The following is a 69740-nucleotide window of genomic DNA, read 5'->3' on the forward strand; positions in this document are numbered from 1 at the left end:
GCTGAAAGACCCAGCCACGTTTCATCTTCAATGCCCTTGCTGATGGAAGGAGGTTTTCACTCAAAATCTCATGATACATGGCCCCATTCATTCTTTCCTTTACACGGATCAGTCGTCCTGGTCCCTTTGCAGAAAAACAGCCCCAAAGCATGATCTTTCCACCCCCATGCTTCACATGTTCTTTGGATGCAACTCAGCATTCTTTGTCCTCCAAACACGACGAGTTGAGTTTTTACCAAAAAGTTATATTTTGGTTTCATCTGACCATATGACATTCTCCCAATCCTCTTCTGGATCATCCAAATGCACTCTAGCAAACTTCAGACGGGCCTGGACATGTACTGGCTTAAGCAGGGGGACACGTCTGGCACTGCAGGATTTGAGTCCCTGGCGGCATAGTGTGTTACTGATGGTAGGCTTTGTTACTTTGGTCCCAGCTCTCTGCAGGTCATTCACTAGGTCCCCCTGTGTGGTTCTGGGATTTTTGCTCACCGTTCTTGTGATCATTTTGACCCCACGGGGTGAGATCTTGCGTGGAGCCCCAGATCGAGGGAGATTATCAGTGGTCTTGTATATCTTCCATTTCCTAATAATTGCTCCCACATTTGATTTCTTCAAACCAAGCTGCTTTCCTATTGCATATTCAGTCTTCCCAGCCTGGTGCAGGTATACAATTTTGTTTCTGGTGTCCTTTGACAGCTCTTTGGTCTTGGCCATAGTGGAGTTTGGAGTGTGACTGTTTGAGGTTGTGGACAGGTGTCTTTTATACTGATAACAAGTTCAAACAGGTGCCATTAATACAGGTAACGAGTGGAGGACAGAGGAGCCTCTTAAAGAATAATTTACAGGTCTGTGAGCCAGAAATCTTGCTTGTTTGTAGGTGACCAAATACTTATTTTCCACCATAATTTGCAAATAAATAAATTAAAAATCCTACAATGTGATTTTCTGGAATTTTTTTCCTCAATTTGTCTGTCATAGTTGACGTGTACCTATGATGAAAATTACAGGCCTCTCTCATCTTTTTAAGTGGGAGAACTTGCACAATTGGTGGCTGACTAAATACTTTTTTTCCCCACTGTATATATATATTGTGATGTCACGAGAGGCTACACAGCTTTCAGCGGGATTGCTCAAGTAGCGCAAGGAGACCAGGTTCAACCAAAACAAGGATTTTATTAAAGGTCTTGGGAAACTAACGAAAGTATAACACAATTCTGTTCTCTGGTGGCTCTTTAAGGGTTAACAGTTCAGGGATGTCTCTTCCACATCCAAAATCATAACTCTCCCTCGCTCAAATAACTTTTCCCCAGTCTTACTGTATTCCCCGTTGCAGCTAGTGGCCAACCCAGCAAAACGTCCTTCCAAATGTCCCACACGTATTTCCACAGGTGCATATATCCAAAGGTGAGTATTTCCCAAAGGTAAGTATCTCCAAATCCTTATATTCCTCATGGAAGTGGACGTGCAGCACTCTTGTCCTCCAGAGCCCAGCCTCGAGACCGTGTCTCTTCCCTTCAACAAACCTTCAGCTCATCAGCTCCTGATTGGTTTCAGCTGCGTGGGAAGATTGGCCATAGAGGGTTGGAGTTCCCGACCATACCAGCAGATGGAGCCATAGCTGTCTGGGTTTGCAGCCATCTCAGGGGGATGTAACGTCCCTCCAGGACACAGCCTCTCGTGACATCACAATATATATATATATATACATATATAAAAATGAGTAAAAAGTTTAGTATTTGGTCCCACATTCTTAGCACTCAATGATTACATCAAGCTTGCGACTCTACAACCTTTTTGGATGCATTTGCTGTTTGTTTTGGTTGTGTTTCAGATTATTTTGTGCCCAATAGAAATGAATGGTAAATAATATATTGTGTCATTTTGGAGTCACTTTTGTTGTAAATAAGAATATAATATGTTTCTGAACACTTCTACATGAATGTGGATGCTACCATGATTACGGTCAGTCCTGAATTAATCGTAAATAATGATAAGTGAGGAAGTTACAGATGCATAAATATCCAAACTTTTGGAATATAGAGCCAAAAGAAGAAGAAAATGATTCACTGTCCCAATAATTACAAAGGGCACTGATATATATATATATATATATATATATATATATATATATATATATATATATAGTGAGGGAAAAAAGTATTTGATCCCCTGCTGATTTTGTATGTTTTCCCACTGACAAAGAAATGATCAGTCTATAATTTTAATGGTAGGTTTATTTGAACAGTGAGAGACAGAATAACAACAAAAAAATCCTGAAAAATGCATGTCAAAAAATTGTGAAAATTGATTTGCATTTTAATGAGGGAAATAAGGCCTGTATGACCTCCCTACAACGCCTGGGCATGCTCCTGATGAGGTGGCGGATGGTCTCCTGAGGGATCTCCTCCCAGACCTGGACTAAAGCATCCGCCAACTCCTGGACAGTCTGTGGTGCAACGTGGCGTTGGTGGATGGAGCTAGACATGATGTCCCAGATGTGCTAAATTGGATTCAGGTCTGGGGAACGGGCGGGCCAGTCCATAGCATCAATGCCTTCCTCTTGCAGGAACTGCTGACACACTCCAGCCACATGAGGTCTAGCATTGTCTTGCATTAGGAGGAACCCAGGGCCAACCGCACCCAGCATATGGTCTCACAAGGGGTCTGAGGATCTCATCTCGGTACCTAATGGCGGTCAGGCTACCTCTGGCGAGCACATGGAGGGCTGTGCGGCCCCCAAAGAAATGCCACCACACCATGACTGACCCACCGCCAAACCGGTCATGCTGGAGGATGTTGCAGGCAGCAGAACGTTCTCCACTGCGTCTCCAGACTCTGTCACGTCTGTCACATGTGCTCAGTGTGAACCTGCTTTCATCTGTGAAGAGCACAGGGCGCCAGTGGCGAATTTGCCAATCTTGGTGTTCTCTGGCAAATGCCAAACGTCCTGCACGGTGTTGGGCTGTAAGCACAACCTCCACCTGTGGACGTCGGGCCCTCATACCACCCTCATGGAGTCTGTTTCTGACCGTTTGAGCAAACACATGCACATTTGTGGCCTGCTGGAGGTCATTTTGCAGGGCTCTGGCAGTGCTCCTCCTGCTCCTCCTTGCACAAAGGCGGAGGTAGCGGTCCTACTGCTGGGTTGTTGCCCTCCTACGGCCTCCTCCACATCTCCTGATGTACTGGCCTGTCTCCTGGTAGCGCCTCCATGCTCTGGACACTACGCTGACAGACACAGCAAACCTTCTTGCCACAGCTCGGATTGATGTGCCATCCTGGATGAGCTGCACTACCTGAGCCACTTGTGTGGGTTGTAGACTCCGTCTCATGCTACCACTAGAGTGAAAGCACCACCAGCATTCAAAAGTGACCAAAACATCAGCCAGGAAGCATAGGAACTGAGAAGTGGTCTGTGGTCAACACCTGCAGAAGCACTTCTTTATTGGGGGTGTCTTGCTAATTGCCTATAATTTCCACCGGTTGTCTATTCCATTTGCACAACAGCATGTGAAATGTATTGTCAATCAGTGTTGCTTCCAAAGTGGACAGTTTGATTTCACAGAAGTGTGATTGACTTGGAGTTACATTGCGTTGTTTAAGTGTTCCCTTTATTTTTTTGAGCAGTGTATATACAGTACCAGTCAAAAGTTTGGACACACCTACTCAATCAAGGGTTTTTCTTAATTTTTTACATTGTAGAATAATAGTGAAGACATCAAAACTATGAAATAACACATATGGAATCACGTAGTAACCAAAGAAGTGTTAAACAAATCAAAATATATTTTATACTTGAGATTCTTCAAATAGCCACCCTTTGCCTTGATGAAAGCTTTGCACACTTTTTGGCATTCTCTCAACCAGCTTCATGAGGTAGTCACATTTACATGTTGTTGTTTTTTTCTAGTCACCTGGAATGCATTTCAATGAACAGGTGTGCCTTCTTAAAAGTTAATTTGTGGAATTTCTTTCCTTCTTATTGCGTTTGAGCCAATCAGTTGTGTTGTGACAAGGTAGGGAGGGTATATAGAAGATATCCCTATTGATTTGTTTAACACTTTTTTGGTTACTACATTTACATTTACATTTTTAGTCATTTAGCAGACGCTCTTATCCAGAGTGACTTACAGTTAGTGAGTGCATACATTTTCATACTGGCCCCCCGTGGGAAACGAACCCACAACCCTGGCGTTGCAAGCGCCATGCTCTACCAACTGAGCTACAGGGGACATGTGTTCCATATGTGTTATTTCATAGTTTTGATGTCGTCACTATTATTCTACAATGCAAAAGATTGTAATAATAAAGAAAAACCCTCGAATGAGTAGGTGTGTCCAAACTTTGACTGGTAGTGTATATATAGTGACTAAGGTTCAATATATATATATATATATATATATATATATACAGTGGGGAGAACAAGTATTTGATACACTGCCGATTTTGCAGGTTTTCCTACTTACAAAGCATGTAGAGGTCTGTAATTTTTATCATAGGTACACTTCAACTGTGAGAGACGGAATCTAAAACAGAAATCCAGAAAATCACATTGTATGGTCTTGGGCTCCATGCAAGATCTCACCTCGTGGGGCATCAATGATCATGAGGAAGGTGAGGGATCAGCCCAGAACTACACGGCAGGACCTGGTCAATGACCTGAAGAGAGCTGGGACCACAGTCTCAAAGAAAACCATTAGTAACACAGGGCAGATTGGTCCATTCACTGATATGTCTGTTAGTGGGAGACAGAGAGAAGCCAGCTAATCTCCCCATTCTCTATTGATCACACACTTAGAGACTACATACTCTGTCTAAACACTAATTATCTCTCTCTCTCTCTCTCTCTCTCTCTCTCTCTCTCTGTCTCTGTCTCTGTCTCTGTCTCTGTCTCTGTCTCTGTCTCTGTCTCTGTCTCTGTCTCTGTCTCTGTCTCTGTCTCTGTCTCTGTCTCTGTCTCTGTCTCTGTCTCTGTCTCTTCCCTTTCGTATAGCAGGGGGATCAAGAGAATAAATGAAGGGTATGAAAGACAGTTGGTGGGAGAGGTTGTAGGATGGCTAGACTGGATGATGATTATGAATTTATTTGTCTTTAGTGTGGAGAGGGGAGCTGTGAGGGGTACTTAGGAGCACCATGAGCGTAGGAAGTGAGACTAATGACTGTCATATTTTAGAGTTGTGTGCCCTCTACTGGTCACAATGTTACACTGCATCGCATCCGAGGTAATTACAAAACAGCGTGGGATTGAGTTTGTGTAACTGGCTATCAGCTGTTGAGTAACTCATTCAAGTTGTAGCCTACTCGATTCTCTCACTACTACTATCACCACTAATCGAAAACTTCAGAAAAATGCAAAAGAAATCAACAACATTTAATAATGTCTTCTCATGGATGATTACGATTTAATCTGGATTTTTTGGTATTTTGGATTTTACGGGAGACTTCCAGTTCAGTAGGGAACTATTCTCGGTTGCATTGCTTTTCATCACCAGCAATAGACCATGCCTGTATCGGGTGGTGAGGACCCCATGTCCCAGGTTCGTCAGATGCTGAGAGAGTTGCTGGTGGGGAGAGAGAACGCCGACGGCTTCTTCTGTCTCTGTGTGTCCGTACTGGGACACAACGATACAAGGACACATTTCTTGCCGCTCATCCAGCCCCTAGCCACCGTTCACAACGGCCTTCACACCACCCTCACCTCCATCTATTTTGAATACTTCTCCAAGGTAGGACTGTGTGTGTGTGTTTTGATAGTCCAGTCATATTGTAAGATTTTTATAGATACTCTGTCTCAACACAATGACATTTGTTAGTTTGATAGTTGAGTGTGTTGTGTTAGTGTTGTAGGCCTAATGTACCCTGCTGGAAAATCCAGTTTAGACCAGATTGGATTTTGAGCTGATCACTGGCTTGAGCTGGTACAGCTGGATTTTCCAGCAGAGTTGTATTTGTCAAGAAGGTAAAGCAGAGACAGAGACTATTTTGAACCTCTAACACTGTAAAGCTGTATATATGACCATAATTGTCTGTCTGTTACAGGATGAGGATGATGAATTGGCGGTGGCTCTGGCTCTGTCCCTATTAGAGGTCAAAGGGCAACAGCAGACTGATACCAAGTCCCTTTTCCCAGACCCTAAACCCCAGGGTCAAACAGACACCCAGGCAACAGCAACCTACAGACCTCAGAATAGCTCAGTTCAGAGTCAGTCAGTATCTCATAATGGTAGCTCTAGCCAGCCTCCGCCAGCCCCTCTGCCCAAGGGTGTGAGCTACGCCCAACTAGCAGCAGCAGGAGGAAGGAGACAGACTCAGGCTCAGCACCAAGACTCCACATCACCCAGAGGATCCTCTGGACATGGCAGCTCTCCTCAGACAGAGAGACAGAGAGGCCCAACCCAGACCCAGAGACAGACAGACATAAAGTGGTCTAACCTCACTCAGGATGTGTGTGCCTCTATTGCCAGTTCTTTGACATCCAATCTCAACCAAACCAAAGATGACGTCAATGTGGAGGAGTACGACGTGGACCAATCGGAGAAGCCAAAGCGCTCGAAGAACCGGCGTCAGCGGCGGAAGGGGTATGGCCAGCAGGTGGTAGGTGTGCCTCGATGCCCCTCGGCTCCACCCCCTGTGCTGCTGTGGTTCCGCAGGGACCTGCGTCTCCATGACAACCCAGCTGTGATTGGCTCGTTGGAGGCTGGAGGGCCGGTCATCCCCGTCTTTATCTGGTGCCCAGAGGAGGAGGAGGGGCCGGGGGTAACCGTGGCTATGGGAGGGGCCTGTAAGTATAAACATATACATATTATGTCATTATTTCTTTACCTCAGCATCTGTGTCTCCTGATCTGTGTGTAATCCTTCTCTGTCTCATCCCAGGTAAATTCTGGCTGCACCAGGCCCTGTCCTGTCTCAGCTCTGCTCTGGAACGCATCGGCGGCCATCTTGTTTTCCTTCGGCCGGATGTGGAGAAAGAGGTGGAGAGAGAGGGGGTTGGTTCTTCGCTGCGTGCCCTGAGGAGTCTGGTGAGAGAGACGGGGGCGCAGACGGTGCTGGCTAGCGCCCTCTATGAGCCGTGGCTGAGAGAGCGGGACCAGATAGTGGTGTCAGCACTGCAGAGAGACAGGGTGGAGGTTAACATGGTCCACTCCTACTGTCTCAGAGACCCTTATACTGTTACTACTGAGGGGGTGGGACTCAGAGGTATTGTAATAATACTGCTACAACCACTACTACTGTTATTCATGTGTAATATGACACAGCAGTAACTCTCTCTCACACACTTTCCCTCCCTCAGGTATTGGTTCTGTATCCCACTTCATGAGTTGCTGTCAGATGAACCCTGGCCCAGGGTTAGGGGTTCCCCTGGACCCCCCCATATCGCTCCCCTCACCCTCTGTCTGGCCCAGGGGCTGCCCTCTGGAGGAGCTAGGACTGGCACGCATGCCCTGCAGGAAGGATGGAACCACGGTCAGTAACCCCTTGGACTGAAGCACATGGTGGTCTGGGTTATTGTTGTTGGTTGTATGTTAATGTGAGTGTGTGTCTGTTCCAGATTGACTGGGCGGCTAACATTAGGAGTTCCTGGGACTTCAGTGAGGAGGGGGCCCAGTCACGTCTAGAGGCCTTTCTAAATGATGGTGAGACACACACATTTCCCTTTCTCTATTTGTACTTGGAATTAAACAGCCCTACAGAATAGATATGTTATCTGTTTGTGTACGTATTCCAGGTGTGTACAAATATGAGAAGGAGTCAGGGCGAGCGGATGCCCCCAACACCAGCTGTCTGTCTCCTTACCTGCACTTTGGCCAGCTGAGTGCTCGCTGGCTGCTGTGGGACGCTAAAGGGGCGCGCTGCCGACCCCCCAAGTTCATACGAAAACTGGCCTGGAGGGACCTGGCCTACTGGCAGCTAACATTGTTCCCAGACCTGCCCTGGGAATCACTCAGACCTTCATACAAGGCAAGGATAGGGTTAACACTAGCTCTAGCACTCTCTTCCTGGTTTGTATCCAATGAAAGCAGGATACTCACTCTCTTCTTGGTTTCTGTCCAATCAGGCCCTTCGGTGGAGCAGTGAGAGGGGTCATCTGAAGGCGTGGCAGAGGGGCAGGACAGGTTATCCTCTAGTAGATGCTGCAATGAGGCAGCTGTGGCTGACTGGATGGATGAACAACTATATGAGACACGTAGTGGCTTCTTTCCTCATAGCTTACCTCCATCTACCATGGCAGGAGGGATATCGCTGGTTCCAGGTGAGACACACACACGGTTGCACACACAAACACCAGACTATAGAGCTGTAGAGCTTTGTCTGTTTAATGAAAATGTCTTCTTCAACGAGTCGGCAGCTCTGGATGTTCTGCTTACTCCGGACCAGGCTCTAATCCCCGGGACTCGAAAGAGGAAGCCGCGTCAAAAGGCAGGCGAGGCAGCATTCTGACTAATATACGTTGGCGAGCAAATAGACCGCCATTGCCCTCTGTTCTATCAGGGAACGTGTAGTCACTGGAGAACAAACTGGATGAGCTTCATTCGAGACTATCCTATCAACAGAACCTGAAAAACGGTAACATCCTATGTTTCTCAAAATCGTGGTTGAACGAGGACATGGATTATATTCACAGAGTATACAAAACATTAAGAACACCTGCTCTTTCCATGACATATACTGACCAGGTGAAAGCTATGATCCCTTATTGATGTCACTTGTTATATCAACTTGCTCAATTTTCACATTATTCCACTTCAATCAGTGTAGATGAAGGGGAGGAGACAGGATTTTTAAGCCACGAGACATGGATTGTGTATGTGTGCCATTCAGAGGGTGAATGGGCAAGACAAAATATTTAAGTGCCTTTGAACAGGGTATGGTAGTAGGTGCAGGCACGCTGGTTTGTGTCAAGAACTGCAACGCTGCTGTGTTTTTCACACTCAACAGTTTCCTGTGTATCAAAAATGGTCTACCACCCAAAGGACATCCAGCCAACTTGACACAAGTTGCCAAGGCAGCAGCTACTATTCCTGGGGTCCAGCAAAATTAAGGCAGTTATACATTTTAAAAACATTACAATACATTCATAACTGATTTCACAACATTAAGTGTGTGCCCTCAGGCCTCTACTCTACCACATATATATAACACAAAATCCATGTGTACATGTGTGTATAGTGCGCATGTTATCGTGTGTTTGTATGCATGTGTCTATGTTTGTGTTGCTTCACAGTCCCCGCAACAGTTCCATAAGGTGTATTTTTATCTGTTTTTATAAATCTAAATCTAATTTTACTGCTGGCATGGGTGACGTGATGTGGAATAGAGTTCCATGTAGTCATGGCTCTATGTAGTTCTGTTCACCTCCCATAGTCTGTTCTTGACTTGGGGACTGTGAAGAGACCTCTAGTGGCATGTCTTGTGGGGTATGCATGGGTGTCCGAGCTGTGTGCCAGTAGTTCAAACAGACAGCTCGGTGCATTCAACATGTCAATACCTCTCACAAATACAAGTAGTGATGAAGTCAATCTCTCCTCCACTTTAAGCCAGGAGAGATTGACATGCATATTATTAATGTTAGCTCTCTGTGTACATCCAAGGGCCAGCCATTCTGCCCTGTTCTGAGCCAATTGCAATTTTCCTAAGTCCCTCTTTGTGGCAGCTGACCACACGACTGAACAGGTGCGACAAAACTAGGGCCTGTAGGACCTGCCTTGTTGATAGTGCTGTTAAGAATGCAGAGAAGCGCTTTATTATAGACAGACTTCTCCCCATCCAAGCTACTGTTGTATCAATATGTTTTGACCATGACAGTTTACAATACAGGGTTACTCCAAGCAATCTAGTCACCTCAACTTGCTCAATTTCCACATTATTCATTACAAGATTTAGTTGAGGTTTAGTAAATGATTTGTCCCAAATACAATGCTTTTAGTTTTTGAAATATTTAGGACTAACTTATTCCTTGCCACCCATTCTGAAACTAACTGCAGCTCTTTGTTAAGTGTTGCTGTCATTTCAGTCGATGTGGTAGCTGACGTGTATTATTGAGTCGTCCGCATACATAGACACACTGGCTTTACTCAAAGCCAGTGGTATGTTGTTAGTAAAGATTGAAAAAAGTAAGGGGCCTAGACAGCTGCTCTGGGGGATTCTACCTGGATTTTGTTGGAGAGGCTTCCATTAAAGAACACCCTCTGTGTTCTGTTAGACAGGTAACTCTTTATCCACAGTGTAGCAGTGGGTGTAAAGCCAAAACACATACGTTTTTCCAGCAGCAGACTATGATCGATAATGTCAAAAGCCGCAATGAAGTCTAACAAAACAGCTCCCACAATATTTTTATCATCAATTTCTCTCAGCCAATCATCAGTCATTTGTGTAAGTGCTGTGCTTATTGAATGCCCTTTCCTATAAACGTGCTGAAAGTCTGTCAATTTGTTTACTGTAAAATAGCATTTTAACTGGTCTTACACAATTTCTTCCAATAGTTTACTAAGGGTTGGTAACAGGCTGATTGGTCGGCTATTTGAGCCAGTTAAGGGGGCTTTACTATTCTTAGGTAGGGGAATAACTTTTGCTTCCCTCCAGGCCTGAGGGCACACACTTTCTAGTAGGCTTAAATTGAAGATATGGCAAATAGGAGTGGCAATATCGTCCGCTATTATCCTCAGTAATTCTCCATCCAATTTGTCAGACCCCGGTGGCTTGTCCTTGTTGATCGACAATAATAATTGTTTTACCTCTTCCACACTTACTTTACGGAATTCAAAATTACAACGCTTGTCTTTCATAATTTGGTCAGATATACTTGGATGTGTAGTGTCAGCGTTTGTTGCTGGCATGTCATAACCTAAATTTGCTAATTTTGCCAATGAAAAAATCATTAAAGTAGTTGGCAATATCAGTGGGTTTTGTGATGAATGAGCCATCTGATTCAATGAATGATGGAGCTGAGTTTGCCTTTTTGCCCAAAATTTCATTTAAGGTGCTCCAAAGCTTTTTACTATCATTCTTTATATAATTTATCTTTGTTTCATTGTGTAGTTTATTTTTATTTTTATTCAGTTTAGTCACATGATTTCTCAATTTGCAGTGCGTTTGCCAATCGGTTGTACAGCCAGACCTATTTGCCATCTCTCTTGCCTCATCCCTCTCAACCATACCATTTTTCAATTCCTCATCAATCCACGGGGATTTAACAGTTTTTACAGTCATTTTCTTAATGGGTGCATACTTATTAGTAACTGGGAGAAGCAATTTCATAAATGTGTCAAGTGCAGTGTCTGGTTGCTTGTTATTACACACCACAGACCAACAAATATTCTTCACATCAACAACATAGGAATCACTACAAAACTTATTGTATGACCTCATACACAATATTAGGCCCAGCCTTTGGAACTTTGGTTTTCCTAGATATGGCTACTATATTGTGATCACTACATCCAATGGATTTGGATACTGCTTTCAAACACATTTCTGCAGCATTAGTAAAGATTTGATCGATACGTGTTGATGATTTAATTCCTTTACTCTTTGTAACTAAACTGGTAGGTTGATTGATAACCTGAACCAGGTTGCAGGCACTAGTTACAGTTTGAAGCTCTCTCTTGAGTGGGCAGCCTGATGAAAGCCAGTCAATATTTAAATCACCCAGAAAGTATACCTCTCTATTGATATCACATGTATTATCAAGCATTTCACACATCCAGATACTGGCTGTTAGCACTTGGAGGTCTATAGAAGCTTCCCACCAGAATGGGCTTTAGGTGAGGCAGGTGAACCTGTAGCCATATCACTTCAACAGCATTTAACATGAGATCCTCTCTAAGCTTTACAGGAATGTGGTTCTGAATATTTACCGCAACACCGCCCCCTTTTGGCATTTCTGTAAATGTTATAACCTTGTATTGCTACCACTGTATCATCAAAGGTATTATCTAAGTGAGTTTCAGAGATTGTCAGAATATGAATGTCATCTGTTACTAGCAAATTATTGATTTCATGAACCTTGTTTCTTAAGCTACATATGTAAACGTGGGCTATTTTTAACACTTTTCTGGGATGCTTGATAATTTTCTTGCTTTACTAGGAAGCTTAGCAGGGGTAGACATACTCAGGTTATTTTTATTAGTGCAGGGTGAGCTGCACACAATGGACTTCCTACTAGGGCACACCACCACAGTGCCCTAGTAGGAACAGTATTACAGTATTACTTTGGTTCATAGGCAAATGATTACTGCATACAATAGCTGTAGGATCAGCAGAGGCATTCCGGACAGTAAGAGGGACATAAATTAGGTTATTTACATTGTGTCTTCCAACACCCCTAGGATAATGTACATATGCTGAATCATTATGACAACTCAGCGACACATTGGTAGGGATTAAATGAGCTGGACTTGGGTCATTGATAAGTAGGGGAGTTTATCACCCACAAGTCTACACAGAGAAACACCTGAGAGTTGGGTTAGTGGTAAAGCTATAGTACGGCTATGGTAAGGTTATGGTAACTCTACGGTGTCTCAACGCAGACTTATAATGCTGTGAAATGATTCAGGAACCCAAATGATTTGGGTGGATCCCATCCTCCTTATAATGCGAGCTTTGTTTCCAGAAGGTATCAAAATTGTCAATAAATGTTACACCCACAGAGCTGCAATAGTCTTGTAGCCAGTTATGGAGGGCTAAAAGTCTGCTGAACCGTTCAATGCTACGATTTAGGGAGGGCAGAGGGACAGATATTATGGGCCGCTTGTTGGTGTCAAGTTGAGACCCAATCAGTTCTTTAAAATCCATCTTCAGCTGTTCTGAGCTGCCCTTCATAATGTCATTTTACCCCACATGAACCATGACAGTATCAGCCCCAGGTGATTGACTCACAGCCACGGGAATCAACCTGGTGATATCCTGAACTTTTGCCCCAGGAAAACACAGTCTTTGCCCCAGGTACAGATATATGCCTCACCGTCGAACTCCCTATCACAATCGCCGGAATGATCCGGCCTCTGCCGTGTCTCGAAGCAGATTGCGATGCCAGAGCCACAGAACTCACCTGAGAAGAGGGCTGCTGAGACGCAGGCTGCGTGCAGGCCACAACCGCCAAAGGGACAGAGCTCTGATCCAGAGAGCACTGCCCAGCGGAGGGGGGCCGCGGTGGTCCCGGCTGTGCCCAGGCAGTTGATTGACTAGGACAGGGAGAGGTAGCTGGAGGGTCATCCACAGCCATGGAGGGAACACCCAAGCCCCCGGCAGAGGATAGCTGGTACAGGGGCTCAAAGCGATTTGAAAGTCTTAAGTCCGGACGCGGGGGAAGAAGGCAGGCGCGCAGAGAACGATTCTTCTCCTTCTTTCTGGTTCCGACACGCATCCATTTACGCTCACATGGAGTCGAACAGTGAGCAGCCATTTTCTGGTTCAAGCTAGTAGAGGGGTGCAGTGGCGGAAATTGATCATAGTCCAGGAAGGTCCCATTATGATCCTCTTGGATGTTTTGATAGGAAGCATTTAAAGATGCCGATAGTCTCATAGAATCCTTATTCAGTTCAAGGTGCTTGGGTTAGACGAAGTAAGGAGGGTTGTGTATCTTTGTTAACAACAGCTGGTTTGCGATCTCTTATGTTAAGTCTCGAGTTGTTGCTCGCCTGAGTTAGAATACCTCATGATAAGCTGCAGACCATGATATTTACCATACTATTTATTTTTCATAGCTGTCTATTTACCGCCACAAACCGATGCTGGCAATAAGACCACACTCAACGAGCTGCGTTTGTCATGCCGGGGGATTTTAATGCTGGGAAACTGAAATCCGTTTTACATCATTTTTACAAGCATGTCACCTGAGCAACTAGAGGCGACAAAACTCTAGATCACCTTTACTCCACACACAGAAATGCATCCAAGGCCCTCCCTTGGCCTCCCTCTATCCTCCTGCTTAATGCTTACAAGCAAAAACTTTAACAGGAAGTACCAGTGATGCGCTAAATACGGAAGTGGTACAATGAAGCGGATGCTAAGCTACAAGACTGTTTCGCTAGCACAGAATGGATTATGTTCCGGGATTCATCCTATTACATTGAGGACATCAGTCACCGGTTTCATTAATAAGTGCATCGTACATACATACCCCAACCAGAAGCCATGGCTTACAGGCAACATCCGCACTGAGCTAAAGGCTAGAGCTGCCGCTTTCAAGGAGCGGTACTCCAATCCGGATGCTTATAAGAAATCCTGCTACGACCTCTGACGAGCCATCAAACAGGCAAAGCATCAATACAGGACTAAGACAGAATCGTACTACGCTGGCTCTGACGCTCGATGGATGTGGCAGGGCTTGCAAGCGATCACGGATTACAAAGGGAAACCCAACAGCGAGCTGCCCAGCGACGCGAGCCTACCAGACAACCTAAGTGCCTTCTATGCTCGCTTCGAGGCAAGCAACACTGAACCATGCATGAGAGCATCAGCTTTTCTGGAGCTGATGTAAGTAAGACCTTTAAACAGGTTAACATTTGCAAAGCCGCAGGGCTGGACGGAATAACAGGATGTGTACTCATCGCATGTGCTGACCAGCTGGCAAGTGTCTTCCCTGACCCGGTCTGTAATAGCAACTTGTTTCAACAGACCACCATAGTCCCCATACCAAAGAACGCCAAGGTAACCTGCCTAAATGACTATCGCCCCATAGCACTCACATCTATAGCCATGAAAAACTTTGAAAGACTGGTCATGGCTCATATCAACAACAGAGCTCTGATCCAGAGAGCACTGCCTATATTGTGTGCAGTATGGTGCCAGGATAACAACCTCAGCAAGACAAAGGAGCTGATTGTAGACTACAGGAAACGGAGGGGCAAGTACTCCCCCATCCACATCAATGGAGCTGTAGTGGAGTGGGTCGAGAGCTTCAAGTTCCTCGGTGTCCACATCACGAAGGAATTAACATGGTCCACATACACCCACACAGTTTTGAAGAGGGCACGACAGTGCTTCTTCCCCCTCAGGAGGCTGAAAAGATTTGGCATGGGCCCTCGGATCCTCAAAAAGTTCTACAGCTGCACCATTGAGAGCATCTTGACTGGCTGCATCACCACTTGGTACGGCAACTGCAAGGCACCCGACCGCAAGGCACTACAGAGGGCGGTGAGTACAGCCCGGTACATCACTGAGGCCGAGCTCCCTGCCATCCAGGACCTCTATACCAGGCGGTGTCAGAGGAAGGCCCAAAAAATTGTCAAAGACTCCAGCCACCCAAGCCATAGACTGTTTTCTCTGTTACCGCACGGCAAGCGGTACCAGTGCACCAAGTCTGGAACCAACAGGACCCTGAACAGCTTATACCACCAAGCCAAAAGAATGCTAAAAAAGACTGCTAAATAGCTCATCAAATGGCTATCTGGACTACCTGCATTTACCCTTTTTTGCACTAACGCTCTTGCACTGACTCTATGCACACACACTGGACTCACTTACACATACTTACACTGACACCCCAACACACACACTACATATGCCCACACACACATAATATGCGCACACATGCATACTGACGCCACACACACACTCACTCACAACAGACACTGCTGCTACTGCCTATTATCTATCCTGTTGCTTTGCTACTTTACTCCTACCTATATGTACCTACCTCAATTACCCCGTACCCCTGCACAGACTTGGTACTGGTACTCCCTGTATATAGCCATGTTGTTTTTACTCATTATTGTTATTCACTGTGTATTTATTCACTGTGTCACTATTACTATTATTATTGAATGTTTTTACTTTATCTTTAACTCTGCATTGTTGGAAAAGGACCCTTAAGCAAGCATTTCACTGTTAGTGTACATCTGTTGTTTACAAAGCATGTGACAAATAACATTTTATTTGAACTAATTAAAATTCTACTGTGTGTGTGTGTGTAGGACACCCTGGTGGATGCTGACGTGGCCATAGATGCCATGATGTGGCAGAATGGAGGCATGTGTGGTCTGGACCACTGGAACTTTGTCATGCACCCTGTTGACGCAGCCATGACATGTGACCCTTACGGAAGCTATGTCAGGAAGTGGTGCCCTGAGCTGGCAGCGCTGCCTGATGACCTCATACACAAACCCTGGAAGTGTCCAGCCTCCATGCTGCGCCGTGCCGGTGAGAGACAACAGCACCAGCCTTATCCTCCTAACCTAACCATAAACTTCCAGAGTTATCCTAACCTTATTGTAATGACTTTACCATAGCCTTACCCTTATCTTACCGTAGAGTTACCATAACCTTACCATAGCCGTACTATAGCTTTACCACTAACCCAACTCTCAGGTGTTTCTCTGTGTAGACTTGTGGGTGATAAACTCCCCTTATCCATCTACACTAGGTGTAGTCCTAGGCCAGTCCTACCCAGAGCGTGTGGTGACAGATCTGGAGGAGAGGAGGAGCCAGTCTTTGCAGGACGTGGCATTGGTGAGGAGGCGTTGTGGGGAGTACGTGGACCCCTGCTCGGGGTGCGACCTGGTCCCCCTGCCCCCCCGGCTGGTCTCGGAGGCCCTGGGTGTACGTCAACTCACTGCTTCTATTGTATCGTGTCTCATGAGTGGTCCTCAGTACTGTTTTTCCTGTTTGATTTCTTTCTTTGCCTACATGCCTTTTGTATGCCTTGAGATTTAATTTAAATTTTTTATATACAAATGTATGTGAACTAAATTGAGTGAGTGACATAACTTCTCTATTTCTCTGTCAGGGAGGTGTGGTCAACACAGGTGGGCAGTTCCTCCTGCCTGTCATCACCCGTATGGAGTTCAAGCACCAATCAGACAATCCAGACGCGGACGCTGCCTCTAACCCCTACAACGCCGTTCTGAAGGGCTACGTGAGCCGCAGGCGGAATGAGACCATCGCCTTCCTGAACCAGACAGACTTCACAGCCAGCGTGATAAACGAGGGAGCAGAGAGGAGGGAGAGACAGGAGAAAGACCAGAGGAGGATGGAGGGACTACCACACCCCCTTGCAGCTCGAGGAAGGGGAAGGAGGACCCCCGCTGCCAAGGACAGGTTCTCCACAGTGCCTGGGGGAGTGGCTACTTCTCACAGATGACCATGACAGGGGCTAAAGGTCCGATAGAGCCACTGTGGTGCCCAATGGCCTTTTCTCAATTGGATTTACTCAACTTCTGCGTCCTCTCTCACCTCCTTTTGAAAATGGTCAAAGGTTATCGAGGAGACGCGGGGAGGAGGGGGAACGTAGACAAAATTGTGCTTGTATGAAATGTCCCTCCTTCACTTGCGTGTCATCAGGCAAATTACGTTTATAGTGGATCCCAAAAAATGTATGTGTAAAGTGATCAAAATTAATTAAGTTAGTTGTACAAGACATTTTCTAGATAAAAACAATATGCTACTTACCGTTTTTGAACGTGTGCATGCTTTTCTGCTCTGACAAAACAAAAGCTGATTCAACTGGGATGTGGCAGATTTGAAAACTCTTCCGCGAAGGACTCTAGTAGGATACACATGCCTATCCTCGATGAAAGGTAGCTATCGAGGAGGGGAGGACACTTCCGTTCGCCTACTTACGAATTGACATCTCCTCGACCACTTATCGGTTTCAGTAGCCTTTTCTCGTTTAGGAAAAAGTCTGTCCTCCCTCCTCTCTGAACCGGAGACCAATAAGTAGTCAGGGAGTGTATCAATTAGTAGGCAAACGGAAGACGGTCCTCCCCGCCTCGATAGCCTCCTTTAGGCGAGGAAGCACAAGTGTATCCTACCTCTGAAGAGTTTTGTTATCTGCCACACCCCCTTTGAATCAGATATTGTATTGTCGGAGGAGAAAAGCATGCACACATTTAAAAACTATATGCTACTTAAAATGTCTTGCACAACTAACTTAGTTTATCACTTTACACATTTATTTTGGGATCGACTTCTGTAAACATAATTTGCCTGATGGCGTACGAGTGGAGGAGCTTCTCATTTCATACAAGCACACTTTCGTCCACAGCCGCCTCTCCTCGATTACCTCTGAACTTTTTTTTAAAGGAGGCGAGTGAGGACGCAGGAGTTAAGCCCAGCTAATTGAGAAAAGGCCCAGGTCACAGAGGAGGGTGGAGGATGGACTTCCCCCCAAATGAGAAAAGGCCAAAGACTACCCTGGTAGTTACAAGCGGTTACAAAACGGGTGCGTGTTCCAGGTCATGAAGTCATGCTGCAACATGTCAGGAACCACATTATGGGTTATGCTGTAACAGGGACAAACTGCTGTTTACATGAATTTGTTTAAATTTGAGTCATTTACCAAAGGCATTTATAATAACAGCATTCAGTAATGGAGGCTGGATCAATCACAAGGACTGCTACTAAGTGTGTCATTGTGATAAAAAGTGCAATACTTGTACCAAGGAATTCAAGCAAACATAATACATTTGAATGAAAAATACATTTTATACAATATTACAAGTGGAAAATATGTAAGTGTTGTCTTTCCAATCTAGTGTCCGAGAGTAGACTACACAGACATCTCAGTGAAAGTACTTAGGGGGGATAAAGTTGAAAAGATACTAACACATTCAAAGTAAACACACAAGTGTAAGTTTTATTTTTTTAAATCTCCTCTCTATAGTGCCAGTACATGCTGTACATACAGAGGCTCAACATACAGTAGAAACCAGCCTGCGCTAGATCCAAAGTGCTTTAGTGTTAGTCCCTCCCCTATCAGATGGACTGATCCAGACAGCTGTATTTGATGGACTGAAATTCTGAGGACTATTTTTCCTAGTAGTATTCAGTCTTAAGTTCCTCATCCCCTGTGCTTGGGGCAGGCCTTCAGTGCCTGAGGAGCGATTGAGGATGAATCTTAAAAGCCTTTTCCTCAAAACATCGGAGCGAAACCCTCTGTTTTAAGAAGGAGGCGGCAAGAGGACACAAGGAATCAAGAAAAAGACTTGAGATTCATCCAGAGTCTGCATCCGGACTCATACAGTATCACTCATCCACATCAGCCATATACTGTACATGTCATGTCACGTGTGTAAGACATTTGTCCCCAACATCTCCATTAAATCATAGTCATTACCAGTACACTAAAGACTCCTAACATTCAGAGCACAATAACACTGGCAGGTCAATACGGATGAGCTCTGCAGCTCCTCTGGCATCTCTGTGGGTTCCCCGGTATAGTGTCACATCTGACTCCACGGCACAACTGGTGCACTTCCTCTACTAGTGATTGACAGGCAGGTGAGGGGGTAGGGGTGATAAGGGTTGGGGCTAGGCGGTGCTAGTCCTCTATGGATCTGATGTATCTCTCATACGCCTTCTCATCCATCAGAGCATCCAGCTCCTTAGGGTTGGCAATGGTCATCTTCATCAGCCAACCTGTCCCAGCAGGGGTTACAGGTCAGAGGTGAGGGGTTAACCTAGTCACAGGCCCTGTTTGAATATTCTTTCTTTCCTTAAAATAATCACTGATGTGTATGTGCGCGTGTGGAATGCGTGTAGAGTATGCATGCATGTCTGCAGGTGTAGAGTGTATGTGTGTCTGTGTGTATGTATGCTCACCATCTTTGTAGCAGGACTTGTTGACAAGACCAGGGTTGTCTGCCAGGAGTGTGTTGACCTCTGTGACTTCCCCGGTTAGAGGAGAGTACAACTCACTGGCTGCCTTCACACTCTCCAATGCTCCAAATTCATCTAAAAACAGACAGCGATAGGTAAGGTCATGAACAGGTCTTGACCTTACCTGGTTGAATAAAGGTGAAATAAAAAATATTTAAAAAACAGGTATTGAGGAAGGCAAGGGTGACTAGTATAACCCAAGAGAACCAGCAGTAATTTACCCTCCATACAAGTCTGTAGGGTAGGAACTGCTCCTTACCAGTCTGTGCCAGCTGTGTGCCAACCTCTGGTAGTCCACAGTACACCACATCTCCTAGAGCCTCCTGCAAGACACAGATTTAGATTATGACTTTATCAATTAAACGACTAAATGACAATTAACTAAATGTGTCACTCCCAATAACACTGATTATCTGTGATTTGTGTTGGAAGAGCCACAACACACGCGGACACTGGGTAGGTAAGACCACAGGTCCCAATGTGGCTCATAAGTACTAGTGGGAGCATACGCTAGTGAGAACAACCCACCTGTGCAAATTTGCTGATGCCAACCGTTCCTACTGCTCCCTCTACTCGTATCCATTCGTGTTTGTCTGTGAATTTAAGAGCTGTGGAATTCAGGAGAAAAGTGCAATTACTTCCCGAGTACACAAAAGTAGACAAACCGAAAAACTGTTATCAGTCTACTTCTAATCACACGCTTAGCTAGCTACGTTATGCCCGTGCTATGCGTCCTTGTTATGAACTAGATAGCGTGTTTGTTAGCTAGCACGCTAGCCACCTGTGTTACGAAGTCCACAAGCCAAGTACCTGATGAGAGTCGGGTGGAAGTGGACAAAGTCCGTAGTAAATATGCCCTGGATACCAGCCGAGAGGGAGGTAGCTGTGCCAAACGGTAGAGCAAGGGCAGGGCAGAGGTAAAGTTGGAAGACAAGCAACGTAGCATCACACATGTGGCCATTGTCGTCGCGTTTTGACGACTGAAGTGACTGTCGCGTTTTTTTAGATGTCATCATCACAGACTCCACTTGGGGCGCGTTTAGCAGGCACAACGTTGTGGAACGTTCGGGTACAAATAGCCTTGTGGCGTTAAATGTTAGTCATTTAGCAGACGCTCTTATCCAGAGCGACTTACAGTTAGTGAGTGCATACATTTTCATACTGCCATTGTGTTATGTAAAACAAACATGCATTTTTGACATGTCGAATAGAGATAGGCATACATCCAGAGAATAACATATTCATATTTTTTTTCAATATGGACAATGGGAATAGAAAATACAAGGTTGTTGATTAGAAGAGAGTGGCTTCAGGCTACCAAATAAAATGTTATTGGTTGCATACAAATATTTAGCAGATGTTATTGGGAGTGTAGCGAAATGCATTAGGGCATAGTGGGGTAAGCCGAGCATTTTTTACATTCAGCATCACTCCGTCAAGGGAAATATAGTATTCTTACTAACAAAAATATCTACATATATTTCACGATGTGGTGTATCCCTGGAAATAATCAATATCCATGTAAACAACAGATTTGAAAACATAGCTTGTCCCAAAAAAGTGGTGTCTTGGCACAACTTGCCCCGGGTATGGGTTAAATTGAGCCCAGGGACAGGGTAAGTTTAGCCCTTGATCATGACTCTCAGTTCCATTACATAGAGTACCACATTATGAGTCATAATACCCATAAAACCTAGCGGTCAAACAGGGTAATGGTTCCAATTGTTTTCCCACCATTCTTTTTTTCCATAGGGGATTTTAGAAACACTTAAAATATGGGCTGTGTTTCGTTTAGGCTTACCCTGGCGTGACATTTTGATAACTGTGTAAATCTCTCTAGGACAAGGTGACTTTTATCAATATATTCGCCTGCATTTACCCCCCAAAATGAAAGGCTAATTAGCTGCTAATGTGGCTATCATAAAGAGCTACAAATGCCATGATGATCTGGACGAGACTGCTGAATCGAGGCAAAGGTAAGAATCTCTGGATTAACTATCTAATGTTAGCTAAATGTGGTAATGAATAAATTGGCTACATTTCTTTAAATGGACAATTCTGTGAACTTTCTTGTGCAAGTTTATATGGACACAATACCTGTTAGCAAAGGTGTCAGCTAGAGATGACGTGCAGGAGCTTGTAGGGACTTGTAGTTTTGCATGATGTCTACTTTGATGCTAATTAGCATTTTCGAATCTGAGAGTAAATGGAGCCGAATATATTGATAAAAGTCACCTTGTCCGATAGAGATTTACATTGTTATAAAAACGTCACACCCTTATTAGAAGTGTTTCTAAAATCCCCTATGGGAAAAATGAATGGTGGAAAAACGATTGGAACCATTTCCCTGTTTGACCGCTAGGCTTTATGGGTATTATGACACCTCCACTGTGGGGCACTACTACACATACACTGTAAGAGTCATTGGATGAAGACATCTTCTGTAAGGGGGAGTTTTGTTGAGATCCCCGACTCTCGGTATGAATATTAATGTATTGCTTGCGGTACGGTTTTGGAAGCATAAGGACCTTATCTTAAATACCAGCAACAACAAAAAAATAACAAAGTTAAATTGATACACACCTTGTTAGGGTTAGTGTTCCAACACGGCCATATCTCCATGTTACAGTGCTTGTTTATGGAAAACCACCTGTGCTAATTAGCTATCTAGCATGCTACGAACACCTGTGTGTAAGCATAACTTGGGAAGTGTAGTTTCCTCAGATGGAAGCACCCATAGCTGTATGGATCTGTGCAAAAACTGCTACAGTAAGTGTATATTTTTTATGTGAAAGATTCTTTCTCACTGATGAAAGATAAGGGCCATATGTTTCGAAAGCCGTATCGCAAGTGATGATTATTGACGTTTCTAAACGTTAAAACACAGCGTCGGGATTTTAGTTCACATGAGGCAGTCGTGGGCTAAGCTAACAGCTGAAAACTGTAGGGAGATGGCAGAATGCCACCTAGAGTTTAAGAGCTATAGGGTAAGTTAAGCCGCCTACAAATTTCTGTACTGAATGAAATATTACCACCACCCTTTAAAACCGTGTCTATTTTTATTTCCCAAACACAATTCAACACAATCACAATCGCTTTTTTGTCTTTTAATAATTTTAAGCGTCTTTTAACACAGGCGTGACAGGCTTAAACCTAACAATCACTTTTATACTTTTAACATTGGCCAGGCCCTGTTGTTACCTCATATGCCAGCCATAATGCCTTGCGTTACCCCTGGGAAGAAAACACTTACATTTGCTCAACTTGCCATTGGCTCAACCATTGGCTCAATTTACCCCATGGCCATTGGCTCAACTTACCCCAAGGCAAAGATTTGGACTATATTATCCCACACAGCTATAAGGATGCACTTTCATGCTAAGTTTAGGATCTCATATTGAAGCTTATAGAGACCCCAACTGATGAAATTATGACTTCTTCCTAAATATTTGGTCAAATGATTAATTTTGTTTATGGTTTCCTACAAACATGGGTGGCTAAACGTACATGTTTGGGCAGAGAGTGAGAGAGTATACTGGAGAAAGAAAGAGAATGGGAGAGAGAGAGACGTGACTATTGAAGAGGCTTTTTTGGTCCAATCCCTCAGTAACTGTCACAAGCAGTCATCTGCAGATGATGTTCCTGCGAGCGTCCCTAGCAACCCAGTCACCCTCCGCTCAGTCAATGGGTTCAGCGCAGCACAGAGTTTAGTTTAGCTAACCTGCCTACACAAGCAGTCAGACTGGTAACACATACACACCCCCCTCACCATGGCGATACTGGGAGGGGAAAGTGTGTCGCCACCCCCAACCCTTCCCTCCGCCCCCTCTCTATCACTCCACTCTCACTCCCTCGTTGCCCCCTCCTGCTTTAATTCCTCCAATCCTCTTTGTAGGACTGACGTCTGCTACTGTCACAAACAGAGCTAAGCCAGGAGAGGAGAGTGGAGGAAAAAGTCTGGTAGTCTCAGAAACAAACTGCTCTCTATCTCTCACACCTCCACTAGCTCAGCTCCCAGGGCTCTCCAGGCATCAGGGGGGCTGCTCTATCCTCCCAGCACCCTCTCATCACCCCTTGTTGGTGCTCACCTCACTGTCTGAGACCGGGGAACATCCAGGGGACATCTAGTGGACACTCACTCAGCCTCACCCAGGACCTGGGACTTCAGCTCCAGCTCATCTCTCTAAAACCGGCTCCTCCTCAAAGGCCTTCTGAGCCTGCATCGTGACCCACCCTTCCCGTGTCTGTCTGACTGAGAGAGAGAGGTAACTGTCTCTCTTTCTTTCATTCGATCTCAGGAACACCAGGGCTTTCAATCTCAGGTCTCATCTCCCATGCACTGTATCTGCACAGAGTCTAGAAGACAGGAGAACACCCCAAAGAAACAGACCGGATGATTTCAATTTGTCCTATGGATATCTTCAAAAGAGATAAGACACAGCTGTGAGATAGTGTGTCTGTGTGAATTTCTGATAATCTAGTGTGACAGTGAATGGACACAGACCACGCTGTATTAGCAGTGTGTTAGAGAAAGAACACACACTCTGGGGAAGCCTTTTCTTGTGGCATTTGATGTGCAGGTGTGTGTGTGATATGTCAGGTGTGTTAATTCATTACAGTTGTTAGGCATTGAATGTGCATTTGAGACGTGAGTGAGGCCTCAAGTGTGCAAGTGTGCGAGAGGCGTCGGTTGTGTGCGTGTGTGTGTGTGTGAGGAGTCAGTCAGGTCTGTGTGTGTGTGAGACAACGACCGTGGAGGCCGTAGCCCTGGATTTCTCTGAGATGGAGGGTCAAGGCTACGACAGGTTTGGTGAAGGTGAGCGTGACACCTACCAGATCGACTACCGCCGTATAGTTGGTGATACCGAGCCCGCTAGGCCGCGCCTCTTGCCCCGCGAAGGGGAACACACACACCCCAATGCCAACCCCCATGGAGCCTACACACACACCAACCCTCACGGCCACGGCCACGAGACGGCAGCGCAGAGATACAGCGCCACACGCATCCAAGCCGGATACGAACCTGAGAGGTGAGTCATACACACACACAGGTGAGAAACAAAACAACTATACCGGTCATAATCAGCTAAACTCCAATTGCCCTAACAATCAGTCAGGAACGGAGCCCTGACTGGGTCCCAGGTCCCAGACGCCACTAGCCTAGTGAATTACTGGCTTTCATCTACATGAACTAACTGCCAAAACATTAATCTGCCAGTCAAGGTTTTTTCATTGAGGTTGTCAGTGAGCTTTATAAATCCCAGTTAGCTGCTACCTAGGAGACAGTGATGTAACTAAAGCCTCTTACCTGCTGCTTGACCATCACACAGACTGAAAGAGTTTCCATTGACAGGGTTATAGAGTCTGTAGGTTGACCAACATTTCCAGATTACAGAGCCAAGGTATTTATGTAATTAAGAGGTAAACAACCACACTGAAGGTAAAATTGTGTTGTTGTGATGTTGTCCTACATCCATCCATAATCATAGGGTGCAGAAGAAAGACAACTATTTATATACAGTATATTCCCTTGTAACACGTCAAAACAACAAACGGTAGGTTACAGCAAAACACGCTCTGGATTACATGGTTTTACGAGCATCAGTGATATAGTGGTAAAATATTGGTGGGTAAACTCTGATCGCAGGTCGCAGTGAAAAAAGTAACGCTCCCTATACTTTCAATGCATTTTTCCGCAAAGGTGGATAAACTGTTGAGCAAAAAAATTAAAATAAACGTAAACTGCGTTTACTTACGTTTACCTTTCACTACACCACTGACGAGCATGTATTCTACCCAGGAGCTCTTTGAATTTTCACAGACAGCCATGGAGATGAAACATGGAGATACAGTATTATGGAGGATTACATCATTAAATCTGTCTATATATTTAATCTGCAGGGTGAAAACTACAAATCCTGCATTAGAGTCTAGAAGCACTTCGCCTCCATTATGTTCAGCAGGGTTCTGCCTATGTACAGTATATGGGAGAGAGGAAGGAATGTAAGTGTGTGTGTGTTCCAGCATGGCTGACTATCTGATCAGTGGAGGGACAGGGTACGTGCCTGAAGATGGACTGACGGCTCAGCAGCTCTTCTCTATCGGGGACGGACTCACATACAAGTAATATTTTATATACGTTCTACCAGTTAGAGAGCAGCATTTCCAATTATCTTGATTGAAATTCCTATAATTGTGCAATTTAAAGTTTATGAAAGAGAGACTCACTGAAGAGGCCTTCTGCCTGTAGCCACACAAGCTACAGGTGCGTGGCGCTATCTATGACAGCGTTGCTGAAACTGTGTTGCTGTCCATGTTGCTGATTGCTGAATTGTTTACTTATGTGGCCATTACGGGAGTATCACAGATGTGTTCACAGTTCCCGATAACTCCGAGAGCTCTGAAAGGCATGAATATGACCCTTCCCCCAGGTTGACTGTTGTGGTGAGATACTAGTATTATTACCATAAAGATAATTTGGCCAACTTCAGAGCCAGACACCATGTTGCTGCCCCGAGCATTCTATTCAACCAATGATGGTCAGTATTAGCTAGTAGGCCTATTTCTGACAGAGTAAAATCAAACACTCACTGACTGCTGAGATGATATGGTGAGACCAGACCAGTAGAATAAGGATCATTATGCACCATTACTTTGTGTTATCAGCCCTAATGGAGGTTTACACAGAGAGACAAACATATACTCACATCCAGTACAGTGGGAGTATTATAAAGAGGCTTTATCTCCAATACACACTGTGTGACGGGGTGTGAGGGTGTATGTGTGATATGCAAAGTGGTTAAGGGTGTAGGGATGTGATGCTGTGCTGGCCAGGGGTTAGGGTTCAGGGGACTGGTGATGGGAGGCAAGGGGTGGGGAGAGTTCACCTATCAGTTCTCTCACTGTTTGGCAAAACGATGTGTGTCTGAAACATGAGATACTTGTCAGTAATAGTGGACCTTACAATGTTCTCTCTCTGTTCCATTTCTCTCTCTCTCCTCTCTCCTTCTCTCCCCCCTCGCTCTCTCTACAGTGATTTCCTGATTCTTCCTGGTTTCATAGACTTTATCTCTGATGAAGTGGTGAGTATCCAGTATGTTTGGTTGACCTTTTCATTGCTAATAACAACAGAAGCTACATATACAATAGCATAGCCATGCTACAGCTTTAGTCAACTCCATTGCTGTTGCCTGGAACATACAAATACATATGGTATCATAACCATACGTACACAGGAGCCCTGTGTGTGTGTGTGTGTGTGTGTGTGTGCAGCCACTTATCTCATGTGGTCCTCTGTCTCTCTGAGGACTGGAGGTTGCTGAGTGTTTCTCTCAGTTGAATAACACACACACACACACACACACACACACACACACACACACTAAACCTCAAAGGGAGTCTCAGCTTCTGTGCCTGTGCAAACATGCCCAGGGCAAAACACACACACTGTGGATAGATGGCAACATTCGCGCAAAACTGAAAGCGCGAACCACAACATTTTACCACGTAAAGGGAACATGGACGAGTACAATCAGTCCAGCTATTCCCTCTGTAAGGCAATCAAACAGACAAAATGTCAGTACAGAGGTAAAGTGGAGTTGCAATTCAACGGCTCAGACATGTGACGTATGTTGTAGGGACAATCACGGATTATAAAGGGAAAACCAGCCACGTCGCGAACTACGACGCCTTGCTTCCGGACAGGCTAAACACCTTCTTTGCGGATAACACAGTGCCGCCACTCACGAGGACTGTAAGCTCTCGTTCTCCGTGGCTGACGTGATTAAGACATTTAAGCGTGTTAACCCTCGCAAGGCTTCCGGCCCAGACAGCATCCCTAGCCGCGACCTCAGAGAATGTGCAGACCAGTTGGCTGGAGTGTTTACGGACATGTTCAATCTCTCCCTATCCCAGTCTGTTTGTCCCCACTTGCTTCAAGATGTCCACATTGTTACTGCATACTGCCTCAACAGATCCACGGATGACGCAATCGCCATCGCTCTGCACACTGCCCTATCCCATCTGGACAAGAGGAATACCTATGGAAGAATGCTGTTCATTGACTAGAGCTCAGCCTTCAACACCATAGTGCCCTCTAAGCTCATCATTAAGGTGAGGGCCCAGGCGGAGTGGTGCCAGGAAAATAACCTCTCCCTCAACGTCAACAAAACGAAGGAGCTGATCGTGGACTTCAGGAGACAGCAAAGGGAGCACGCCCCCATCGACATCGACGGCCCGCAGAGGAGAGGGTGAAAAGCTTCAAGTTCCTCGGCGTGCACATAACTGACAACCTGAAATTATCCATCCACACTGACAGTGTGATGAAAAAGGCGCAACAGTGCCTCTTCAACCTTAGGTGCCAATTTCTTCAGCTTCCTAAGACCCTCACAAACTTCTACAGATGCACCATTGAGAGCATCCTGTCAGACTGTATCACCGCGTGGTACGACAACTGCACCGTCCGCAACCGCATGGCTCTCCAGACGGTGGTGCGGTCAGCCCAACGGCACACCGGGGGCACACTGCCTGCCCTCCAGGACATCTACAGCACCCGATGTCACAGGAAGGCCAAGAAGATCATCATGGACCTCAGCCACCCGAGCCACGGCCTGTTCACCCCGCTACCATCTAGAAGGCAGAGACCGTACAGGTGCATCAAAGCTGGGATCGAGAGACTGAAAAACAGCTTCTATCTCCAGGCCATCAGACTGTTAAATAGTCACCACTAGCCGGCCTCCGCCCAGTACCCTGCCCTGAACTTTAGTCGCTGTTACTAGCCGGCTACCAGTCGGTACTCATTCCTGCACCTTAGACACTGCTGCCCTATGTACATAGTCATTGAATGCTGGTCACTTTAATAATGTTTACATACCCACTTCATATGTATATACTGTATTCTAGTCAAGGCTCATCCTATGTAACTACTGCTGTACACACCTTTTCTATTCATATACTGTCCATAATGTCTACACAAACCATCATATGCATATATACTTATATTCCGGACTTTGACATTGCTCGTTCTAATATTTATATATTTCTTAAATCCTATATTTATTTTTTGAGGGATTTGCGTGTATTGTTTTGTATTGCTCTGTTGGAGCTAGGAACATAAGCATTTCGCTACACCCGCAATAACATCTGCAAAATATGTGTCCTCGACCAATATAATTTGATTTGAACAACACTGATGAGAACAGCAACACCAGTCCCTCATGGCTGCGAGTCAGAGGCATGTCCTGTGTAATTGCATTAGCAAGCTACAGGTGTGGTGTTTCTAGCTTGTTTGTTCTCTGCTGGCAGTAGGGTATGTCCCCTGTGGTATATGATTGTACATACAAGACTGAACAGGGACAGCTCATGTCCATGGTGCCACCTAATGGCAATGATGAGGTATTGCATGTTCTGATTGCTCTTGCCTGACAGTCACAGATATTTGGTTGACAGGGTGCCATTATTTTTGTAGTTATGTTTTTACCATCACTGTAATGTGATATTAGTGTGATGTTGTTGTCTATTTCCTCATCTACTTCCTGTTCCCAGGACCTGACTTCAGCTCTGACCAGGAAGATCACCCTGAAGACTCCTCTAATCTCGTCTCCCATGGATACAGTCACTGAGTCTTCCATGGCCATCGCTATGGCTGTGAGTATAGAGCCACACCTCACCTCCTCATCCAGCCAACACCAATAAGACAAGACCACAAATATGTCACAAAACTTCCTATACTAGTGGTATTTTTGGTTGTGGGTTTTTATGTATTGCCATAAAATAAAATAAATGGATAATACCTGGACTCTGGTATATTGAAGTCTCATTGGACAAACATCTTGTTCGGCTAACCCTGATTGGTCAGTGCTCTGTGTGTCGTAGCTCATGGGCGGGATCGGTATCATGCACCATAACTGTACTCCAGAGTTCCAGGCCAACGAGGTCCGCTTGGTCAAGGTAAGATGGAGGTTAGCGGTTGGACGACATACTTATATATATATATTGATATACCACTACATCAACAGTATAATGTCTCATGTCAAATGACATTGTAACAGTACATGAATACACTCAAACCTCCTTGTACATTTGCTGACGGATGTTTCTTAAATTATTTATTTGTGGTCAGAAATTTGAGCAGGGTTTCATCACAGACCCAGTGGTGATGAGTCCTCACCACATGGTGGGAGACGTGTTCGAAGCCAAGGTCCGCCACGGCTTCTCTGGCATCCCCGTCACAGAGACGGGAAAGATGGGAAGCAAGCTGGTGGGTATCGTCACCTCCCGAGACATCGACTTCCTTTCCGAGAAAGACCATGACAGACCCCTGGAAGAGGTGTGTGTTTGTGGGGTCGTTGTGTTTGTGCTTGACATGTTTGTATGGCATGTTTGTTTGGACATACAGTCATTACAATTGTCATTAGACGTTTACAAAGCAACGCATGATGAACTGCTAAATGGCTTGGCTTGGCTTTGAACTTTGCTCCTTGGTTTGCTTTGAGAGAACATGCCGTCATGATAACCTCTACTTACAGTACTTATACTGAGCACATTCATATAGCAGTCTATACTGTAATATACTCAGTCATGTATCTGTGTTATAATATTGTGGTGTTAAGGGAGCTCATGGTCTCCAGGTACACCTTCAGGCAGTGTTAACAGCAGTGCTCCAACGATAATTGATTTTGGCATGTTGGGTGGCATCTGCCTGTTCGTTGCACAGCATACAATTATTTTCCACAGCAGGGTTAACTGGTGCATCTGAACATCACTGTTAGTAGGCCTAACTTCTAAGACACACCGTATACATAATTTTGTTAACTGGGTGAGTCTATTTCTTGTCGTATTGAATACTATTCCTGTGAGGTTTACATGTATGGCTGATTCTTGCAGGCCATGACAAAGAGGGAAGATTTAGTGGTTGCACCAGCTGGTGTCACACTGAAAGAAGCCAACGATATCCTGCAGCGCAGCAAGAAAGGTACCATATGGATTTGACACAAAATGTTCTGTAGAGACGCTTTACTCAGACAGGACATGACAAAGATCAATCTTTGTTTGGTAAATTAAAGGATTTTGTAGAGAACTTCTCTTCTTGTGTCCTCTGTCTCTCTTAGGTAAGCTGCCCATAGTGAATGACAGTGACGAGCTGGTGGCCATCATAGCGAGGACAGACCTGAAGAAGAACAGAGACTACCCTCTGGCCTCTAAAGACTCGAGGAAGCAGCTGCTGTGTGGAGCTGCCATCGGAACCAGAGAGGAGGACAAATACAGACTGGACCTGCTGATGCAGGCTGGGGTCGATATGGTGGTGTTGGTGGGTCTGGGGAAGGTGTTGGGTTGTTATATTGTGTTTTTGGTTACTTGTCCTATCTTTTCGTTCCGCTCCTTTCTAACCCCTGTCTGTTTACCATGTAGGACTCCTCCCAGGGGAACTCTGTCTATCAGATCAACATGATCAACTACATCAAACAGAAATACCCTGAACTACAGGTGGTGGGAGGAAACGGTGAGTCTCCTCTCCTCTACTTTCTTTAGCAATGCCTCTTTCACATTATTCTCTCTTGCATTTTCACTCTCTCTGTCTCTCTCTCTCTTTCTCCCCCATTCTCTATTTTCATTCTCTCCCTGTAGTGGTGACTGCAGCACAAGCTAAGAATCTGATCGATGCGGGTGTGGATGCTCTGAGAGTGGGGATGGGCTGTGGCTCCATCTGCATCACCCAGGAAGGTATGGCGAGACAGGGGGAGCAACATCAAATGAGGAGGGAGAAGGAGAGGAAGGGAGGATGAGGAGGGAGGAGCGTGTAGAGTTTGACTAATGTTTAGTTAAAAATACAAACTATTTGCAAATTGCTGACATGTTGCTTTGTGTTATGTTTGTGTTGTGTGCTAGTGATGGCGTGTGGGCGTCCCCAGGGTACATCAGTGTACAAGGTGGCAGAGTATGCCAGGCGTTTCGGTGTGCCTGTCATCGCAGACGGAGGCATCCAGACTGTTGGACACGTGGTCAAAGCTCTCGCTCTCGGGGCATCCACAGGTGTGTGTTGAACCCACCCAGCATATTTAGCACTTTTCCACAAACAGGAATATCCACACCATAGGCTACTATTGATGGTCAGACTTTTACCTCCTTTCACCTCTGACCCCTGACCTCTGTGCCCTCAGTGATGATGGGGTCATTGCTCGCGGCTACCACGGAGGCCCCAGGGGAGTATTTCTTTTCAGACGGCGTGCGACTAAAGAAGTATCGTGGGATGGGCTCCCTGGATGCCATGGAAAAGAACAGCAGTAGCCAGAAACGCTACTTCAGGTAGAGAGAGGGAGACAGATTGTTTTGTTTATTTTCAGTAATAGGGCTAAGGAGAGAGATGTGTGTAACTCCACAGTGAGGGGGATGTTATAGTGTGTGTGTGTGTCGACAGTGAGGGGGACAAGGTGAAGGTGGCTCAGGGTGTGTCAGGGTCGGTCCAGGATAAAGGTTCCATCCATAGATTTGCCCCATACCTCATCGCTGGCATACAACATGGCTGCCAAGACATCGGAGCCAAGAGCCTCTGCATACTGCGGTTTGTCTATGAACAGATGTTAGACTGTGTTATTGTATTCCACTTCTTTGATATGATCTGTGTCTCTGTGTCTCATTTTTGTGATGTATTGTTGTATGTTATTCCAGGTCCATGATGTACTCTGGGGAGCTGAAGTTTGAGAAAAGGACCATGTCAGCTCAGGTTGAGGGGGGAGTACACGGGCTGCACTCGTAAGTCTGTCCCTGCCTGGCTCTGGTATCGCTTACACATCCTTTCCTCTGGAATTCCTTATAGATCCTGTGCTCCTTTCCTCTGTGATCGACTAACCTGTCCTGTTGTGTCTCATGTTCTGTGTCCGATGTGTCCTTTATCTCTGCTCTAGGTGGTAGTGTGTGTTTGTGTGTGTTTGTTCTCACCAGTGGCGTCCATATCTCCTTTACTACATGTTGTTTAGGAGTTGCTACTTAAACCGGGGATTGGCAGTCATACCATACGAGGTCCATTGTGGGTGCAGGCTTTCGCTCCAGCCAAAGCAGTAACTGCAGATGCAAGTAATTACGTTTTGACTTAAGACTATGATGGTTGATTTATTGTATTGGAATTGTAACTGCTTTAGCTGGGGCAGAATCCTGCACCCACACTGGCCATTTGTGGATATACAGTGCATTCGGAAAGTATCCAGACCCCTTCCCTGTTTCCAAATGTTGTCACATTACAGCCTTATTCTAAAATTGATTAAATACAACATTTTGCTCATCAATCTACACACAATACCCCATAATGACAAAGTGAAAACAGGTTTTTAGAAATGATAGCAAATGTATTAAAAACAGAAATACCTTATTTACATAAGTATTCAGACCCTTTGCTATGAAACTTGAAATTGAGCTCAGGTGCATCCTGTTGCCATTGATCCTTGAGATGTTTCTACAACTTGATTTGAGTCCACCTGTGGTAAATTCAATTGATTGGACATGATTTGGAAAGGCACACAGCTGTCTATATAAGGTCCCACAGTTGACAGTGCATGTCAGAGCAAAAACCAAGCCATGAGGTCGAAGGAATTGTCCGTAGAGCTCAGGGACAGGATTGTGTCGAGGCACAGATCTGAGCAACGGTACCAAAAAATGTCTGCAGCATTGAAGGTCTCTAAGAACACAGTGGCCTCCATCATTCTTAAATTGAAGAAGTTTGGAACCACCAAGACTCTTCCTAGAGCTGGCCGCCCGGCCAAACTGAGCAATCGGGGGAGAAGGGCGTTGGTCAGGGAGGTGACCAAGAACCCGATGGTTACTCTGACAGAGCTCCAGAGTTCCTCTGTGGAGATGGGAGAACCTTCCAGAAGGACAACCAAATAGCTGTGCAGCGACGTTCCCCATCCAACCTGACGGAGCTTGAGAGGATCTGCAGAGAAAAATGGGAGCAACTCCCCAAATACAGGTGTGCCAAACCCGAGGCTGTAATCACTGCTAAAGGTGCTTCAACAAAGTACTGAGTAAAGGGTAAATACTTATCTAAATTTCTAAAAACCTGTTTTTGCTTTGCCATTATGAGGTATTGTGTGTAGATTGATGAGGGGAAAAAAACAATTTAATCAATTTTAGAGTAAGGCTGTAATGTAACAAAATGTGGAAAAAGTCAAGGGGTCTGAATACTTTCCGAATGCACTGTAATTGCCTAGCCCTGAGTTAAACAGTAGCGCTGAAGGAAGTAAAATGTCAATGTCTTCTCTCTCTTTCTCTTACTCATGCTCTCATCATAGATATTCCTTTGTGCCATGTAAGTACATTCTCCCTGTGCTCACAACTTTTCCTACTGCAATTTTCTCTGTTTGTTACCTTTTTGTTTTCAGGAAGACTCAGGGTTAGAAGTATAGACCATGACTTTTTAAAGCCCTAGCAACTTCATAAAACCCTCAATCTAGTATATCTAGTCTAATATGAGTTTCAATGAGACTTGACTTGTATTCCTGATTGCTGTCTGTGTGTTGTCCTCCTGTAGTTTTGAGAAGCGGCTATACTGAGGGAGGAGCGAGAAGGTGCTCACGAGCAGCTCCCAGCGTACCTGCACCAGCAGCCACCAGGCACAACGGATACATGTGACCTACCTACAACCACTACTCAATTCAACCATCACATAACCTTTTGGCTATACATGAGAAGACCGCTGACTCCTCTCTTCTCCCCCCACCCACTATCTCTCTCTTTCTCTGTGTTGTGTAAGATGCTTTTGAGGGACCATAGTCACCTCTGACTTGATTGATGGCATGACATAATCCACAGGGACTAGGGACTAACGTTCAATGGTCACATGTACCTGGGTCATGGCTCAAAGCCATCAGGCTGCATAAGGTATGTAGCGCATGTTGAACTGTGACTACTGTGTACTACTTTACGTACCCTGGAGCTCTTTATACCAGTTTTGGTTGATCATGGTCTATGTCTCAGATGTATTTGAATGTACAGTAGTGTTGATGACTGTGTGGAATAGCCTAGAGGTCTGTTAGTGTGGCTCTACTGCAGAGAGGACCAAAGCTATGATAAGCGTTAGCCTTAAATCAGGGATAACCACAGCGCCTTAAGACTGCACATGGAGTCTATACTGTGGATAGTGCTGTAATCAGGTTCTCACTGGATTCTCATCAGTAAAAAAAAAAAAAGCGGAGGTAAATGAAATAGATAACCACATATTGTTTTGTCTTTGTGTGAAGTTCACCACTAAGATTTGTGATGTGTTTTCTTTCATGTTATGTGTGTGTTGTCTGATGACAGGATGATTGTACAGGGAGACAGTGACTTTGGCCTAGTCTGTAGTGTTAATAATATGATGGATTTGAGAAAAGGAATATAGAGTGCATTCGGAAAGTATTCAGTCCCCTTCACTTTTTCCACATTTTGTAACATTACAGCCTTATTCTAAAATTGATGAAATTGTTTTCCCCCCCTCATCAATCTACACACAATACCCCATAATGCCAAAGCAAAAACACTTGTTACATTTTTTTTGCAAATGTATATTTTTTTAATGAAATCACATTTAGATAAGCATTCAGACCCTTTACTCAGTACTTTGTTGAAGCACCTTTGGCTTCAAGCTTGGCACACCTGTATTTGGGGAGTTTCTCCCGTTCTTCTCTGCAGATCCTCTCAAACTCTGTCAGGTTGGATGGGGAGCGTCGCTGCACAGCTATTTTCAGGTCTCTCCAAATATGTTCAAGTCCAGGCTCTGGCTGGGCCACTCAAGGACATTCAGAGACTCCTGCGTTGTCTTGGCTGTGTGTTTAGGGTCGTTGTCCTGTTGGAAGATGAACCTTTGCCCCAGTCTGAGGTCCTGAGCGCTCTGGAGCAGGTTTTCATCAACCATCTCTCTGTACTTCGCTCGTTAATCTTTCCCTTGATCCAGACAAGTCTCCCAGTCCCTGCCGCTGAAAAACATCCCTACAGCATGGTGCTGCCACTGTAGGGATGGTGCCAGGTTTCCTCCAGACGTGACGCTTGGCATTCAGGCCAAAGAGTTCAATCTTGGTTTCATCAGACCAGAGAATCTTGTTTCTCATGGTCAGAGTCCTTTTAGGTACCATTTGGCAAACTCAAAGCGTGCTGTCATGTGCCTTTTACTGAGGAGTGGCTTCCGTCTGGCCACTCTACCATAAAGGCCTGATTGGTGGAGTACTGCAGAGATGGTTGTCCTTCTGGAAGGTTCTCTCATCTCCACAGAGGAACTCTGGTGCTCTGTCAGAGTGACCATCGGGTTCTTGGTCACCTCCCTGACCAACGCCCTTCTCCCCCAATTGCTCAGTTTGACCAGGCAGCCAGCTCTATTAAGAGTCTTGGTGGTTCCAAACTTCTTCCATTTAAGAATGATGGTGGCCACTGTGTTCTTGGGGACCTTCAATGCTGCAGACATTTTTTGGTACCCATCCCCAGATCTGTGCCTCGACACAATCCTGTCTTGAAGCTCTATGGACAATTCTTTTGACCTCATGGCTTGGTTTTTGCTCTGGATAGGTGTGTGCCTTTCCAAATTATGTCCAATCAAATGAATTTACCATAGGTGGACTCTAATCAAGTTGTAGAAACATCTCAAGGATGATCAACGGAAACAGGATGCACCTGAGCTCAATTTCGAGTCTCATAGCAAAGGGTCTGAATACCTATGTAAACATTTCTAAATACCTTTTTTCGCTTCATCATTATGGGGTATTGTGTGTAGAATTTAATAAATTTTAGAATAAGGCTGTAACAATATGTGGAAAAAGGGGTCTGAATACTTTCCGAATGCACTGTAAATGTCGGCCACAATATAATACTGTATACTTAGTGATATATGATACTGAGGTCTGGTTTCCCGGACACAGGTTAAGCCTAGTCCTGGACTAAAAAGCATGCTCAATGGAAAATCTGTGTTTGGGAAACCGCCCCTGAATATCTTTCTTGAATTATCTTGTTTACCAGGCTGAATGTACTGCTGCTACCAGGTGGTAGTGAGTGAAGAAATATGTTGTTTTTAATGATGAATAGTTTTACTGATGACACGATTATCCATCTTTAATTTCCTCCATTTCCTTCCTGTAGAAGACGTGCAGCTAGTTTATAACAGTAGGGCACTGTCAGTTAAATTAGTGACTCACCAGCAAAGACAGAACTACTCCCAGTTTGTTGTGTTAATCTTTGTGTGAAGTGAACATTAGGTGCTCAAAGTTGCACAAAAGTTGTTTATTTTGTTTTCTCAAGAGGAGTATACTACAAAGCAGGATCAATGAGTTAGCCAGCTAACTTTCATAAATAGCCAGACATAATGGCTGAATTTCTGGTTCGATAAGAAAACTAAACTTTCAAGCGTATCTCAACCTCAGGCTTTTAAATTCCTTAATGCTGTACCATGCTGTTGCATAAACCAGAATAAAGAAGTTACTTTTAATATAATATCTACTATTCTCCTTTATTTGGTGTATGTACAGTATCTGCTATGTTGTGGTTACACTCCCAAAATGGTATGTTGAGTAGGATTATCATGACTAATAAGCTGATCGACATTACATCAGTTGCTGCACATAACGTCATCCCTAACATAGTGATAGTATCCTTTTCCCACACCAGCAGAGGGCAATGTGGTCTTTGTTTTGCACATGCTCCATTCCTCCATTCCTCCCTTTTCTCTTTCTCATTCTCATCATTTCCTTCTCTCTCCATTTGTAAGTCTCATCCAAAGCTGTCAAAAGTTGTTTGATAGCAACATAAACCACACTCAAGGCTTACACTACAGAGTTACGTGGCTAGATGAACTGAGATTTCATTCATGTGTAAACTATTGCTGCTGACTACAGAAAAAACACCCAAGTTCAACTGAAGCAACTCTCCATGTGAAAGGGCCTATAGATCATGACAATGTATACACTCAGAGTCCATAAAGGTCTAACTAGAGTATTACCCATACTGTATGGATTGTACAGTTGCGGACAAATATATTGGCACCCTTGCACTTTTCGTAGCCCTTTCCTTAAGTCAATAACCAAAAGCGCCCTCTTTGGCCTCATGGGTGAAATGTTATTATTATCAACGACGAAAATCCGATGTTTCTATGTCAAACAGTTTTTTTATATTTCAGTACACTACCAGTCAAAAGTTTGGACACACCTACTCATTCTTTATTTTTAGAATAATAGTGAAGACATCAAAACTATGAAATAACACATGGAATCATGTAGTAACCAAAAAAGTGATAAACAAATCAAAATATATTTTCTATTTGAGATTTTTCAAATAGCCACCCTTTGCCTTGACAGCTTTGCACCAAGATAACTGTAGATAAGCACTTCTTGTAGTCATCTATGAGCTTGCTGCACCTTTCTACTGGCAATGTGGCTCACTTTTCAGCAGCAAATTGCTCAAATGTTTCTATGTTTGAGGGGTGCCCTCCACCAACTGCTGTTTTCAACTCTTACCATAGGTTCTGGATGTGATTCGGATCTGGACTCTTTGCTTCCCACTCCAGAACAGTCCAGCATCTCTTCTTGAACCATTCCTGGGTGTTTCTTTTACGTGTGTTTGGGGTCGTTGTCCTGCTCGAAGACCCATAATCTTCAATGGAGACCCAATTTCTGGACACTGGGTTGAACATTGGACTCCAAAACACCTGATAATCTGCTGATTTCGTGATGCCTTGCACACAAAATCCAAAACCCAAAACCTATGGTGAGATCTGAAAACAGCAGTTGGTGGAGGGTACCCCTCAAACATTGAAGAATTAGAGCAGCTTGGTGCTGAAAAGTGGGCCAAATTGCCAGTAGAAAGGTGCAGCAAGCTCATTGATGGCTACATGAAGACTTTGTCTGCAGTTATTTTGTCCAAAGGCTGTGCAACCAAGTACTAGCTCTGCGATGCCAATCATTTTGTCCATGCCATTTGTCATTATTTTCTCAATTCAAATTGTAAACTTTAAATTGGTTCTGCAATGTTGAAAATCTAATAACAAGGTGTATAGACAAAATAAAAAAATGCAATTTCAGCTTCTTTGAGAATAAATAGGGAAATATTTAAGAAAAGTGCAAGGGTGCCAATATATTTGTCCTCAACTGTATGTGTGTTCGTATACTAGAAATAATTACTTCTTTTTTCAAACATCATAAACTTAATTTGTTTATCATACCTCGTCTACAATACATGACATACCAGTAGAACTGTTTTCCATGTACATTGTATTTACAATAAAACATACACTGAGTATACCAAACATTAGGAACACCTTCCTAATATTGAGATGGACCCTCCACTTTTGCCCTCAGAACATCTTCAATTTGTCGGGGCATGGAATCTACAACATGTCGAAAGCATTCCACAGGGATGCTGGCCCATGTTGACTCCAATGCTTCCCACAGTTGTGTCAAGTTGTCTGGATGTCCTTTGGGTGATGGACCATTCTTGATACACACAGGAAACTGTTGAGCATGAAAAACCCAGCAGTGTTGCAGTTCTTGACACAAACCGGTGCGCCTGGCACCTACTACCATACCCCGTTCAAAGCCATTTAAATCTTTTGTCATATCCATGTCTCAATTGTCTCAAGGCTTAAAAATCTTTCTTTAACCTGGCTCCTCCCCTTCAACTACACTGACTGAAGTGGATTTAACAAATGACATCAATAAGGGATCATAACTTTCATCTGGATTCACCTGATCAGTCTGTCATTGAAAGAGCAGGTGTCCTTAATGTTTTGTATACTCAGTGTATATTTTACACAGTCTTCAATGATGTATGTACAGTATGACACAGTGTTACTCATTTAGAGAAAGGGTTTGAAGTCAGTATGAATATCAGAGGTTGAGCTGTTTTTCAATTAAATGAAAAACGTTGAGTGAGATCTTTGCTTTGGTATCTGGTTCCATTGCTGCATTTGGCACTTGAACACTCTAGCATAACTCCTGGTTTATATTGCTGTTGTGACTTAAACAGGTAGGCTTGTATTGCTTGGTGGTAGGATACCAGTTATACATTCTTTATAAGAACAAATGGTTTATAAAAAAACAACTATAATGTATGAGAATTACACTTTATGTTCACTCTCCCCCAGTAGATGGCACTAAAGCATGAAGTGATCTTGCATATTTGTATGGTTATCATTAACACTACACTGACATTTCATATTCAAAGTTCGTCAAATTAGTTCTACTTTGGTTGTTTCAGTAAGTTATTTTAGAACATTTTGGAACTCAATAACTGTACAGTTATTTACAGTTTATAACTAATCAAACAGAACTCTATCTCCTTATTTAGTTCAGCATAAGTCTAATTTATTAGTCTATTTTCTATGTGTAGAATCCCCATAAACTGTAACTGATAGTTAGTTCTGCCTCTGTACACATCTGTTATACCAGTGAAAAGGCTGCTTGATCTGAATGCTAACATCACTCAAGCACTAAGTGTAGCATATCAGTTAAGTCCTTAGATCTCCCAAAAGGTCACTATATAATCTCTGTGCATTATAAATGTAATATCCTTATGTCCTTGTGGCACATAGATGACGCATGGTTCAAACCCAGTAGCATCTGCCTACAGGTCAATAGTGTCACTGCACACGCTAAGAGCATCGATCTGTCGGCACACGTTGACGAATTCCGCTTGTACGGCCATATCCCGTTCCAGCAACCTGCTTTCACTCAGGTCCTCTCTGCCCTCCAACCGCCCCTCCCCCCGACTGTCCTGCGAGGCCGAGCTGAGGGTGCGGTAGCGTCTGTGATAGGAGAGGTGGGGGAGTGTCCTGTGCAGGCTGCTCTGGGAGGGCTGCCCTCTGGTGGTGTGGGGGTGTGACCATGCCCCTCCTGCCCCCGAGCTGGAGAACAGACCCTGGGAAGACCCACTCAGGGACTCATGGCACAGATAGCTGGAGTTACTACCTCTCCACCAGCACTCAGGGGGAGAGCAGGGATCGCCGTGGCCTGGTAGAATGCACCTTGGCTGGGGTGGCCGTGTAGGAGACATATCCACATCTCCACAGGAAGAGGTCCGGTAGAGGGGGCTGTCGGCTGAGCTGTTTCCAGGCCGTGAGGCACTCTGGCTGTGGTGGGAGCCAGGGGAGTTCAAGGAGAGGCTGGAAGAGACGTGGAGCAGCCTTGGGGGGCTGAAAAGGCTGTGGGGGAACAGGGTCTCGCTGTACAGGGCCTGGTCTATGCTGCGAGACAGGTCAATGGGAGAGGGGGGGCGCAGGTCCACTGTGGAGTCAGTGTCCAGACATAGACTACCCTGGGAGGAGCACTGGGACTCAACCCCAGCTTGAGGCCTCCCTGGTGGGCTTGGAGAATCAGGGAGGTTGGGGTGTCTGGAGGTTTTGGTCTGGCTAGGGTGGGGGTTAGGGTTAGGATGCAGGTTCAGTCCGTTTGAGGGGGGTTCCTTTAGTGTGTAGAGGGGGAGGGCTTCGGACTGGCGCTTACTGATGACATCACACACCATCTGCTTCTCTTTCTGCCCAAGGGACCAGGGGTAGTGAGGTTGGAGGATGGGAGAGAGGGGAAGTGGGTGGCTAGGCCCTCCTGCGGGTGAGGCACAGGTCAGCCGCTCCCAGGACCCCGGACGGGTGTTGGTGTTGGGTTTAGTCCGGGAGGAGGAGTTAGAGTTGGAGCAACAGAAGAGGAGGGGCTGAGTGCCGATGATTGACAGGGACAGACACACCCCCACCTCACAGAGCCTGCAGCCCAGCTGGTACGCCCACCAAGGCCAGGGCTGGAACCCTGCCCCAGCACTCACCCCTCCGAGCCCTAATGCATGTAACATCCCATACAGCTGAAGCCCCCCACAACCTAACAGGCACAGAGCCCCTCCCACCCCAGCCCCTGCCGCCCTGCTCCACTCCTCAGTCTCAGCGAACGGGCACCGGGACGGCCGCCCCAACAGAACTGAGGATCCTGTTACCTCTCCCTCACCATCACTCAGCCGTTGGATGTGTTTGGCGTCTTGTCGTACAAGGCAGTAGAAGAGGAGGAAGGAGCAGGGGAGGAGGAGGCAGAGGAGGATGAAAACTCCCTGGGGGAGCAGGAGGAGGACAGGGAGGCTGGGGAAGACATGGAACAGAGCTATGGAGCCCAGGAAGGCCCCGAAATGCATCAGGGAGAGGAAGAACAAGAGACAAGGCCTGGGCAGGGTGAAGAGAGGGAGGGAGAGAGACAGGGGACAATGAAGGGAGAGGTGCATGCGAGAGCGGAGGGAGAGGAGAAGGAAGCAGACGGAGAAGGCAGAGGTGAGGCAGGGGAAGGGTAGTTCAGAGAGGGGAAGAGAGCCCAGAGCAGGCAGGCGGTCCTGGTGACTATAAGCATCATACAGCAGAGAGAATGCTCTAGTGCCTCCGGTGGCCAGGAGGAACAGGTGCAACAGGGTGAAGTAGGGGCTTCCTGGGGGACAGCGCAGGGGCAGGCCTAACAGGCACAGTACAGATATCAGACCAAATGCAGCGAACACAGATCCCAGACCGTAGATGTGGGCCTCCCAGGCAAAGCCCCAGGTGGCCAGAGCTGAGTTCCAATCAGAATACAGAGGCACAAAGAGAGGAGGGGTTAGAGACAGAAAGGGGTGCTGGGATTGATTGGAGATAATGTCACCGGGGTAAAAGGGGCTCCAGGATTGATCAGTTGTGTTGCAGGATGTGGCTGTGGTGTCCAAGCTGCAGTCGAGGAGAGCTGTCTCATTGGTGGCTGACTTTGGCCACCCCTCCTCTGGAAACACACCTGCAAAAACAGAAACTAAGATGCTTGAAACTGATGCCCAAATGAACCCCTTGCCCCTATCCCCTATGGAGACCTGCAGGGATTTCATAGAGTGAAATATCAGAGAGAGAGAGAGAGAGTGAAATATCAAGAGAGAGAGAGAGAGAGAGAGAGAGAGAGAGAGAGAGACTGGTGTAATCCATTATAAAAGTACATAAAACGGGGTATCTCTAACTGGGTCAGAGAGAGAGAGAGCCAGGGGAGAGAGAGAGAGAGAGAGAGAGAGAGAGAGAGAGAGAGAGAGAGAGAGAGAGAGAGAGAGAGAGAGAGAGAGAGAGAGAGAGAGAGAGAGAGAGAGAGAGACTGGTGTAATCCATTATAAAAGTACATAAAACGGGGTATCTCTAACTGGGTCAGAGAGAGAGAGAGCCAGGGGAGAGAGAGAGAGAGAGAGAGAGAGAGGGAGGGAGAGAGAGAGCAAGAGAGGGAGACAGAGACTGTGTTCAGATGAGGTAGTATTGACCCCACTGCTGTTCTCATTTGTGTAACTATTTATAAATCACAAGCACACTCTTATAACTAACATCACATCATTAATAACATAATATTGTAGGTGCATGTACCTATTCCATACTATATGTCTGTCCCCTATGATTACATAACATCTGAATAATGTAGACACTTCTATTCCCTATGTGCCTGCCTACTGCCTACTGAGCCCTACGACAAGACCTTCTCTGTTCTCTCCTCTTCACGTGCATGTGTGTGTGTGTGTGTTTGTGTGTGTGAGTGTGCGTGTGATTGTGTGTGTGTGAGAGAGATAGAGAGATAGGTGTGAGATACAGAGCTAACACAGTTCTGTCTCCCTCCCTCTCAGACCGTTTACTACCCTCTACCTATGCTCTCTACCCCTCCCTGGCTGGAGAGGCAAGAGGCTTCTACAATGTCCTATATAAAACCACCAGTCCACTGTGTTTCTCATTCACATCTCATTTACTGTCCTCACATGAAGGAATTCATTAACAGTCTCCCTCAGCGTAGCTGTTTAAGAAGATAGGACAGCAAGGGAGAGAAATAAAGTGTGTCTGTGACAGAGTAGAAAAGAAGAGGAGAGAGAGAGAGAGAGGTGGTAGAGATGGATGGAAGATGGAGGGGAGAGATGAAGGGGGAGATTGAGGGAGGGGAGAAGAGAAGGAGGATTGATGGAGTGGGAGAGAAGGAGAAGGAGGTGAGAGAAGGAGAGGAGAGAATGAGAAAGAGAGAGAGGAGAGAGAGGGTGACGTAAACCGCCCTGTGAATATAAAACAACTGTGTTTGCCAGCAGAATACATATCACACACACACTGCGGCACAGAGCAGACACAGAACAGACAAAGAGCAGACACAGAACAGACACAGAGCAGACACAGAGCAGACACAGAGCAGACACAGAGCAGACACAGAGCAGACACAGAACAGACACAGAGCAGACACAGAGCAGACACAGAGCAGACACAGAGCAGACACAGAGCAGACACAGAGCAGACACAGAGCAGACACAGAGCAGACACAGAGCAGACACAGAGCATACATAGAGCAGACAAAGTAGATGAGTCACCTTCCAACACATACCTCAACAGCAAACACACACTACTACTACAACTGCTACAGGGGCATGTAAAAACCAAACACACATTGTACTTCAAGATATCAGAGGTAGGATGTCATGAACGGAAAAGATATAAGGGGTTACTCTCATCACACTGCCACAGGAAATCATTACACTCACCACCAGTGTTTTACAAAATAGAAAATAGGTCAATTCTGCCCACTATCCTATAAATACTAGGGCAAGACTATTCTTACCAACTTCCTGAGGTTGTTGTAAAAGCGGACATATCACTGTAAGATGGGGGTGAGGGGATGGGGGTTGGATAGTCTTACTTGTGTCGGTTCCTGTATCCCCTGTGAGGTTCTCTGTGAAGTCCTGTAACTCGTCTCCAATCTCTTCCACCACGGTATCTCCCTCCAGTATGTCTCTCTGTTGTGTGGCTGGGAAGTCCAGAGCTAACAACCCTCTGTCTGTGGCCTGGGCTCTGGGTTGGTGTTGGTCCGAGTCAGTAGTAGACCCTAGCTGTGCTGTCACTGAGGCTGGTGATGTAGGTCTAGTGAGTGGATTAAATCCTTGGGTGTCTGTATAGTCACTGATAGTTCCCTGAAACTCGTCTTTGTCGTCCTGTTTCTCAGTTTCCTCAGGTGCCAGTGTGGAGTCCCTCAGCCCTGGAAACCAGTCCAGAGAGTCGGCCAGTCTGGCTCCAGCCGTGGGGCCTACAGGAGCCCAGGAGGGCCATATAGTGCTGTGTGAGGCCAGTACTGGGTCATCGATCTGTGTGTCTGTATGTGGGTGTGGTGGTGCCTTTGTGGCGCCCTCTGGGGCCAAGGTAAAGGCTTGAAGATGGAGGAGAGGAGCAAGGGAGAGGAGGAGAGAGGTCCACATCACAGCAGCCATGATGGAGACCCTACAGTGTAATGTTCTCTTTGAAGTCACATGATGCAGGTAACCATTGCTGTCCAATCACATGATTTCCAGCGAACTCTTCTTTCACCTCAACCCCACATACTTAAGAATCAGTTCACCTGCAGAACACAGACAACACACACCGCAAAGTCAAATCAAATCACATTATATTTGTCACATGCTTCGTAAACAACAGGTGTAGACTAACAGTGAAATGCTTACTTATGGGCCCTTCCCAACAATGCAGATAGAAAGAAAATAGAGAAATAATAGAAACGTAATAACACGTAATAATAAGTATACAATGAGTAACGATAACTTGGCTATATACACGGGGTACCAGTACTGAGTCGATGTGTAGGGATACGAGGTTATTGAAGAACATATGTACATATAACTAGGAAAGTGACTACGCAACATTATAGATAATAAACAGTAGCAGCTGTGTACGTAATAAGTCAAAAAGGTTAATGCAAAAAGGGTCAATGCAGATAGTTAAATAGTTAACCAATAGTCACCCAGACTAACTATTTAGCAATCTTATGGCTTGGGGGTAGAAGCTAATCAGGGTCCTGCTGGTTCCAGACTTGGTGCATCGGTACCACTTGCCGTGCGGTAGCAGAGAGAACAGTCTATGACTTGGGTGGCTGGAGTATTTGATCATTTTTAGGGCCTTCCTCGCAGTCAGCATACAAAGAAACTGTAGCAGGGTCCTCTCCTCCACTAGAAAAAACATACCCTCCCATGTACGCATGCATACCTACTTTAGATTTTTCCCTGTCTCTCTCTGCCAATGTACTCAGAAAGTAGCACAGCACTCACCCTAGATATACGCAGCAACACCAATCACTTTAATCTCTCCCTCTCCATCATTCTCTCTCTTCTTTGGCTCTTCACAACTCCCCCACCACTGCCTTATTCTTCTAGTCCAGCAGACAAATACCACACATTCGTAGTACTCACTATGCTGCATCCCTCTGCTCTCCATCAGACATGACAGGTCCCAGCTCAGCCAGGCAACAACAATCCCCTCTGTCCCACACAACGCTGCTGCTGCTGTATAGATCCCTCCGTCTGTCTCTGTGTGTGAGAGTGTGAGTTACAGGCTCACTCCTCTTCTCAGTATCACTCACATACGCTCCCCCTCTCTCTCTCTCTCGCCCTCCCTCGTTCAGTTTCTCTCTTTTTCTGATGTGTGCCGGGAATGCATGGTTCTCGTGGATACACCTCACTGTGCAAATTATTTATCAGTGCGGTCTGGTCGTATTATGGGATGGGAGCCAGAACATTTCCCCGTGGGGTAAAGTCCAGGCTCATGTCCTCATTTAATTCCTCTGTGGATACTTTAAAATAAACACTGATCCACATACTGTACCTTGTTAATCTGTGTACATCTTCAATCTGTACAGAGTTGAATAGGACTATATGGGCCATTGTACTGTATCTACAGTTTATTATAGATCTGCTCTGCTAGTATACAACTGACTGGGGGTTGGATTATGGGTGAGTGTCATTGATTACAGCAGTGCATTCACAGAACATGAACCAATACATCTAGCCACTGTCTATTCAATATCATAGAGCAATAACAAAGCTGCATTGAGATATAGTATTCCAGTATGTTAAATTTACAGTGGTACTGACCAAAAATCCATTGGATTTAGAGCAATGATGAATGGATCGTCTTCAGTATCAATATCTCCTCCATCTCTCCTGTTTGTTGTTCAGACTATCAGGCAGGGTTGTGCTGATGGAGCAGAAAGCTCTTATTTATCCCTGTAGACACTGTAGAGTAGCTCGTCCCTGCCCTATTCATTTACCTGCCCTGGGGAAGATCAAACAGACAGGCAGGCAGGCCGGCAGGAAGACAGACATCAGTGTAGAATGAGATAGTTTGGTCTCAGGATTGAGGCATTATCTGTCCCTGGGAATCAGCAGAGTCAATGATCCATAACCAGAGATAGGCCCAATAATTTATCAATGATGGATCAATAACAGTAAACAGGACCTGCTCACAGTGGGTAAGCCTGGGGGTGGAGGGTCACAGAGTACATGATAGTCACCTGGGATAAAAAAAAACTTACCAGGCATTAAACCAGGGGTGTTCTGTACCACTCAAAACGGTGTTAGCTGGCTGAGCTGAAGCTCTGGGACCAAACACCAGTCTTCAGGTTTCACACAACAGTTGGCCACACCAGAGCCGACTGACACCCGGTGTGATGACCGCACAGGAAGGCACCAACCAGCCGGAACTAAAGGTTTCAGGAGAGGAACAATGACTGACCAAACACATGACCTCAGCGTTGGGCACGGCCAACCCCCCCCCCCCACAGGCTATTTAAAAAATAACCTACCCACACTTATACACAGAAGGACACACACACTCAAGCTTGCACAGGAACACACACTCGGGAACACTCACACACACATACACAACTACATGCACATACACACCACGCACACACATCATGCACACACATACACACACACCACGTTTACACACACATGCGCGCACACAGACATCAAGCACACACATACCACGCTTGAGTGCGCACACACTGTCTGCCTGCATGGCTGCTGAGTCAGGCCTGACAGGGGATGACTTGTCCAAACAGGGGGCCCAATGTGTCCCGTGTGTGTGTGTGTGTGTGTGTGTCAGAAAGGAAGCCTCCATTTGCATGTCCAAGAGATACAGGCCAGCTCATACCTGGCAATGAGAATTGCAGCATAAACTGCAGAGCATACTGTAGCAGCCATATTTAATGAATTAAATACTCTTAAAACACATGGTTGTTTCAACTATGAGAAAAGAACACACACACGTTAAAAACATAATAAATAATTACAAATGTATTTCCATTTTGGTCCTCAACTTTCAAGTTGTGGTCCTCTGTAGCTCAGCTGGTAGAGCACGGCGCTTGTAACGCCAAGGTAGTGGGTTCGATCCCCGGGACCACCCATACACGAAAAATGTATGCACGCATGACTGTAAGTCGCTTTGGATAAAAGCGTCTGCTAAATGGCATATTATTTATTATTATTAAGTTCTTCAATTCTGAATTCACAAATAAATCACAAAAATGCATTCATCTACAGATGTTTCTCGTTGACAAAAGCACAGCCTTCCAATTTTCTTAGGGAATTAAAAGATACAAGCGTTTTCGCTCTCTCCAAAAAAATAATTGGGTCTTCAAAATAACACAAATGTACAGTTAAGGGCTCGTTAAAAATACAAGGGATAATCACTAAAGTGTTGACTACACTCGAAAATGAATTAAGACATGAAACCTTATTCAATGAAAAGAAAATGGTCTTTGTTTGGATAAACATTTGAGTGCTCATAACGGTTTATGTAGCTCGTTGTTTAAATTAGCTAACGATCGTCCCCCCATATGTAGGTACTTTGTGAAATGAGTACCGTCTCTGATGCTAAGCTACAGGACTGTTTTGCTAGCACAGACTGGAACATGTTCCGGGATTCTTCAGACAGCATTGAGGAGTACACCACATCAGTCACTGGCTTCATCAATAAGTGCATCGATGATGTCGTCCCCACAGTGACCGTACGTACATACCCCAACCAGAAGCCATGGATTACAGGAAACATCCGCACTGAGCTAAAGGGTAGAGCTGCCGCTTTCAAGGAACGGGACTCTAACCCGGATGCTTATAAGAAATCCCGCTATGACCTCCGGCGAACCATCAAACAGGCAAAAGAGTCAATACAGGTCTAAGATTGAATCATACTACACTGGCTCTGGCGCTCGTCGGATGTGGCAGGGCTTGAAAACTATTACAGACTACAAAGGGAAGCACAGCCGCGAGCTGCCCAGTGACACAAGCCTACCAGACGAGCTAAACCACTTCTATGCTCGCTTCGAGGCAAGCAACACTGAAGCATGCATGAGAGCACCAGCTGTTCCGGACGACTATGTGATCACGCTCTCCGTAGCCGATGTGAGTAAGACTTTTAAGCAGGTCAACATTCACAAGGCCGCAGGGCCAGACGGATTACCAGGACGTGTACTCCGAGCATGTGCTGACCAACTGGCAAAGTGTCTTCACTGACATTTTCAACATGTCCCTGACTGAGTCTGTAATACCAACATGTTTCAAGCAGACCACCATAGTCCCCGTGCCCAAGAACTCTAAGATAACCTGCCTAAATGACTACCGACCCGTAGCACTGACGTCTGTAGCCATGAAGTGCTTTGAAAGACTGGTCATGGCTCACATCAACAGCATAATCCCAGAAACCCTAGACCCACTCCAATTTGCATACCGCCCCAACAGATCCACAGATGATGCAATCTCTATCGCACTCCACACTGCCCTTTCCCACCTGGACAAGAGGAACACCTACGTGAGAATGCTATTCATTGACTACAGCTCAGCATTCAACACCATAGTGCCCTCTAAGCTCATCACTAAGCTAAGGATCCTGGGACTAAACACCTCCCTCTGCAACTGGATCCTGGACTTCCTGACGGGCCGCCCCCAGGTGGTAAGGGTAGGTAACAACACATCTGCCACACTGATCCTCAACACGGGGGCCCCTCAGGGGTGCGTGCTCAGTCCCCCTCCTGTACTCTCTGTTCACCCATGACTGCATGGCCAGGCACGACTCCAACACCATCATTAAGTTTGCCGACGACACAACAGTGGTAGGCCTGATCACCGACAACGATGAGACAGCCTATAGGGAGGAGGTCAGAGATCTGGCCGTGTGGTGCCAGGACAACAACCTCTCCCTCAACGTGACCAAGACAAAGGAGATGATTGTGGACTACAGGAAAAAAAAAGAGGACTGAGCACGCCCCCATTCTCATCGACGGGGCTGTAGTGGAACAGGTTGAGAGCTTCAAGTTCCTTGGTGTCCACATCACCAACGAACTATCATGGTCCAAACACACCAAGACAGTCGTGAAGAGGGCACGACAAAGCCTATTCCCCCTCAGGAGACTAAAAAGATTTGGCATGGGTCCTCAGATCCTCAAAAAATTATACAGCTGCACCATCGAGAGCATCCTGACTGGTTGCATCACCGCCTGGTATGGCAACTGCTTGGCCTCTGACCGCAAGGCACTACAGAGGGTAGTGCGTACGGCCCAGTACATCACTGGGGCAAAGCTCCCTGCCATCCAGGACCTCTATACCAGGCGGTGTCAGAGGAAGGCCCTCAAAATTGTCAAAGACTCCAGCCACCCTAGTCATAGACTGTTCTCTCTGCTACCGCACTGCAAGCGGTACCGGAGTGCCAAGTCTAGGTCAAAAGACTTCTCAACAGCTTCTACCCCCAAGCCATAAGACTCCTGAACAGCTAATCATGGCTACCCGGACTATTTGCACTGCCCCCCACCCCATCCTTTTACGCTGCTGCTACTCTGTTAAGTATTTATGCATAGTCACTTTAACTCTACCCACATGTACATATTACCTCAACTACCTCAACTAGCCGGTGCCCCGCACATTGACTATGCAACGGTACCCCCCTGTATATATAGCCTCCCCTACTGTCACTTTATTTTACTGTATATATAGCCTCCCCTACTGTCACTTTATTTTACTTCTGCTCTTTTTTCTCAACACTTTTTTTTGTTGTTGTTTTATTCTTACTTTTTTGTTTAAAATAAATGCACTGTTGGTTAAGGGCTGTAAGTAAGCATTTCACTGTAATGTCTGCACCTGTTGTATTCGGCGCATGTGACCAATAAAATTTGATTTGATTTGATTTGAGTACTTCGTGGATGTTGGTGCGGAGCGACCTGGCACACGCTGAAGCATTCCCGTTCTCCTAGCAGCAGCATATTATGCTGGCAGCACGTGCGCGGATTTCTTTCTTCAAACTAAGAGTCCCCCTGCAAAGACATGGTACACTTTGGGAATATAGATTTTTTTTTAGCTCTCTAGTGCAGTGTTTCCCAACCCCGGTCCTCGAGTACCACCAACAGTACACATTTTCATTGTAGCCCTGGACAAACACTACTCATTCAGCTCTTTGAGGGTTTGATGATTAGTTGACAAGTTGAATCAGGTGTGCTTGTCCAAGGTTAAAATAAACATTTGTACTGTAGGGGGGTACCCGAGGACCATGGTTGGGAAACCATGCTCTAGTGCTACAACTGTTTTTCACAGCATTGCAACCACCTTTGAACAAATTAATTGATAATTTTATGTATTATTTATACCAGCATTTATTTTCTAAGTTTACACAGATACTGGTATGTTGAAAGGTATTGTATAGGCTATATTTACATATATATATATATATTTTATTTTTATTTTATTTCGGATGTTGCACACCCTTCGCTGAATGCGTTGTGCAACATCCTAAATTGTCCGGTAGTGGAAAAGTGTATTTTATTAAGACGGCACACATTTCCCCAGAGTTTTTTTTCGGCGGCCCACCATTAAAGCTAGTTAAGGAGGACAATTATGCTTTTGCAGCCTGAATGGAGGATGCTTTAAGTACGAGCCGGTCCACGTGTGACACAAGAATATTACCCGCTGGGCACATCAATCCTAGACGATAGTGCAGATCTAGCGGCCACCATCGGCTGCCTAGGCTAGTTACACAGCCTGAAACTAAGCACTACAAAAACTTGGAAAGTTACCTTACAAGCCATAATGTTGAGTAAAATTAAATTTCAACTTACTCTACCCGTTGTCTGTGCGGTTGGTCCTTCTGCTGGTGGAAATGTGAGACAAAATATCTGCAGGAAAGTAGCTATTATTTACGATGACTTTTTAGAGCGCCGGTACTGCTATTGACATTTTTTATCACCTGGCACATGCGTAAAAAACAAACACCTGCAAGTCCACGGTTAGTATGCATACATCGCGTACATGTACTGTACTTCTGTCTTGTGCACGTGCCTTAGGTGATGAGCTAACAAATCGTGATAAATCGCCACACACAGAGACCCACGTTTTGAAGTCTGTTTAATAATATTTTCCTGTGGATATACATTTCCACCAGCAGAAGGACCAACTGTCCAGACGACCGGCAGAGTAAATTGAAATTTAATTTGATTTAACTACTGGCTTCCAGCAGACTGTAAAATGTTTTGCATCCCAATTTCCAGCAACACTAGTGTGTCAATACAGCGTTGCTAAAAGCAGCTGTTTGCCCTTGAGAAAGTCAGGGGTCCAACTGCTACAGCTACATTTACATTTACGTCATTTAGCAGACGCTCTTATCCAGAGCGATTTACAAATTGACACAACAACATCATGGTTGTCCATAGGCTAGCGTGCAATGAATGAATAAATCATTGACTATGGTAAAATTACAATACAATAGAAGTACTAGCTATCTATAATGTTACATCATGTTTATACAGCAAATCTGTCTGCAAAATAAAAACATTCAATTTCTCATTCTTTTCCCCTTCCAGACCAAAGCCTTAGAGCACCACCAGCACCCCCTACAGGCTTCCTAACTCAGCACTCACTGTCCCTGCTGTCACCATGTTATTCCGTGGAGTCACAGCTCACTGCATCAGCAAGACCAACACCTTGTACCTGAACGAGACGGCATCACCTTCACCTGGGCCTCCCCATGGCCCTCCGTCTGCCCTGAACGATGCAGCAGGTACCCCACCAGCCCTTACCCCAGGCCCAACCAAGCCCCTGCTGCTAATGATTCCCTGGTTGGGGTCGCGACCCCAGGCTGTGGCCAAGTACTGTGAGATCTATTTCCGTAAAGGCCTCGACGTGTTCATAGTGGCGAGCGAGGTGCGGAATGGGTTAAAGTTTAAAGAGGAAACGTCATACTCTCTCTGCTCTCCTTTCTGTCTAAAACACCTCAGATCCCCCCTCCTCTGCTCAGTTACTGTGGCCGTGCTGGGGTCTAGACTATGGAGCAAGGGTACTAGATGTCCTGCAGAGTGACCGCTTTGTGTCACGCCCCCTGCTCGTGCACACCTTTTCCATAGGAGGGACACCTTTACCCAGCTACTTGTGCACGTGTCCCACGACTCACAGAAGTACCACGGCTAAACTAAGAGGATCAGAGGCCACATCTATGACAGCCTAGTGCTGGGCTCACTGGAGAGAAATTAGTTTATTATGACATAGAAACACTACTATGATAGGTATGATTTTATATGTTGAAAATAATCTATGCAATCTTTATGAATTTTTATTAAAATAAATAACGTTTTGTCAAGACATACTGCAACTTTTCAATGCAATGTTTTCCAACAGAGGTGCTGTTTTACTGTAACTGGATTAAAACATGAATTGAGATGAATTTGTCAATGTTCCCATGAGTTGATTTTCAAATATTTACACTGGCAAGGATGCAGAGTCTAACATTTTCTATGTACAAGATCTTTACACGATTTGGTTCCAGATTTGGTTTCACAGTTGTGAAGAGGGCACGACAAAGCCTATTCCCCCTCGGGAGACAGAAAATATTTGGCATGGGTCCTCAGATACTCAAGAGGTTCTACAGCTGCACCATCGAGAGCATCCTGACTGGTTGCATCACTGCCTGGTATGGCAACTGCTCGGCCTCCGACCACAAGGCACTATAGAGGGGCCAGGCTTCCTGCCATCCAGGACCTCTATACCAGGCGGTGTCAGAGGAAGGCCCTAAAAATTGCCAAAGACTCCAGCCACCCTAGTCATAGACTGTTCTCTCTGCTACCGCACGGCAAGCGGTACCGGAGCACCAAGTCTAGGTCCAAAAGGCTTCTTAACAGATTCTACCCCCAAGCCATAAGACTCCTGAACAGCTAATGAAATGGCTACCCGGACTATTTGCATTGTCCCCCACCCCCCACCCCTCTTTTACGCTGCTACTACTCACTGTTTATTATCTATGCAAAGTCACTTTTACCTCTACCCACATGTACATATTACCTCAATTACCTTGACTAACCTGTGACTCTGTACCGGTACCCCCTGTATATAGCCATGCTACTGTTATTTTTACTGCTGCTCTTTAATTATTTGTTATTTTTCTATTTATCTTAGAACTGCATTGGGCTTGTAAGTAAGCATTTCACTGTAAGGTCTAAACCAGTTGTATTTGGCGCATGTGACAAATACAATTTAATTTGATTTAGCCAATTTTATCCATTTGTTTTAGCCAAACCTTTGCAAGTCATTATCCGCCAGTACCACCGTGACCACTTGTGTTAGCTATTGTCATGCGTTCTATTTTTGGAGATCATGGTTAAAAGAACAGAAATGTTAGACTTTGTGTGACTCTGGTTTGTGGAAACATGCGTGTTTGTTTAGAGAGATGGCGCAAAAGACTGCACACACAGCTAGTAGCTTTGCATGATACATGCACGGTGGCAGGAATGCACTGACTAGTTAGTTTGCTCACTACTATAACGGAGAAGAAGAGTTGCCGGAAATCACGGATTACAACTTCCTTTCTATTCCAAAATGGCTGCCCCGTTGAGAAAACGTGTGTTTACCATTTGAAAATACTTGCGTTTACCATGCTTTCATACAGTTTTCCTATTCTTTTGATAAAATTATCAATATATTGGAAGTAAACATTATTCGTTTGGATAGTTTAGAATTAGCTGGGGAGACTATACATTTGGAAGTGTCGGAAAGAAAGTAGCTAGCTAGTTTGTTAGCTTGCCAGTGCAGTGTGCTCCATTGGTTGACTGGCTAACAAAAAGCAACAGTGATCAGAAGAAACGTAAGGTCTTAGTACAGAATAAGCCATGTCAGCCCTTACAATATTCGTCCGGAGTTTGCCAGCAGATGCATCTAACGACCGCCTGGAGGAGATATTCTCTGAAATTGGACCTGTGAAGCACTGCTTTGTTGTCAAGGAAAAAGGTGAGACGGCTACTAGCTAAAGTTAGCTAACCTTATGACATTTGTCATCTTTGTAAAATGGTGCTAATGATCTCAACGTCAGAGTGTCATGAAACTACAAGAAGGCAGACCCTGTCATGCTTTGTAATAATATTAAACAATATGTATGAAACGTGAAAAGTTAAACCACAGTCTGGCATGTGGTCCCTTCAGGTGCAGAGAAATGTCGGGGGTTTGGGTATGTCACCTACTCCATGGAGGAGGATGCACAGCGCGCTGTGAGAGAGGTGAAAGACTACGATGGACAGAAGATCAACGTGTCTGTGGCCAAGAAGAAACTAAACGACAAGAAAAGGGGAACAACAGGTATGGAAAACTTATGTGGATGCTTAGTTTGTTATTTAGCTACCTACGTAATTCAGGTCTACCTTACATTTGTGATGGTGAAAGTAGAGGATCAAACATTTATTGTGGTCTTGTCTTCTACACAGCCACAGCACCAAAAGAACCAGTACCACAAAAAGAACAGAAATCTGAAGGAGGCTTAAAGAAAAACCGAAGGAAAGCCAGACTGATCATCAGGAATCTCAGTTTCAAGGTATGAAACACATAAACACTCACACAGATAAACAATCTTTCTCTTTGTGCTCCGCTTTATTGTCTGCAGTTAAGAAAATATGTAAGATGTTTTATTGTCACATACACCCCGGATGTGTTGTTTTACAGGGTCAGCCATAGTAGTACGGCACCCCTGGAACAAATTAGGGTTAAGTGCCTTGCTCAAGGGCACATCGACATTGTCGGTTCAGGTATTCGAACCAGCAACTTTTTTGGTTACTGACCCAACGCTCTAACCACTAGGCTACCTGCCGCCGAGTTAGTTGTGAATGTTTATGTCTTATGTTCCCACAGTGCTCGAATGATGATCTGAAGCAGACCTTTGCCAAGTTTGGGACAGTTCTGGAGGCCAACATCCCGCTCAAACCAGGTACAGACTTCACTTTGAGGCCCTCTGTAGCTCAGTCGGTAGTGCATGGCTCTTGTAATGCCAGGGTTCGATTCCCAGGGCCACCTATATATAAAAAATGTATGCACGCATCGCTGTAAGTCGCTTTGGATAAAATCGTCTGCTAAATGGCATACATTCCATTACTTTGAGCAAATCACCACCCAACCACACTAAGCACTGTTGAGCCTTGGTGAATTTTGTTGCGCTAAGACAACTTTAATGTCAATAACATGTTTTCTATCTGGTGGTTGACCATTCCTCACTGTTAATCTTCAGATGGGAAGATGCGGGGCTTTGCGTTTGTCCAGTTTAAGAACGTCTTGGAGGCAGGAAAGGCCTTGAACGCCATAAACCTGAAGGAGATCAAAGGTGAGACACCTTAACCTGCTGTGTGTGTTTGTATGTGTGAGAGAGACGGACACATTTTTCTGCCCTGTGAATATCTCGCATAAAGATGGGGAGCATCTCAACAGTCTATTGTGGTTTCCTCTACTCTGATCAAGTCATTATATCCTCGATCCTTTACAGGAAGGCAGGTAGCTGTGGATTGGGCTGTGGCTAAAGACAAGTTTGTCGCTACTCAGCCAGGAGCTAAGAAAGAGGAAAAGGTCACAGCAGAGAAACCGGCACCTGAAAGTGACTCTGAAGAGGAGGAGAAGGAAGAAGATGATGATGAAGAGGAGGAGGAGGAGGAGGAGAAGAAGAAACCAGTAGCACATTCAAAGAACAAGTATGAGCTTTTGCAGTCTTTTAATCTCTACTTCTGCATGTCCTCAGTTTATTGAACTAAAGTGAATGATGGGCTGTAAATATTTAGACCAGGGGTGTTAAACTTATTCCAAGGAGGGCCTAGTGTCTGCAGGTTTTTGGTTTTTCCTTTCAATTAAGCCCTAGACAAACAGCTGTGGGGAGTTCCTTACTAATTAGTTACCTTATTTCATCAATCAAGTACAAGGGAGGAGCGAAAACCCGCAGCCACTCGGCCCTCCGTGTAATGAGTTGGACACCTGTGTTTTAGACCTAGGCTACATTTATCATGTCTGAATTGGTCTTCTTTGGCCTGACTTTGTCCTTTGGTTCTGAGGACTGGAGTACTGCAGCCAGGTTCTTGTTCAACTGTTGTGTTTAACAGTCCTCTCTACAGAGTCAGCTCTAAGCCAGCTAAGCAGCCAGACAGCCCATCAGAGGACGAGAGTGAAGAGGAGGATGGAGAGGAGGATCAGGAGTCAGATGGCAATGATAAAAGTGACCTTGGGTCTGATGAAGACGATGATGATGATGATGATGATGAGGATTCTGGTATGAAACGGTTGTCTTTTCTTGTGATGTAATTAGTGTGTATGCTCCACCTTGCCCTCTGTTTGAACCCCTCTGACTACTCTCTCTCTGTCCCTCTGTCTCTGGCCTTTTCTCTCTGTCTCTCTCTCTCTCTCTCTCTCTCTCTCTCTCTCTCTCTCTCTCTCTCTCTCTCTCTCTGACACTCTAGATTGTGGAGCCAAGAGGAAGCCCCTCCCGTCAGACATCAATGAGGGCAAAACCATCTTCATCAGGAACCTGTCGTTTGATACGGAGGAGGAGGGCTTGGAGGAGGTGTTACTGCAGTATGGAGAACTGAAGTACATCAAGATCTGCCTACACCCAGACACTGAACACTCTAAAGGTATAGTCCTGGCTCCAACACAACATCATTCTCTCTCTGTCTCAGTCTTCTCTTAAACTTAACCAATGCGATGAAGTGATTCCAGTCAGAAGATAGTCTACATGTTAATATTGAATCATGACTGAATTGGTTGGTAATGGTTGTTGACTATGTTGTTGTGTTTGGTCAGGTATTGCATTTGCTCAGTTCAAGTCTAAAGAAGCAGCAGAGAAATGCATTGCTGCTGCAGAGGATGAGTCAGAGGTGAGACGGAATAGAATGTTAAAGTACTAATGTATTCTCTACGTACATCTCTTCTGAGCCCAGAGAGCTCTGAATTGATGTTATGTATGTTTGGGGGTAACATGTTTGTGTGTGTCTGTCTCAGAGCGGGGGTATCCGTGTGGATGGTAGGAAGCTTAACATTGTAACGGCGGTGAGCAGAGAGGATGCCGTCAAACTGAAGGACAAGAAGGTCAAAACTCATACAGGGACCAGGAACCTCTACCTGGCTAGAGAGGGATGTAAGTTACTTCTCCTCTCCTCCCTTTTCCTCTCCTCTCCTCGCCTCCCTTTTCCTCTCCCCACCCCTCCATCTCATCGCTCGCTCTCTCTCTCTCAGTGATACGGGCAGGAACTAAGGCAGCTGAGAGTGTTCCAGCAGCAGACATGGCCAAGAGGACCAGAGTGAGTACTTCCTGTTTTTCAACCAATCAAAGCATCAGGGCTTTGTCTTACAACCAATCACAACACATTGTGTTGGTAACTGAGGGCTTGTATCCTCAGTGTATGTTTGTTTGAGGAAGGCCAGAGTGTGTGTGCATTTGTTGTTAACTCCTTTCTCCTTCTGTGTTAGTTTGAGGACCTGAAGCGGACCAAGCTACGGGACATGAATGTGTTTGTGTCTAAGACCCGTTTGTGTGTCCACAACCTGCCCAAGTTTGTAGATGTCAAACAACTACGACAACTCTGCCTGAAAGCTGCAGGGGGTGGCAAGGTGGCCCGCATTACTGAGGTAAGACCCTACTACCACATTTCCATAGCTGTTTCCATCTGAGTAAAATCTATGTCCATCTCTCCGGGTGATCTCTTAGTGACCACCAGGTAGAACTATTGTCCTATAAAGTTGTCCATGTTGAATGACCTTTCATTTGTCTCTCTTTACAATCTCTCTCCCTCTCTCTGCTTTCTTTGTTTACCATTTGCCTCTCTTCCCCCTTTCTTTTCCTCACTATCTCTATCTGTATGCCACCCCCTCTCTCTCTCTCTCTCCAGTGCAGGGTGATGTATGATAAGAAGCCGGAGCGGGGTCAGGTGTTAGGCCGGTCGCTAGGTTACGGCTTTGTTCAGTTCCAAGATCATGAACACGCTCTGAAGACACTACGATACCTCAACAACAACCCTGACATCTACGGAAACACCAAGGTGTGTGTGTGGCACTGTGTCATTGTTGATCTGTCCAGAGCTCGTCCTTAACCTTGTCCTGGACAGAATGCAGCTGTGTTTGAGAGTGTAAATCCCAGGTTATGTTTCAGGATGTTGTCTTTGCCTCTCAATAGCTGATGTCAGTAACTGCAGTAATTTATATCTGAACAACATTGGATCTGGACTCCAACATTGTAGTAATCAATATCGATTGTTCCTGAGGAATGTAAGGAGAATGCTGAATTACACGTACTCATGTTTGGTTTGGCAACCTACAGCATCTGATCAATATTGACTGTTTTCTTGCTAAATGATGAGAATTCATAGGTTGTTATGGATGTTTTTTTCTTGTGTGTGTCTGTCTACAGAGGCCCATCGCTGAGTTCTCTCTTGAAGATGGAAAGAAGCTGAAGATGAAAGAAATGCGACAACAACAAGTCAAGGTGTGTCTCTCTTCTGTGTGTGTTGGTGTGTGATGATTAAAATAAAGAGTAACAATTTTCTGTCTCTGTGGTTCCCAGGAGCGTTTCAAGGGGCGGGGCCCTCAGGGAGGAGGGAAGCTGCAGCCGCAGTCTGGAGGCAAGACTGGACCTCAGAGGGGTGTGTCTAAACCCCAGAGTGCCATGGTAACGAAGGAGGGGCCAGCGAAGACCCAGACACAGTCGTTACCATCCGGCCAGGGCAGAAAGGATGGAGGTATTTCTGCCCTAACCCTGAATATAAAACCAATAGCTCATCAATTCTGGCGGAAGTGCTATTTTCCCTCCTTTTTCTATGTCTTCTTTTTGCTTTAGCTTTTTTGTTGTCTCTGACATTTCTCTCCCTTTTTCTTTCTCTCTTGTCTAGTTCCTCCCTCGCAGCCACAGGACCAGAAGCAGGTCCGGCAGTACGCAGGCTTCCAGACCACTCCAGTTCTAGAACACGTAGAACTGGAGGATGGAAAGAAAAGACGGAAGGTTCTAGCCCTGCCCTCCCACCGTGGCCCAAAGATCAGGTAACATACACACACAAATACTTTACCTATCACAATGTAACCCAAACTACATGGTATAATTTTCGTTGTGCAGGGCGCGTGATAAGGGGAAGCAGCAGCAGCAGCCTGCCCAGCTTAAGAAGCCCAAGAACCGGCCCAGCAGGAGAGAACTACAGGGAGGAACGTCACTGGAGAACCCTACACAGCCCAGAACACAGGTACACTCGCGCACACACACACAAACATATTACCCATGTCTGCATGTCGTGGCCCCAAGATCAGGTAATACGTTGAACTGTCTTCAATTGTTTTCCAGAGTGCTAAAGGGGCCAAGAAGCGGTTTAGGAGCCAAGAGGACGACCGCTTTGACAACCTGGTTGAACAGTACAAGAGGAAACTGATGGGCGGCAAAAAGACCGCAACCATCAAGAAGAACAAGTGGTTCAACAGTTAGGGGTGTGTGAGAGAGAGAGAGAGCGAGGCAATTTTTTGGTATAACCCAATAACCTTTTCCTTATGTTGGTTTCTACATCATTCACATGTTGAAACAAGGATATGATGGTTGAAATGTTGGAATAATATTCACCAATGAACTGTGTAGAATGAAGTAGAGTCGTATGTCTGTGTCCTCATGTTATAGGCAACGTGTGGTGTGCCATCACAGTGGTAAAGGAAAGCTTAAGAGGTGGAATATCAGAGTAGTGTCACTTCCTGAATTGACCCCGACTCTGACAGACTGCATCAGAGGTTGAAAGCACATGTTAAACATGAATGTGTGGGTTTGTTTTCTACGTCCAACGTGTGTTCTTCAGAACAGATGCTGATGTTTTACTCTGTACTGTGCTTTATGTTCATGTTAACAATTGGTGAATAATAATGTAAAGAATATTAGAGCTTTCAGAAATGTAAATGAGTGACATTTTTATTAAAGAATTTACAAAGACAGACAGTTTAATCTGTGTTTCTTATGTTAACTGGTCATCTGTGATTCAAGAAAATCAATACATTTTGTGAACACCCACATAGACCCACACAATGTTGATATGTGTACAAAACCCTTTACACTTTAATCATGGAACCCTCTCTCTGGCTGGGACAGAGACATCAACTTTGACCTTTACTGCTGAGGTAGGCTACCATACCCTGTCTCAGCCTGGCTCCATTGTCCAGTGGCAAAGGCCACTTCACACCTCTGTGTTAGGGACCAGGTTGCCAGGGAACTTCATCTGACTGGGACCAGCCAATCACAGGCCATAGCTGGTGGGGTTACAGTCCCTCACTTCTATCTGAACCCTTTAGTTGCATTCTGGAGTCCAGCTTGAGAACACCTCTGTAAACTCCTGGGCTCCACACCAACTCACCAGCTGGACCTCTCCATGTGGACAATCCTCCATGCTGGACATACTGTGTCCGGACAGGGCTTGACACCATGGGCCAAAAAGGTGACTGGAAATTGTGTTGTAAGATGCAAGGAACCACTTCACAAAATAACATTCATTATTATCACTGGTATTGACAATAGAAGGCTGCTGCTCTGATCCCATGTATTATACAGTATCTCCATCCATTGTGGCCTTGAGCAAGGCACTTAACCCCCCCAACAAAGTAAAATACTGCACTGATAGGCTAATGTATAAAACACATGGTCCGTCTACATTTACATTTACGTCATTTAGCAGACGCTCTTATCCAGAGCGACTTACAAATAGGTGCATTCACCTTATAGCCAGTGGGATAACCACTTTACAATGTTTTTTTTTTGGGGGGTAGAAGGATTACTTTATCCTATCCCAGGTATTCCTTAAAGAGGTGGGGTTTCAAATGTCTCCGGAAGGTGGTGAGTGACTCCGCTGTCCTGGCGTCGTGAGGGAGCTTGTTCCACCATTGGGGTGCCAGAGCAGCGAACAGTCTTGACTGGGCTGAGCGGGAACTATGCTTCCGCAGAGATAGGGGAGCCAGCAGGCCAGAGGTGGATGAACGCAGTGCCCTCGTTTGGGTGTAGGGACTGATCAGAGCCTGAAGGTACGGAGGTGCCGTTCCCCTCACAGCTCCGTAGGCAAGCACCATGGTCTTGTAGCAGATGCGAGCTTCAACTGGAAGCCAGTGGAGTGTGCGGAGGAGCGGGGTGACGTGAGAGAACTTGGGAAGGTTGAACACCAGACGGGCTGCGGCATTCTGGATGAGTTGTAGGGGTTTCATGGCACAGGCAGGGAGCCCAGCCAACAGCGAGTTGCAGTAATCCAGACGGGAGATGACAAGTGCCTGGATTAGGACCTGTGCCGCTTCCTGTGTAAGGCAGGGTCGTACTCTCCGAATGTTGTAGAGCATGAACCTACAGGATCGGGTCACCGCCTTGATGTTAGCGGAGAACGACAGGGTGTTGTCCAGGGTCACGCCAAGGCTCTTCGCACTCTGGGAGGAGGACACAACGGAGTTGTCAACCGTGATGGCGAGATCATGGAACGGGCAGTCCTTCCCGGGAGGAAGAGCAGCTCCGTCTTGCCGAGGTTCAGCTTGAGGTGGTGATCCGTCATCCATACTGATATGTCTGCCAGACATGCAGAGATGCGATTCGCCACCTGGTTATCAGAAGGGGGAAAGGAGAAGATTAGTTGTGTGTCGTCAGCGTAGCAATGATAGGAGAGGCCATGTGAGGATATGACAGAGCCAAGTGACTTGGTGTATAGCGAGAATAGGAGAGGGCCTAGAACTGAGCCCTGGGGGACACCAGTGTTGAGAGCACGTGGTGCGGAGACAGCTTCTCGCCACGCCACTTGGTAGGAGCGACCGGTCAGGTAGGACGCAATCCAAGAGTGAGCCGCGCCGGAGATGCCCAGCTCGGAGAGGGTGGAGAGGAGGATCTGATGGTTCACAGTATCAAAGGCAGCAGACAGGTCTAGAAGGACAAGAGCAGAGGAGAGAGAGTTAGCTTTAGCAGTGCGGAGAGCCTCTGTGACACAGAGAAGAGCAGTCTCAGTTGAATGACCAGTCTTGAAACCTGACTGGTTGGGATCAAGAAGGTCGTTCTGTGAGAGATAGCAAGAGAGTTGGCTAAAAAAGGCACGCTCAATAGTTTTGGAGAGAAAAGAAAGAAGGGATACTGGTCTGTAGTTGTTGACATCAGAGGGATCGAGTGTTGGTTTTTTGAGAAGGGGTGCAACTCTCGCTCTCTTGAAGACGGAAGGGACATAGCCAGCGGTCAAGGATGAGTTGATCAACGAGGTGAGGTAAGGGAGAAGGTCACCGGAGATAGTCTGGAGAAGAGAGGAGGGGATAGGGTCAAGCGGGCAGGTTGTTGGGCGGCCTGCCGTCACAAGTCGCAAGATTTTATCTGGAGAGAGAGGGGAGAAAGAAGTCAAAGCATAGGGTAGGGCAGTGTGAGCAGGACCAGCAGTGTCATTTGACTTAACAAACGAGGATCAGATGTCGTCAACCTTCTTTTCAAAATGGTTGACGAAGTCATCCACAGAGAGGGAGGAGGGGGGGGGGTTCAGCAGGGAGGAGAATGTGGCAAAGAGCTTCCTAGGGTTAGAGGCGGATGCTTGGAATTTAGAGTGGTAGAAAGTGGCCTTAGCAGCAGAAACAGATGAAGAAAATGTAGAGAGGAGGGAGTGAAAAGATGCCAGGTCTGCAGGGAGTCTAGTTTTCTTCCATTTCCGCTCAGCTGCCCGGAGCTCTGTTCTGTGAGCTCGCAATGAGTCATCAAGCCACGGAGCTGGAGGGGAGGACCGAGCCGGCCGGGAGGATAGGGGACATAGAGAGTCAAAGGATGCAGAAAGGGAGGAGAGGAGGGTTGAGGAGGCAGAATCAGGAGATTGGAGGGAGAAGGATTGAGCAGAGGGAAGAGATGATAGGATGGAAGAGGAGAGAGTAGCGGGAGAGAGAGAGCGAAGGTTGCGACGGCGCATTACCATCTGTGTAGGGGCAGAGTGAGTAGTGTTGGAGGAGAGGGAGAGAGAAAAGGATACAAAGTAGTGGTCGGAGACTTGGAGGAGTTGCAGTGAGATTAGTAGAAGAACAGCATCTAGTAAAGATGAGGTCAAGCGTATTGCCTGCCTTGTGAGTAGGGGGGACGGTGAGAGGGTGAGGTCAAAAGAGGAGAGGAGTGGAAAGAAGGAGGCAGAGAGAAATGAGTCAAATGTAGACGTAGGGAGGTTGAAATCCCCCAGAACTGTGAGGGGTGAGCCATCCTCAGGAAAGGAACTTATCAAGGCGTCAAGCTCATTGATGAACTCTCCAAGGGAACCTGGAGGGCGATAGATGACAAGGATATTAAGCTTAAATGGGCTAGTGACTGTGACAGCATGGAATTCAAATGAGGAGACAGACAGATGGGTCAGGGGAAAAATTGAGAATGTCCACTTGGGAGAGATGAGGATTCCTGTGCCACCACCCCGCTGACCAGATGCTCTCGGGGTATGCGAGAACACATGGTCAGACGAGGAGAGAGCAGCAGGAGTAGCAGTGTTTTCAGTGGTAATCCATGTTTCCGTCTACCCTCCATCAGCAGAGCTAATGGGTATGCAGGCTTTTGAGCCAACCTTGCTCAAACACCAGAATCAGCTTATCAAGGTTCTCTTGTGCAGCTGATTTTTTACAATGTGGTGTGTTCGAGCAGGGCTGGAACAAAAGCCTGCACACCCAGTAGCTCTCCTGGAGGATGGTTGGCCTCCCTGCAACATTACAATTACAACCAAATACTTTGAATGTCTTTATAAAATAATTCCCTCATTCAATGAACCAGGGATCAAATGGTTAAGGTGGGCGATGTAGCCAACTAAGATGTTTATCTATTTGTAAGGTTAAAATATTCAGTGTTCAGGGTAGATCTTGACAGCATAGGAGTTACTTATTATCAGTATTGAATAGAGGAGAATCCCAGCCAATTTTGAATGCTTGAGAGACTGTTTACAACCGGAGTATGCAGCATTGGTTTCATCAACTGTGCACCCGTATCAACTGCGTGTCGGCCATTTGCAGTTATACAGAAGTTATTTAGGACATCTGACATGCAGCCAGGTCACCCGTGATACAAGTCAATATTCGACGTCCATCTATGTCTGAGGATGTCGGGAGGTGAAGTGGAAACCGGCCACTAGGGGCAACAGTGAATGCGTTACCTTCAAGTAGGTTTCGGTTTTGTTAGGGCGTTGTGGACGGGGATGGTGGATGGGCATTTGCCTCTGACTGCATGTTTCGAATCCAGCGATAGAAAGTTGTTTTTGCGATTTTTGTTTTAAGCCTATACCAAACCTTACCTTAACCGTTCAGAGTTAATGCCTAACATTAAGATTTCAGAGTTAATGACTAAACTTAACCTTAACAATGTGGCGTTAATGCCTACACTTAACCTTAAACAATTCTACATTTGACGTTTGCAACAATAGTTAACTAGGGAGATAACCAGCCAAACTAGACAATATGTTTTGAATTGGCTATCTAATTAGTCTGGAATATTCAATAAACTCCCTGGTTTTCCTGAAATCCTGGTTGGAGGATCCTGGATCAGGAGGGAATGAGCGGGAAAGCCTCAAAGCAGGATTTCTGGAAAACCAGGGAATTTATTTATAGTTTCATGGCATTTTGCTACCCTAACCCGGTGTGTAGGTGTTGGTGTGTTGTTCAATCAAATGGTAATCTATGATCAAGGTAATATTGCGTAACTCTAACATGTTTTTAGAGTTTCTGGAAATGTTGGATTGTAGAAACACCGTCACACACCCACATATTGTTTATAGACTATTTGTAATGTTTGCTGTAGGTCTTGACCCTGTTCCTCTCACCCACTCCCTGGCCTAGTCAATATGTGTATCAAATGATTCATTTGATGACAAAAGACTGATAAAGACAGAATAATTGAAAAGGAAACAATTTTATATCATCCAACATTAAATGGGTACATAAAATGGTACTCCAATGTACAAAAATATAGTACAGTATAAATATGGATATATAACATAAATGCTAATACTGTCAAGAAGAGAAGCAGTTGGGATGTGTTCAGTGAGGTGTCATCTTCAGAACGTTGCCGATAGAAATGTAATAGAGCTGAAATGACTCCTCTAAGAGACAGACAATCATATCTGTTCTATACAATGCATTTCTATATGAATGCACTGTAACGTTGTACCCTCCTGAACAGGCCTCTGCTGTAGAGGAATGTACATCTTGCCCCCCTCTCTCTCCCTCACCTTCACTCTCTGTCACTGCTCTAACATCAAAACATCTGGTTTCATGGCAAGGGGCTGTCTTGGCTTTCAGGAAACCCTCTCTGTGAGCATGACATCACTACACATCAGTCATTTCATTTCAGTCATTTAGCAGACGCTCTTATCCAGAGCGACTTACAGGAGCAATTAGGGTTAAGTGCCTTGCTCAAGGGCACATCGACAGATTTTTCACCTAGTCGGCTTGGTGATTAGAACCAGCGACCTTTCGGTTACTGGCACAACGCTCTTAACCACTAAGCTACCTGCCGCCCCAGTCCTCTCTGGAGCAAGCAGCATTATCAGCATGTGTGTGTGTATGCACGTGTGTATACATTCTGCATTAGTCAGCTGATTCAGTGCTTAGGAAACACTTTCCCCTGCATCACTGACTGACAGGGGTACAACTAATGCAAAAAAAATAAAGCTGCTTCTTTTCCTCTTCCTCATTGAAATAAATACCTCAAGCTAGAATCCTTGTCTGAAAAAAATACAATATAAATGTCTTATTAACTTAGTGACTGATGGTGACTGTGACTGTCCAGTCTTGCTTCAAATCATTCTAGGTTTTCAGCAGATCACGAGTTGATCACAGTTCAGTTACTCAATGAAAGTCATTGTCAGTAAACAGTTGTTCAGCATGGCACCAACTGATCTGAGTTCAGTCACTCAGTGATGATCAATGTCAGTAACAGCTGATCAGCAGTACCGGAGCTGATCCAGGTTCAGCAGTAGCCGATCGAGGTAGCCCTTGAGTCTGTTTAGTGCCACTGGACTCACACTCAGACCAAACTTCCTGATACTGTCCTTCAGAGCCTCCTCCAACCCACCCTCTCCTGTCTGTTTCTGCTGGCGACCTGGGCAGCGCGACATCATCCAGTTCTCCAACTGACCCCTCGTAGTGGAGCTGTCTTCTACCAGCTGTTTGAGGTCCGCCATATCTAGGGAGATCAGCAGGTCCTGCTAGGGAGCTGGAGGGAGGGAGGGAAGGAGAGAAAGATGTGATTAAAATAAGATTTATGAGGACTATACATGGTTTCACAAGTCAAATGTATCAACAAGCCAAAGACTTCATTAGTCAGTACACTAATGATTGATTGACTGACTGACTAATTGATAGATGGATTGATTACCTTTTTGATTTCCATCTGTGTCCTGTACACCATGGTCTGAGCAAGGAATTTGACCTTGGTTCTCACTACATCTAACGACAGTGAAGCTCCCGCCCCCACGCTGAACAGTGCCAGTAGAGAGGACACCAGGAGGTCCATGGAACAATCCATATCTGTAGTCTGGATGAACGGGTGTACATGCGTGAACGTGTGTACGCGTCTCAATGTGCGTGTGTCTTGAACCTGGTGCTTAATCTGTGTGTGTATAAAGAATAGAACAGATATTCCTGTAGGAGGGCAGAGATACATCCTATAAGTTCAGGTTGTTCTGTTATGGTCTGTTATAGAACACAGACACTTATGCACTTCAATAATGTTCATATTCATTTGATCATTTTTTAAAGTCTAAACTTCAATGGCATTTTTTGGTTGGAGATAAATATCTGTTTTAGACCAATCAATATTGGGCAGATGGTTGGCGGTGAAATCCCTACCAAGAGAGAACAGCCTGCCCTCTGATAAAAAGGTTACAGATAAGATTTACCGTACTACACCCATCCTACAGAAAACAGCCAGAACCCAGTCTATCAAGTCTACCTGATCTACTTGGCTGGCTGAATATTCCACATGCTTCCTTTCAAACGTTCTTTCTAAAGTTTAAAGTAAAATGTTTAGTGTAAAACGTTTATTTAAAATAAATGGCACCTCACTTCATGAAAGACAATCAAACCAAACCATGCATTACGGACAAGATAAACTTTCACTATATCACCTGTTCAAATCTGTACATATTATTTCAGTAGCACATACTAACACAGAGAGAGAGCGAGAGAGAGAGATGAGAAAGGATGATAGACAGAGAAAGAGTAATAGTGATAAAGCAAATGATAGAGGTAGAGATGGCAAGAGTGATAGAGAAAGTGCAGAGGCGAGTGAGGTGAGGGAATCTTACCTCTGGGGGTCTGTGTGTGTGTCACTCCCAGGCTCCATCAGGGCTTCTCTTATAGCTGAGGGCAGTTGACTCATCTCTTACTCACCCTCACCTCTCCCCCATCCTCCCCCTTACTCACCTCTCCTCCCCCTATACACAAGAGTCCCCTGGTAGTCTGGGTAGCAGGACAGGAGACAGCAGGTTCCCTGACCCTGTAGCTCATATACTGTAGGTGCTTATCTGTGTGTGTGTGTGTGTGTGTGTGTGTGTGTGTGTGTGTGTGTGTGTGTGTGTGTGACTACAGTACGTACCCAAGTGTATGTCACCATTAGGCTGATCCTTATTGATGCATGTGTCTCATTGACTGGTATGGGAGAGACTGTTAATGTCATTACAGTGTAAATGGCTACTGCAACACCCAGAACATGGGGAGAGAAGGGAGCAGATCAGTGTCTGATGACTGGAGGGAGTAGGCATCACAGTGGTCAGCAGTACATCAGTGTGTCTGATTACAGCACTGCCAGAGGGACACTGTCATGGTGCCAGAACTCTGGTCACACAGCTCTGGCAGTCCTAGTGACACTAATACAGCCTTACTGGTCACAGCCTTACTGGTCACAGCCCTACTGGTCACAGCCCTACTGGTCACAGCCCTACTGGTCACAGCTCTACCGATCCAGTGTGAGGAAACAGTTTAGAATCCCAGTCTGAGAATGTGGAGTGATCACTCTGATATCATTTCACCAGAGATGCCAAAACATACTCACAAACACATGCACACACGCAAGCACAATCAAACATACACTTCTCCACGCCCAAACAACGGCATTACCACCCTCTAATTTCACTACAGTTGTTATGGCTATATACGTTTTGTAACACTCTTATGAGAGTTCTATTTTTGATGTTCAGAGGCAATTTTTTGGTTTGTGTTTGGAACACAGGAAGTGAAAAAAAAGAGAGAGAAAAAGAGAGTTGAGAGAGCGAGCGATATAGAGAGAACAAGAGAGAGAGGGAGAGAGATTGAGAGAGAGTAAAAGAGAGTTGAGAGAGGAACATTTCCATGTAAAAGGACCCCATGTGCACCAACTTGTGAAGTTCATAGGAGCATGTCAAATTGGGTGTCAAATGAAACCTGAGTCTTTATATTTAAATGTAGGCATAAATACATTTAAAACCATTTGTCATCCTAAAAACAAGAATAAGCAGGAATAAGCAAAGAATTTGATTTATTGTCAAACAGATGGAAAAAAAGGGGTCTTAGAAAACAACTACCAGAAAAAGTCTTAAAAGGTATTACAAATACATCAAAACACAATAATGTTGAAGTAAAGACCCCTGTCAACTAATAGCAACACTTATATTTAGTTTAGGATACTTTTTTCTGCCTTCTGTAATTCTAAGAAACATTGCCTTGTGCCTTGAAATTCCATTACCAAAACATTCTTCTTTTTTTTCTTCTAATATTTTCAAATTTCTCTCCCTGATGAGGAGGGAGAGAAAGGAGGATAATAAAAGTTCACAGAAGTAACACAGTAGTAACAAGTAAAAGTAGACCTAACAATTAGTTAATGTTTTTACTGATATCAATTTGGTTTATGAATTATTAAAGAAAAACTTCACTGCTAGACACTATTTGGAGTGTTTTTCCATTCTCCCTACATAATGAGGTGTTTCTGTCACGATCGTCTTGAAAAGAAGCGGGCCAAGGCGCAGCGTGAGATGCGTACATATTTATTTTTTAGTACACCACAGCGAACAAAACAACAAACGATACGTGAAGTCCTACGGTACAAACACAAATCAAAAGGAACAAGATCCCACAAACACTGTGGGAAAACAGACT

At 45.3% G+C, this 69740-nt stretch overlaps 5 protein-coding genes and 1 long non-coding RNA gene across 10 annotated transcripts; 4 read left to right on the plus strand and 2 right to left on the minus strand.

Annotated features, from left to right (window-relative positions):
• The first annotated feature begins 5257 nt into the window (after positions 1 to 5257).
• si:ch1073-390k14.1 (deoxyribodipyrimidine photo-lyase) lies at positions 5258 to 18452 on the plus strand. Its single transcript, XM_041889809.2, has 10 exons — positions 5258 to 5729; positions 6043 to 6784; positions 6879 to 7202; positions 7297 to 7469; positions 7555 to 7639; positions 7732 to 7964; positions 8062 to 8256; positions 15920 to 16145; positions 16369 to 16544; positions 16732 to 18452. Exons 1-10 carry the CDS (start codon positions 5505 to 5507, stop codon positions 17083 to 17085), a joined length of 2733 nt encoding a protein of 910 aa, XP_041745743.1. The 5' UTR covers positions 5258 to 5504; the 3' UTR covers positions 17086 to 18452.
• Positions 18453 to 18552: 100 nt separating this feature from the next.
• Positions 18553 to 20595, minus strand: gcsha (glycine cleavage system protein H (aminomethyl carrier), a). The gene is made up of 5 exons (XM_041889808.1): positions 20412 to 20595; positions 20130 to 20209; positions 19861 to 19924; positions 19545 to 19676; positions 18553 to 19361 (listed from the first exon to the last, which is right to left on the minus strand). The coding sequence occupies exons 1-5, from the start codon at positions 20560 to 20562 to the stop codon at positions 19264 to 19266; spliced, it is 525 nt and encodes a 174-aa protein (XP_041745742.1). The 5' UTR covers positions 20563 to 20595; the 3' UTR covers positions 18553 to 19263.
• A 2943-nt stretch (positions 20596 to 23538) lies between these two features.
• LOC121576574 (inosine-5'-monophosphate dehydrogenase 1b) lies at positions 23539 to 35031 on the plus strand. Of its 4 annotated transcripts, XM_041889813.1 has the most exons (17): positions 23539 to 24631; positions 25626 to 25724; positions 26635 to 26683; positions 29145 to 29246; positions 29475 to 29549; positions 29722 to 29928; positions 30486 to 30573; positions 30710 to 30909; positions 31011 to 31101; positions 31227 to 31322; positions 31488 to 31631; positions 31760 to 31904; positions 32017 to 32160; positions 32268 to 32351; positions 32576 to 32672; positions 33884 to 33900; positions 34123 to 34192. In XM_041889813.1, exons 1-15 carry the CDS (start codon positions 24384 to 24386, stop codon positions 32658 to 32660), a joined length of 1857 nt encoding a protein of 618 aa, XP_041745747.1. In that variant the 5' UTR covers positions 23539 to 24383; the 3' UTR covers positions 32661 to 32672; positions 33884 to 33900; positions 34123 to 34192. The 4 variants fall into 4 exon arrangements, with proteins under 4 accessions (XP_041745747.1, XP_041745745.1, XP_041745746.1 ...); XM_041889811.1 differs by lacking the exon at positions 32576 to 32672 and having other exon boundaries at positions 34123 to 35031; XM_041889812.1 differs by lacking the exon at positions 33884 to 33900 and having other exon boundaries at positions 34123 to 34211.
• A 4287-nt stretch (positions 35032 to 39318) lies between these two features.
• On the minus strand, positions 39319 to 46022 carry LOC121577444 (proline-rich transmembrane protein 4-like). Its single transcript, XM_041891197.1, has 3 exons — positions 45774 to 46022; positions 44237 to 44929; positions 39319 to 42334 (listed from the first exon to the last, which is right to left on the minus strand). Exons 2-3 carry the CDS (start codon positions 44799 to 44801, stop codon positions 40170 to 40172), a joined length of 2730 nt encoding a protein of 909 aa, XP_041747131.1. The 5' UTR covers positions 44802 to 44929; positions 45774 to 46022; the 3' UTR covers positions 39319 to 40169.
• A 4891-nt stretch (positions 46023 to 50913) lies between these two features.
• On the plus strand, positions 50914 to 53064 carry LOC121577256. Its single transcript, XR_006002590.1, has 2 exons — positions 50914 to 51043; positions 52208 to 53064. It is a non-coding gene; the product is annotated as an uncharacterized LOC121577256 (long non-coding RNA).
• Positions 53065 to 54190: 1126 nt separating this feature from the next.
• On the plus strand, positions 54191 to 60590 carry rbm28 (RNA binding motif protein 28). 2 transcript variants are annotated; one of them, XM_041889815.1, is made up of 18 exons: positions 54191 to 54620; positions 54813 to 54965; positions 55091 to 55197; positions 55512 to 55587; positions 55885 to 55977; positions 56137 to 56338; positions 56741 to 56907; positions 57095 to 57268; positions 57438 to 57511; positions 57636 to 57771; positions 57870 to 57934; positions 58104 to 58262; positions 58523 to 58672; positions 59041 to 59115; positions 59194 to 59368; positions 59519 to 59666; positions 59740 to 59863; positions 59962 to 60590. In XM_041889815.1, the coding sequence occupies exons 1-18, from the start codon at positions 54503 to 54505 to the stop codon at positions 60097 to 60099; spliced, it is 2334 nt and encodes a 777-aa protein (XP_041745749.1). In that variant the 5' UTR covers positions 54191 to 54502; the 3' UTR covers positions 60100 to 60590. The 2 variants fall into 2 exon arrangements, with proteins under 2 accessions (XP_041745749.1, XP_041745750.1); XM_041889816.1 differs by having other exon boundaries at positions 56753 to 56907.
• Positions 60591 to 69740: the final 9150 nt, after the last annotated feature.

Source organism: Coregonus clupeaformis, chromosome 23 (genome assembly GCF_020615455.1).
Source record: "Coregonus clupeaformis isolate EN_2021a chromosome 23, ASM2061545v1, whole genome shotgun sequence".
Classification (NCBI taxonomy): domain Eukaryota; kingdom Metazoa; phylum Chordata; class Actinopteri; order Salmoniformes; family Salmonidae; genus Coregonus; species Coregonus clupeaformis.

Bases quoted from the DNA above. Each gene is read 5' to 3' on its own strand.
- si:ch1073-390k14.1 (XM_041889809.2), top strand. From the start codon at position 5,505: ATGCCTGTATCGGGTGGTGAGGACCCCATGTCCCAGGTTCGTCAGATG. The intron at 8,257-15,919 runs GTGAGACACACA...GTGTGTGTGTAG, and splicing joins AGGGATATCGCTGGTTCCAG to GACACCCTGGTGGATGCTGA. The intron at 16,146-16,368 runs GTGAGAGACAAC...CATCTACACTAG, and splicing joins CTCCATGCTGCGCCGTGCCG to GTGTAGTCCTAGGCCAGTCC.
- gcsha (XM_041889808.1), bottom strand. From the start codon at position 20,562: ATGGCCACATGTGTGATGCTACGTTGCTTGTCTTCCAACTTTACCTCT. The intron at 20,210-20,411 runs GTACTTGGCTTG...TGAATTCCACAG, and splicing joins TTCCACCCGACTCTCATCAG to CTCTTAAATTCACAGACAAA. The intron at 19,925-20,129 runs GTGGGTTGTTCT...TGTGTCTTGCAG, and splicing joins GCATCAGCAAATTTGCACAG to GAGGCTCTAGGAGATGTGGT.
- LOC121576574 (XM_041889811.1), top strand. From the start codon at position 24,384: ATGGAGGGTCAAGGCTACGACAGGTTTGGTGAAGGTGAGCGTGACACC. The intron at 30,574-30,709 runs GTACCATATGGA...TGTCTCTCTTAG, and splicing joins CCTGCAGCGCAGCAAGAAAG to GTAAGCTGCCCATAGTGAAT. The intron at 32,161-32,267 runs GTTTGTCTATGA...ATGTTATTCCAG, and splicing joins AAGAGCCTCTGCATACTGCG to GTCCATGATGTACTCTGGGG.
- LOC121577444 (XM_041891197.1), bottom strand. From the start codon at position 44,801: ATGGCTGCTGTGATGTGGACCTCTCTCCTCCTCTCCCTTGCTCCTCTC. The intron at 42,335-44,236 runs GTAAGACTATCC...CTGTTTTTGCAG, and splicing joins GGATACAGGAACCGACACAA to GTGTGTTTCCAGAGGAGGGG.
- rbm28 (XM_041889815.1), top strand. From the start codon at position 54,503: ATGTCAGCCCTTACAATATTCGTCCGGAGTTTGCCAGCAGATGCATCT. The intron at 55,588-55,884 runs GTACAGACTTCA...GTTAATCTTCAG, and splicing joins CAACATCCCGCTCAAACCAG to ATGGGAAGATGCGGGGCTTT. The intron at 59,864-59,961 runs GTACACTCGCGC...ATTGTTTTCCAG, and splicing joins CTACACAGCCCAGAACACAG to AGTGCTAAAGGGGCCAAGAA.